Source organism: Dermacentor variabilis, chromosome 7, assembly GCF_050947875.1.
Source record: "Dermacentor variabilis isolate Ectoservices chromosome 7, ASM5094787v1, whole genome shotgun sequence".
Classification (NCBI taxonomy): Eukaryota; Metazoa; Arthropoda; class Arachnida; order Ixodida; family Ixodidae; genus Dermacentor; species Dermacentor variabilis.
In genome coordinates this window covers 78044039-78104986 of record NC_134574.1, presented here as the reverse complement: position 1 = coordinate 78104986, position 60948 = coordinate 78044039, and the positions used below count along the sequence as shown (strand labels likewise).

General features: G+C 44.7%; 1 protein-coding gene across 1 annotated transcript; it reads right to left on the bottom strand.

Moving 5' to 3' along the window:
- Positions 1 to 7640: 7640 nt before the first annotated feature.
- Positions 7641 to 36878, bottom strand: LOC142586855 (glucoside xylosyltransferase 1-like). The gene is made up of 5 exons (XM_075697726.1): positions 36738 to 36878; positions 32914 to 33045; positions 22174 to 22366; positions 19285 to 19598; positions 7641 to 8963 (listed from the first exon to the last, which is right to left on the bottom strand). The coding sequence occupies exons 1-5, from the start codon at positions 36876 to 36878 to the stop codon at positions 8787 to 8789; spliced, it is 957 nt and encodes a 318-aa protein (XP_075553841.1). The 3' UTR covers positions 7641 to 8786.
- Between the last annotated feature and the right edge of the window lie 24070 nt (positions 36879 to 60948).

Below are 60948 nucleotides of genomic sequence, written 5' to 3'. Positions count from 1 at the left end.
CTGAGGTGTACCAGACAAGACTTGTCAAAAGCCGTGATGGCAATAAGATAACAAATTGTGTTCGTTTATATAACTTAAAAGTTGTTTCGAGATAATATGCTCAAGCAGCTTTCAGCAAGTATTAATAACCGAGACAGGGTGGTAATTTGCTAAACTGACTGGACTGGCGCTTTCGAAGATAGGAATCATTTTAGCTTGCTTCCACAGCTTGGGAAAAAAAAAACACTACGAAGTGAAGACCAAAAACTAATGCGAGATATTTTGAATTCCATTCGGCGTATCAGTGCAGAAACTCATTTCGCACGCCATCGGGTCCGGGGCTTTTCTTTAGGTTCATGCTTAGCAAGAGTTTGGATACGTTGTTCGGATAATACGACGTCTGCGATGGTTGGTCTATCAGGTGGAGACTCAGTACTCGGCATAATACTGTTACATGCCAATCCCACATTCTGAAGAACGTGCTCAGCAGGACGACGAAGAGGACGCTCGAAAGAGCTCGTTCGTGTTTTTTGGTTAATCTGCCATCTTGGCTGTGACTTCTCCGTATATACATCGTAAATATAATTTTGCCTAATCTTTATCTAAGTAAATTTCTGGTGGAGCTGCTGGGTAACAAATCGTTACGATGGAGCTCCGCAACGGCCATCGCTTAGATTTTTCCACAGTGGAAGAAGAGGCGGCGTCTCCCACAGCGGCGGCAACGTCAACGGTTGTCCTTACGCAGCAAAGAGATCCGGACACGTTTTCCGCAAGCGATGACGTCGATATTGATGACTGGTCGGCCCGATGGGACAAACGATGGGACGATACCGTCATACTGACGAATGTTATATTTTACTTCCAAGGAATAGCAAAGGTCTGGTTCGGCAATCATGGAGCTGAAACCGAAAATTTGAGATTCTTGCCAGCAAAAGATGCGTGATTTGCTTGGAAAGGCCGCGGCAAAAAAGGTGCTGGCGTCACGTGCCCGAACACCTACTGAGTCCTATCTTTCTTAATACACGAGGTGCTGGCCATTTGTCGCAAGGCGGAAGACGACATGAGGGAGTCAGACTAAGCGGGACATCTTTTAAAAGGAATAGCAGATGACGCATTCAATCCGCTCATCTGCAAGGAGTGCAACACGGTCGACCCCATCATACGGGTATACTAGGGTTTTGAGAACGCTAAAAGCCGACGCATCGCTCACCAGTTCATGCATCTGCCTAACACGAAAGCAAGATCGCCGTGCGAAGAAGTACCTGCACCACAGGTACCGCTCACCGCGGAGCATGTGAACAAGATTGTCCCGACGCGAAATCGAGGCCATGTCTCCTGCTTCCACGTGCGCCCGCGCCGTTGAATCTACGTCCCCGATGATACCACTTGTTCAAGCCATCGTTCGTCAGGAGCTGTCCAGTCTTGGCTTGGACTCTGTGTATGCCACCGCTTCTTCGCGCCCAGCTGACCGTCTCTGAGTCTCCTATCCGGACGAATCCGGACGAATGGAGGACTGCCGATGGCCGGCCTGTTTCCTTTAGCTGCCATCGTATAGGTCACGTAGCACGCTATAGCAACAGCCGTTGGTCCTGGCCTCCCCATGCACCCTATGCCCACAACCGTCGCCAGGAGAGAAATTATGTCTATTTCGAACCTTACTCCGCACAATCGCATACTACCAGCAATGACGCTGCCACCATGTCATTTCGACGCTCACAGTGCCCGCGTGGACACTAATCGCGTTCGGCGCTCTCTCGCCATACGCCATATAACTCGCATCAATTGCGCCGCCCGTCGTCGCCGATTGGACGCCTGCCTTCAGAAGACTAGACAATGTAGCGCCCGGGGGTGACGCTGCATTAACGACCTGTCCGCAAAATCCTCTCACCACACTGCCGACTAAAATTAACCTAACAGACGCAAAGTGGACCGTGTACGCGTCGCTGCACTCATTGACACGGGCGCACAGATACCTGTGATGTGTTCAGAGCTTCGTCATTGCTTGAAGAAGGTCCCCACACCACCCATGTTGTCAATCATCCCTGTCGCCGATGGTGGAACGCTTCCTGTCCTTGGGATGTGCTCGGTACGTATCAGTGTCGCCGACTACTCCACGACTGTACTGCTTGCCTGTGCTCAAGCAGTGCTCCACATGAGCTCATCTTCGCTATGGACTTTCTATTCGCCCATTCCGCCCTGTTTGATTGTGAAAGTGGTGTGATCCAGCTCGACCTGCCTCTTCAATCTGACGCTCCACCCACACGTCAACCGCGTTTCTCCTCCGTCGATCACAATCCACTGCCGCCTCAAGCTGTTATGTAGGTGAACTTGACTACCCTACCTTCCATTTCCGATGGTGATCACTTAATGTTGACTCCATTACCCGATGTTCTATTGGCTCGAAATATTAGCGTTTCCCACACCCTCGTTACCATCACAAATAACAGAGTGTCACCGCGCATCTTGAACTTTAGCTGGTGCACGCAAATTATCCCGGTAGGCATGGCTCTGGCAAACATCTCTTCTGTCGGCGAGCATGCCATTTCTCCATTCGCTGCAGACAATTTTTCGTCTTCCGCTACGGTCAACTCCTCGTCCACTTCAACCAATGCCAGTTTTGACAAAATGATAGTGCCTGACCTCGTCCCAACAGACGCTGCCGATCTCTGGCACCTGTTGATGTCCTATAGCGACATATTTGACTTCGATGAACGCCTCTACGGCCAACCATCCGTAGTAAGTAATCAAATTTGTACTGCATACGCCAGCCCCATCCGACGACGTCCTTATCGCATGTGACAAGATGTCAACCAAAAATGTCATTGAACCTTCCTGTAGACCCTGGACATCACCTGTGCTTCTAGTAAAGAAGGATGGCAGCTGGCGCTTGTGCGTCGACTACTGGCACTTGAACAAAGTCACACATAAGGACGTTTATCCACTGCCGAGGATTGATGACAGCCTCGACTGTCTTGAAGGATCTACCTTTTCCTCATCCATCGGCCTCCGCTCAGGATATTGGCAGATTTCTGTCGACGACCTGAACCGCAAAAGACAGCGCTTGTTACACCCGACGGTCTTTTTCTTCTTAACGTTATGCCTTTTGGCTTACATAATGTCCCCGCTACGTTTCAAAGCATGATGGACTCTCTGCTTCGTGGCTAGAAATGGTCGACATGCCTCTGTTATCTAGATGATGCGCTCGTTTTTTCACCAACTTTCGAGAGCCACCTGACTGGCCTATCGGCAATGCTTGGCGTTTTCCGTCTTGCAGGCCTTCAGTTGAACTCTTCGTAGTGCAACTTCGGCAGTCGTGAAATTACTGTGCTAGGCCACCGTGGGAGTTCTTGCGGCGTCCAACCTGATCCCGGCAAAATTCATGTCGTGAAAGTGTCCCCTGTGCCGCGTTCGGCCAAAGACATCCAGAGCTTTGTTGGCTTGCGTTCTTACTGCCGACATTTTGTCAAGAACTTCGCCGACTTTGCCTGTCTGCTAACACAGCTCCTGAAGAAGGAAAGCGCAATGTTATAGGGTCCTCAACGAGCCGACACATTCCAATTTCTCACCAGATTCCTTACTATTCCCTCCATCTTGGCGTATTTTGGCTGCAAAGCGCCTGCGCAGGTGTACGCCGGCGGACAAGGCATCGGCGCTATCCTTGCGCAGCAGCAACAAGGCCAAACCGCGTCATCGCCTACGCCATTCCGCTCCTCTCCCCTTCAGAGCGCAAGTTCTCAATCACGGAACGCGAATGCCTTGCTCTAGTTTGGGCAGCCGCATAATTTCGACCGTACTTGTGTGGCCGCAAGTTTTCGCTCATCGCGAACCACCATGCGTTCTGGTGGCTCACGTCCCTCAAAGACCCCACTTTACGCCTTAGTCGCTAGGAGCGGCGAGGCCCGCTCGGTTTCTTGCAACGCCATCTTGATGGCGCTCGCCTCAGCGCCTTCACGGCAGCCGCGGCGCCAGCCTCGAGAAGGAAACAAACAAAAGGAAAAGAACCAGAAAGCTCGCCTTCGTGCATACATTCGCCGCCAGCGTTTACAGGAAGATATTAAGTTACATAAGCTCCATTGGCCAGGAAGCATAAGAAGCAGTCAAGATCTCTTTGAATGCTGTCAAGTTCCACTCTTAAAGGTGACGCTTAAGCGTCCTCCAAATTCTTTTGGTATGCATTGTTGCTTATCACTTAGAAAGCTACCAATCATCTACATTTACTCCATCATAACGATGAAACGTCCTTACTTCGCAAAAACGCATTTTTCTGCATATAGAAGGCTTCACACTTTTCGCGTGACCGACAGATTTTGTTTTGGTATTCGCCAAAAAATGCTTACGCATTAAATGTAGCGTTTCGGTTGTCATGTGAAACCCGGGAAAAATCTGTACTTTCCAATGAAGAGCTTCTCTCTCGCAGGGAGGATAACCCAGCTCAAGTGTACTCGGAGCTAAAGGATGTCAAGAACGCACAAAGAGAAAGCGAACACGGTAGGCTTCTTTTCCGGCATTGTGAATTTTTCGCGCTCACTACCCCCTAATGAAATATAATGTTGCATACCAACAGATTGCATAAATGAAGCGTCCTGCAGGTGTTGATTGTGGTTATCCACCAAGAAGTTTTTTAGCTTGATAGCTATTTGAGCTCACTCTGTTCATTACTTGCGTATCCAGCAGGTCCATTTTTCGTTGTCATGCCTCTAAGCATGTGTGTACAGCCGGCAAAGTCCATTTGTAGCCATGGGGTATCCGGCTTTTAATCAAATGCTTTTTCACTTTTATTAGGCACTTGTCACTTTTATTAGGAGTAGTCTATAAGAAACGTCACTAAATTCTGAAGTAATGAGGATGTAGTGATATTCTTTGTTTCATTACTGCTTGGTCCTTCAAACCTTTATCTTCTTATGAGCTTCTGTTTTTGCAGTTAATAAGAACGAACTTGTAAACAGTTATGTTCTGGAGCTGCGTTTTCGTTGTAGGTGGATAGTACGACGTTATATTCCTATAAATGTTACGCGGTAGCAACCTGAGCCCTTACGAGGTTTCGTTTTCCTGCCTGCGCGTCTGCTTGCTTTGTGCTATTTACACTTTGCATATTTAGGGCAGTCTCATTGTAAAGTAGCTCCAATCCAGCAGTCACGGTGATGACCGCCACTATTGTGCCGCGAAATTGGAGACAATGTTTTAGTCGTATGCAAAATAGTTTTTCTTTACAACTGTTCGAAACCCCTTGTAAACGAAGTACCAAAACATGCACTATAAGCGGTAGGTCTCTAAATTGCCAAAAGAGTGACTTCTTCCTGTTTTGAAGTTTACCTAGAGTTGTAGGTGAACTTCTGACAACATTAGCACTTCTAAACGGTTATTTACAAAATATGAAAGATTAGATTGTAATAGAAAAAAATAAAAATAAATATCAGCAACATTTGCCTACGACATCTTGTTTAGGCACACTAAAATGTATTGTAGAAGAGTTGACTGTTGGGCTAGTTGCTCGTCCATATTTGAAGCAGTAGCTTAGTACGAATAAACCCAAGGAAACAAGAAAGGCGGACAGGGACAAGTGCTTGTCCTTGTCCGTCTTTCTTGTTTCCGTGGTTTTTTTCGCGCTAAGTTACTACTTCAAATAGTATGTATTACGCAGGTTGGCTCTAGAACTCCACGTCTGTTCGGCAGCGTTCTTGTCATATCGCGCTTTCAGGATTCCTCACCAGCTCATCCAGTTCACCACTTCATTTATTGAATTACTAGTACAATAATACAAAACATAACAAACATCAGGTACATAAATTACAGACGCTGGCTTTGCTGTTACGACTTGTAATGAGCAGTCGCTTGTGTCATTTATTCGACGCACCGTTCCCTGTATTTGTTCATGGCAGTGGCTTTGAACCACTCCGGGATATCTTGCGCCTCGTTCCTGAGTGGCTTACCACTATGAAGTGCGTTAGTTCTTAAGAGCAAGAGCTCCTCTTAGGAGGGGAAAAATCGTTTTGCTCCGCATACACTTAATCAATCAGAATTACGAAGGAACAGTTCCAACTAAGACGATCACAAGTGGGGAGAACGACACAGGACACCATCAGGACACCATCAGGACACCATTTGGACTAGATGCACCATCTAGCCCAAACGAATGTTGTCCTGAACTATGAATCAATCAGGCTTTGAACAAATGTGATTTTATTATTACGCACGAAACACACACTAAGAAATATCGTACACGAGAAGGGCACGAGGTCAAAGAGTCTAATGGCGCTTCCTGTATAGCGTATAATTAAAAGTATAAACCAGAAATGCTACGATTAATGTAAAGAATAAAAAATAGTAAACATAACATTGGTTTACGATAGTACTAACACAAATAAGCTACAAACGTGCAAGTACATCTGTTAATTTATACAGCCCATAAAAATACCGCCATATGCTAGAAAAATAATCATTATTACGTTCAACTAATCCAAAAAATTATATCAGTAGAGGTGGAAGTAACCATAACGCCATTATAAAAGCAAATGGATAGCGAGGCATAACCAGCTAGATTTTTATTCTTGTAGCGTAAGTGTTAGCAAATTGTACATTTGGAGGCAGAAAAGGAAAAAAAGAGACATAAATAACTAATCGATTGCAGATGCTAAAATGTGGCATTTCAGTTTTTGTTTCGATTCAAATGATTTACATGACTTAATAGTAGGAGGTAGTGTGTTTCAGAAAGAAACAGCCAAAGAAAAAGAAAAGAAGGGGTCCTCTGCTTAGCATAATTGGAGCGTACCTTCAGAAAAATAAACTTATTGTTCAATGAAAATCGCGTAAGATTGGTATTCAGTAGAAAAGGTCGAGGTATCCCACTGTTGCAGTGAAAGTCATCTGGTTGTCGGTATATTTACGTAACAAGATTACAGTTAATGAGTTTGTCTGTAGTAAGAATGTTATAGTCACGCAGTAACCGTTTGGCACTGCTATGGTTAGGACGAAAACTGATTATTTTAACAACCTGATTTTGCAAGACGTGTGATAATTGTAAGTGGGTAGCATACGTATTGCCCTCGCATGCATTGCAATAGTTTATATGAGAATGGATAAATAAGTAGTATTGAGCGAGTAATGTTTCATACCACTACACATAGCGCACTTTTAAACGTGTCCTTATTCCGTAAGTCCACTTCTGCCTACTGTTGGCTATGTTTTGATGAAATTTAAGACTGCAATCAAGTTCCACACCCAAGCAACCACAAGGAAGAACTAAGGGTTATTAGAAGATTATTACCAAGGTAAAGTGAAGGCATGAATGCGGATGAGCATTGTTGGGACGCGAATAAAACAAGTTTACTTTCAGACGTGTTCATCTCGAGCTGGTCAGTATTGCGCCAATTTATCATGTTGCTTTACTCAGCAATACGTTTCGAAACTAGTTTACTTACACAATTGTCAAAGTTAGGGATATTTGTGTCAGTTGCATAAAGGATGCAGCTCAAAGAAAGCCGACGATTAAGTTGGTCGTTACATATACCAAAACAAAAGTGGGCTAAGCATGTATCACTGCGGTAGGCCCAAGCTTGTTATTATTAATTTAGGAAGAGAATATTTAATTCTTACTATTTGTGTCTTATCTTTTTTAAGTAATTTTGTATCAATGTTAGAGCATGACCTGTTATTCAGATAGAATCAAGTTTAAGAGACAAAATGCAGCAGTTAATTACATCGAACCACTTAATTAAATCAACTAACACTGATACAGCATACATGGCCTTGTCAATTGTCATTTTTAATTTCTCACTAATGGCGATGAGAGCAACTTCTGTTGAATAACCCTTACGTCAGCCCAATTGGAATAGTAAAAGTATACTAAATTTAGACCGGTAAATAGTTCGGCGCTTTTCTACCGACCGTTCGATAGCTTTCTGAAAAACGGTCGAATGCATATGGGTCTATAAGTAGAATTCAAGGCATGGTTCCCTTTTTCAATACTGGAGTTGTTCTGCCTTGTTTTCATTAAGCCAGCAGTGTCGATATCTGAAAAAGAGATGCGATTCCTCGGTTGGTCGCTGTAACTATTGCAGTAAATGTTTTTGATCCCACCTTGGACACCTGTGCGGTTCATGGACATGCACCTCTGAATGTTCTTTTTTGTTGTCTCGTTTGTTTCCGCTCGTTCCGTATATATTTATCGATGCGTGCGAAAATCAAATCTTTAGTTGCAAGTAGCGCTGTCTCCGCGTATCTGTTTCTTTAGAGGTCGTCGTTCAGTCGCGCTTACATACTATATCATGTGTAGCATTAAGTTTAAAACTCTGTTGCGCAGCATCAAAAATGATATTCTAATTCGTAAACATCACCTAAGACACCTACGTTGAATAAAGTTGATGTATCCCAGACCAATATGTGATATGCCACAGATTGTGAATAGAACTAAACGGCGACCTCTGTTCTTAGTGGAAAGTGGCGGATGTGGAAGCGTCATGCTTCTACGTGTTTGAAGATTACTGATTTCTGACAATTTTTTTTAAATGAAGATACATTAAATAAAAATTCTGCGTCTTGTTGCCTGTAAAATGCAACGTCCTCCCTTGAATGCAAGAAAGCTCACTCAAGCCGATTCAAGGGTCACTTTTGCAAGAGAATTTCACCGTTTTGCATGCGACTGAAGATTCCATCGGCGTTTCGCTCTTCGTACAGCGCCCTCTTAACAACCGACTGCTCCGGTCATTTGACTTAACAGTGGTCATAAGGCTACCGGGGCATAGTTAATTTATGACGAAATATGGTCACCGGTAAGCGTCACTAAAGCCACGCGGAGATGCACTCCACCGCTACGTTCTATTCACAGCCGTAGCTCGGCCAGTCACGTTGTCGACACGACTTGCAGACAGCGTAAGTAGAGGCAACTGCTTAGTTAACTCTTTGGTGCACCCTGTCGGACGCGCCTTCTGTAGGCCTTCTCTCACAGGAACAATGAAGCCATCCACGAGACTTTGTCCAAGCTTGAACTGTAAAGTTGAACAGAAAGGAACATTACTGCAGAACTCATCTCCCGATGCACTGCAACACAAGACTGAGCGACGCTTTCAATGAGGTCATTGCCAATTGCAGCCCGGTATTTGTTGTACACAATTGACGGGTGAGAGGCTGGTCTACGGTTTATGAACATGATTAGCACCTGCAGTCCTGGACGCATGTACCTATCATTGACGTCCCTCTAAGCATAGTGGCAACACCGTCACCAACGGCAGCACTTCTCCCAAGAAAGCAGCAGCAATGCCAGTGCCAGAGAGCTTTATGCATACATGTTGGCACAATCGACAGTTATCTTCTGATATAACTTATAAACATTTGTAATTTTACGGATTTTTACCTTCAAATAGTACAATCTTCAACAGCGCTTTTGAGTGGGTGTCAGTATTTTTATTCCTTCTTTAATGTCTTAGCTCTAGGGGTTGATATTATCACAGACAAATCCACAGAATGACTTCGGGTGACGCTATAGGTCTTTTATATGGCTGTCCTGGCACCTTCGTCGTTGTCTTCTTCTAGGAGCCACCGTACACATCTAGCATGTGGCACCAAGTAGCTGTTAGTTGTGTAAAGGTCGTGGCATTACCCCCCTCCCTAGAAACATCGTCTCAATGCACAAAAATGAAGCACTGGAGATTGCCACGGTTATACTGTTAAGGAAGACGTAGATTGTGAGAGAGGTGTAGAGCTTCGTGGTCAGCGGGAGTGGTATAGCTTCACCTAGAGACGTGAACTACATGACAGAGTCACTGACTGGCTCCAAATAGACGATGGCAGTTCGTGGGACGAAGTGCTGCTATTCACGACTTGGTAACTAACATCTGAGCAGTCCTTGACCATATCTGGAAGATGCCGCGGGCTACGCAAACCTGTCGAGCCAACAAGACTGACAGATTGCCTTCAGTGATTCCGAGATGGGGAGGATCATCGTCTGTTTCTACAGTGATCCACGCGGTACTGCAGGGTGGTAAAGTAGCGCAGTCACCCGAAACGCGTAACACCGGGGACTGTGGGTGGTAGTCATCCGCATGAGTTGCGTGTTCGCTGGAAAAAGTGACAAGCAACTCGCGAAGGTTTATTATCGCGCCGTACTCCCGAAGAAAGTCCACGCCGAGTATGACCTGCCTAGAGCACTCTGCCACTATAATAAATGAACGACAAATGTGGCCTCACGAGTTTGTACGCTCACAGTGCATTTGCCGATCGGCGTGAGAACATGACCGCTGGCTGTACGGAGCTTAGGTCATGGCCGTGGTGTCGTCACCTTGCGAATTGCAGTAACCAGTTGTTTGCTCATGAAAGAATATTCAGCACCAGTATCGACAAGAGCGGTTACCGGGTGGTTATCTACAGGAACGAGTATATCGGCTGAAACAGGTTCACGGTTTTCGAAGGAAAGTGCCGAAGATACGCAGTCGTCGCTGTCGTCGTCGTTATCGTCGTCAAAGTCGTCGTCGGGGTGTCGCAGCGGAGGATCTTTCGGAGTGCGCTAGACAGCGGCCCCACCCCCGGAGGTTGCTCTTAGTTTTCCTGACTTGGGCTCGTAGGCCGGTTGCCCACAGAAGCAGAGAACGTAGTCTAGCGGCTGGGTGACGCTTATCGTCAAAAAGGTGGTGATCGGGACTGGCCCCTCTGCGGAGACGGAGATCGGGTCGTTGGCAGGGACTGGTCAACCGGTGGGAACTGCGCGTACGGCGACGAAGGTTGACTGACCAGATATTGCTGTATTTATCTCGGGCGCTCTCACCTCACGTGGGCGACGAGCGCCGGCGTGATAGCCCTGGAGTCCTATTATTCGGTGGTAGCAGGCACGGTACAAGTGGCCCGCTTCGCCACAGTGAAAGCAGAGTGGCTGACAGTCAGGTGTGCGCCACACGCCTCACTTTCGCGTATTGATTCGGGGCTCGTGGACCCGTACATATTTGTATGTGAAGCCTGGCCCTGGAAGTGGCACAGCAGTTCTTTAGAAGAAGGCGGGTTACCGTGGTTCACGGGTTGCGCAGATATAGCCTCAATGCTTGCGCATTAGTCAGTACGGGGGCGGCTTCAGGTCTGGTTTCCACGAATGGCTGTGCCGCCTGGCGGACTTCATCGCGGACGATATCTGTCAGGGATTTTAGGGTCGGTTGAAATCGCACTGCCTGTAGTCGATCGAGCTCCTCACGCACGACACTACGCACATGCTCTCGAAGCGCAACGGTGTCACAGGGCAACGAGAGAGAAGATGCTGATCCCAGGCTGCTTTGGTGATCGTAGACCAAGGAACGCTGCTGAAGGGCTCGCTCCATTGTTGTCGTCTCACTGACAAACTCAGCTACTGTAGCTGGAGCCCTTCGCATTAGTCCACCAAACAGCTGCTCTTTCACTGCACGCATCAGCACGCGGACCCTCTTCGCTTCTGTCACGCCAGGGTCAGCATGCTTGAAAAGCCGCGACATGTCCTCTACGAACATGGCTACGCTTTGGTACGGCTTTTGAACCCTACTCTCAAGGGCATGCTGTGCTCGCTTTTTTTCGTGCGGGGCTGTACGTATCGCGTATCTGCCGTTGAAATTCTTGCCAAAGGTGATGGATGGCTCATGGTTAGCGAACCATGTTCGGGCAGAGTCCTCTAGGGCGAAGTACAAGTTGCTTAAATTTTTCTGTTCATCCCAATAATTGACGTCGGCCACACGATCGGAGTCATCGAGCCAGTTTTCCACGTCCTCAAAAGGCTCGCCATGGAACAGCCGCGGCCAGCGTGGCGTGTGGAGGACCAGCGACGCAGGAGGCTGTCCCGTAACGTATGTCTCCTGTGTCTGACTTGCGGTTGTGGTAGACATCCTCGGCAGATCTTCCAGGTCGTATTCCGGAGGCAGTCTTTGAAGGCGTCGGCTTTCGCGTAGGTCGTCCGCTTCCAGTTCCTGGGGGTCAGAGTACATAGACGCGTACCCAGCGCCTCCACCAGTTTGTCGCAGACAAAGCCACAAAGAGATTTCGGGTGACGCTATAGATTTTTACATAGCGGTCCTGGCATCTTCGTCGTTGTCTTCTACTCGGAGCCACCCAACATGCCTCATAAGTGGCACCCAGTGGTTGGCAGTTGTGTCAAGGTCTTCGCAATATACATGTTGGATATATGCCAGGATCACTAGGTTTGCACACGTTATTCGCAAACCGAGAGATTCGCCGGCGCTCCGACTTGAATATAGAGTGACTGACTCAAAGAAACAAATCTTGACTTGAGCTGCAGTTAAGGCTTTTAATTGCATATACGTCATTTTGAGGCTTATAGCGAGAGGTCTTTAGGTTTCGCCATTTAAAATAATGTTTTGTTTTGCAGGAGACGGGACACAAGCCTATCGTAATTTTTTTCAGACTTCTGGTGCTTTGTCCCGAACGCTCTGTTCTGTTTTGCCGCTGCGTCAGCTAATGTTTCGTTGACTGCGAAGTCAACGAAAACTTGCATTTCGGAGGAACCAAAGTAAGCTATAATTTTCTTTCGTGAAAGTAGACACAGAACGAAAAAGAACTAAAGGAGAGCGGGATAATTGATTCGTGCAGTAAAATGTTCTCTTTTACAAGTAGATTTCCTTTATAGTGTTCGGTAGGAATGTTGCGTGTAAGCGCGCATTCGATTTTATCTCATGAATGCACGGTAGCACTTTCAGTGCTTGAAATACGTGTCACATTAGTCGCGTTTTGGTGGCATTTCCGCTTGTTTTGGTCGCTTTGTCGTGCAGCTGATCGGTCAGCTTACTTTGAGGATTGAGTTGAGAAACGGTCTTCGTCCGTAGCTCTGCGTGCTGTTATTTCGCTGGCTTTCACGTGGCCATTGACTACGTGCCCCTGAGCCTGCAGTTGGAAACAACTGATTATGCAGTGCGGGCGGAATGTCTTGCCACGAACGCGACTCAAGGTCGGCTCTTTCGGCAAGATAATAAGAGATAAAAATTCTGCACAGACTGTTCTGATGTTACGAGAAGGGATCTAGCCGTATATTAAATATATAGCTATTTCTTAACATCTTGATAATGATAATGGACACCACAAGTGGTGCATATGCTGTTCTTCCATCTTTTCGCACCCACGACAAGACGCTGCTCCCGTAGTGCTGCTTTCATTGTTCTAAATATAGATTTTCTGTTAAGACCCCGTTGGCCTGCCGTATCCAACATAGCAGTTCCTCTGCAATGGAAGACACGCAAAATGGAAGCAGGCCGACTGTTTTTTTCCCCTACGTCAAAGACGTACTGTTGTTTCGAACTGAAAATAAACAAAGCCTACATTGAAAATCCGCATGGCTACATGTCAAAGTGAGGGAATTCATATTATTCCTTCTGTCAGAAAACGTCGCAATTTCACCCTACAGGCGAAGCATCGATTGCGATAGCAAATTAATATGCAGAGTGTGGCGGCTAGGGTGGCGTTCAGGCTATGCAATCCACCAAGCCCATAGATTACGACGTCAAGTTGTAGAAAATGAAGGCAAAACGGTTTATTTAGCTTAGTTGTATGGCTCCAATACGGAAGCGCACTCATCATAGGAGCAAGATAAACGCCTCAGTTCACATCAGGATCCTTTGTCCTCACTCTCGAAAGGCTCTGCCTTTAATCTCGTCGTCTTCGTTTGATTGTAGGAAGACCTCTAATTGCAGGAGGCCTTCGATTGTATTAACCACCAGCTTCTGTTACATAAAATTGATCGCTATGGTATTCGTGGCATCGCTTTAGACTTGATTAGGTCATGTCTGTGTCATAAATGCCAATTTGTGCAAATTAATAAGATTTCATTTCAAGGTAAACCAGTCTATATTGGCGTTCCGCAGGGTAGAATTTTAGGCCGTGTTCCCTTTAATATCTTTATTAATCATATTGTTAATGCATATTTCCACACCAAGTTTATTTTATATGCTAATGATGCAACCACGTTGTTTTCTTCAAGTAATAGGGAGTTTTAGAATAGCGGCCCCAATACTTTGGGGCCCCAAAGAGCTTTGCGGGTGTCAGATTTGGGGCACGTAGGAGTGAAGAGTTTTAGAATAGGGTTTGACGTTTGCGGATAGCGTCTTGCGCTGACAGCGCCACTACGGCGTCAAAGAAAAACTATTAGAAATAATTAAATAAAATATACCATTTTATGATAGGAATAATAATTTTTACTTCCGTGTATTCGCGTTTAGGTAAATTTAGAGGTTATCCTCTGTAAGCAGCAAACAATTAGTTGCGCTTAGTTTGGAGCAAACCAACTTTACTAGCCTTCACCAGCCAAGCTTAGCCGTGTTAGGCCTACGAGCCATAATATACACAATCGAATTCAAAATCAGCGGCGTCTAATGAGTCAATCTTCATAACACACGCTAGTTGAGAGAAAGCGATAACCGCAGTCACTTCTCCTAGCTTGCGAACTTCACGCGTTACCGCGAATCGAACCCAGTTTTGTGCTAGGTTAGAGCCGTCGCTTCGATGGGTGCCGCCATGTTTGCCGACGCAAAGCTTTAGGGGCCGCTATTTGGGCTGCCGCTAAATCGGTAAAATAGCGTTCCCTACGCAAAACCCAAACGGAGTTTGCGTCTTGCGCATGCGCAGTGGCTTCGACGCTATTTCTTTGGGGCCCCAAAACGTTTGGGGCCCCTATTCTAAAACTCTCTAATGTTGTAACACTGCTTACAGTTGCGAATTGTGCGCTTAAAGAATCATATAGTTGGTCTGTCGAAAATGGGTTGAAAATCAACAACGGAAAAACTAAAGCAATTTTGTTTCATGCCAAGAATAAGAATGCTCTCCTGAAGTATTACATAAAATCTGACTTTTCAAAAATCATGCTCGTGAATTCCATTAAAACCTTAGGTATTTTCTTTGATCATGACATGTCTTGGAACTGTCATAGTAATTTTTTAACAAACAAGCTTTCTCAAGTTTCAGGTCTTCTTTTCACTATTAAACAAATTCCACAGAAGGTAAAACTTCTTTATTGAACATACCTTACAGGCCCCTTGACAGGGCGTTGAGTAAGGGGGGTAATAAAAAAAGTACAAAGTAACTTGTCGGTGTACAACGTACGGCTCAAATTTGCAGTTTAACATAAAGGAGAGGAATCGATGATAATGTGGTATGGTGGCAAGTACAAGGTTGGGCGGGAAAAAGGATAACACGAAGAGAGAAAAAAAAATATTGCCTAGCATTATATATATGGCAAAACTGGATACCAGAACTATAAAGTATACCGATTACAATGAAAACAGTAACAAGAAAAGAAAAGAAACTACAACCAAAGATAGGCTGCTCTATAACTCTTTGTTCTGTTGCCACCTAAATTACGGTTGCCTGGTTTGGGGCTCAACATCTGCCATTAATATTAATTGTATTTTTCGTCTGCAAAAGATAGCTATTCGTGTTCTGTGCAAAGTACCATTCGACTTTCCAACTAATTCATTATTTAAAGACCTAAAGATACTTAAAGCTCCTGATCTCCAATTTTCGCTTAGCATTAACATACAGTAAGAAGTGCCAGAAAAACATTACCCACGCCAGGTCTATAGCCAACAAAATAGAAGCTATTGTGCTACAAGATTTCCGGAATATTGATTTGTGCCATACCCACGTACCAACTATGCGAAACAAGAGCTTTCATACATTTTACCGCAATTATTAAATAATTCAATGAACGATGGTTACTGATGTTTTTTCTTGCAGTAAAAACAAGTTAATAAATGACTTTGGTGCCTGTTAGCCTTTAATATCTGTATAAATAAGCGTTCTTCTTGTTAAGTTATGTATTTTTTTCTATTGCTATCTGCTGTATGAACACTTGTATGAGAACGTTTATTGCTTTTGTTTTATTTTGTTCTTTCTCTCTTACGCTCCCTTTTTGCCGTGTGTTGGTTTCTGCTGCTGCTGCTTACACGAGAAGGTTTAAGGACTAATCAAGTCGTTCCTCTGCAACTTTTTTCCTTATATCCTCCATAAACTTCTCTATTTTATGGAAATAAATTCGTTCATTCATTCATTCCCTAGGCCAGTCGACTAGGGAATCTGAAGCATGCCCAGCAGCAATTCACCAACGTCGACTCCGTTGCGATACTACGCCCGTGCTCACCATAACCCGCAGTAACTCCTCTTTGAAGAAACTGGTTGTGAATCTGTGGAAAGAAATCACCCGGCAACACCTGGTCAGTTCGTCGTCGCGCCTTCCCCCCGTTCATCCCTTTCTCTGGTTTCCATGTAATCGCGGAGTGAGCGCTTTTAGTCGTGCACGCCGCGTTGACGTCTGGATAGGAGGTGTGGTGGTTTGACACGTGTAAAACGTTCAGTGAATCCCCTTGGTGGTGTTGATACGTAACAGCTATACGAAGTGAGGACAGTAATTTTATATGACCGTATAAACTTGTAAACATTGGCTTACTAACTCAATTACGAAGCATGGGGTCACCCGCGCACAAGCAAACGTGAACACATCTCACTCGATGACAACGAACACTAGCTGTCAAAACGCTGGAGTGAGGAACCGCGGTAGCAACAACGACCGAATTAATCTTCGTGCTGCCGCTCGCTTCCTTTTGAACTAAACGGCAAGAACACAGCGCACACGAAGCTATCAGCACGTGGCGCGCTCTGTCTTCATCGCATATGGCTTTCGAAATAGGGCCTGTGCGGCTGCGCCATACGCAGCTGCCGCCGGAGTGGCGTGCTTGCACGTGATGCAGGAAGACGGCACACTACGTCTCCGCTTTCCTTGTTTGCGAGCTTCAGATTGAGCTACTATCGTCGGTTCATCCTCGGACTCTCTCGCTCGCACATACAGCATACGGCGCGCGGCGAGGGTGTTATCGCACTTGATCTTTATACCGAACATCACGACGACACCGATGACGGCGGCAGAAATGCGCCTGTAGCGTGCGAATAACTAATATCGCAATAAAATAGTTTGGATACGCAACCGGCATGAATTGCACATGCCGTATGACATATGTAATATGCGAGACAGGGAATGCAGACCATCGTGGACGAAGTTCTAACGCATGTTCTCAAGTTCGTGTAAGACAACGGCGGCATTTATTCCATTTGTGACTGGTTATGGATCAGTAAGCGTTGCGGAGAATAATGGCAAATAAGCGGCCTGAGCTCGTGGTGGGCGATGGGGATCACGTTGTCGCTGGTGTTCGGTTGACGGTGATGGTACTCACAAGTAGACTTCGCTGCGGTATTGGACTGAAGAGCGAATTGATGCATCATACAACAGCTTTTAGTTTGTTCGAAGCAATTATATTCTTTTTTAGGAATGTCGGCAGCGGGAAATATCCAGAACGTCGCCGTTTAGCCTGAAAGGCGAAGCATCGATTGCGATAGCAAGTTAGTGGACAGGTAGCCAGACGAAATAAGGATAGTAGTTCTATCCGCCGTATAAACTTGCAAGAAAGGTATATTAACTAAATTAACAAGCATGGTGCGACGCGCACACAAGCAAGCATGAACACACCTCACTCGATGACCGCAGAAACTCGCTGTCAAAATGCTGCACTGAGGGAACGCGGCAGCAGCAGCGAGCGAATTGACCTTCGTGCAGCCGCTCGCATCAACACGAAGTCGCGAAAACGCAGCACAGCGCGGACGTTGCACCCGGCGCTAATGGCTTTCAAGACGCAGTGGCAGAGCCGAGCCGAGCGGCCACCCAGACCGCCCGAAGCTGAACGCGCGCCCCTCTTCTCCACCTCCCCTCCGCGAAGCCTTGCGCGCGACGGAAGGCGGCGCGTTTCCTCCCTGCTTTCGTCCGTAGCGTGCACGAGCTTGGACCGCGGTCGTAGGCTCACCCTCGCACGCTTTCACTCGCACATGCAGCATACGGCGCGCGGAGACGATTTTATCGACCTAGGACATTATACCGAACCTCATGGCGATGCGGACGGTGACGCCGACAACAGAAATGCGCCGGGAGTGTCCATCTATTTGCTATCGCAAGAAAACGAGATCCTCCGAACCATAGGTAAAATCAGCTACGAAGCCTGGGTCGATGAAATGTATCTTCCACAGTCATGCCACGCGCTACGACGGGTCGTCCATGAAGAGCGACTAAGGTCGTTTCGTGAGCGTTAGCGCACTGCACAAAATTTATTGGGTGCGTGGATTATAATATTAAAGCAGATTGCTTCCTTTGGCTTTTTCGATCGTTTTCGTGGTAGGTCGGGTGCACGACGGCAGGTCGGAGAGAGAGGTAGAGAGAGAGACGCGCCAAGGAACTCTCGTTGGGCAATCGAGATGCAAAGAGGGGCGAGGGGGAACGTGCAAAGTGCAGGGGGGGGGGGGGGGGGGAGGCACATGGTCGCTAGTTCGTCGCAGGTAGGAGAGGGGAAAGGGTGCGTGATCTTGGGCAAGGGAGTGCCGGGTGGGAATCAGAGAGGGGAGTATTCTATAGAAGGACTTCGTGGGATAAATGGTCTCCCTTCTGTGTAATTGTCTTCGCGCTACATTATGTCGGTAAGCATAGAGAGGAGAAAGGGAAGCTGTTGCTCGTGCGTTCGTCGCACTTCTTTTTGGCTACCCGGCGGTGGATATCCGATACTAGACTTTATACGCGGTGGCCGAAAATCCAGAGCGTATTCTCGCCCATGGAAAGCCCAGCGCAAGCGCAGGCGAGTATTCCGTCACACGCTGACGGCGTTCACGCCGATACACCAAGGAGAGCAATAAGTGGACGCGCTCGTTCTTCGCGGCTGTTGCGAAAGATCTACAGGAAGGCACCGGGGGAAAAGGCGCCCCCTTTCAGGCAACCGAGCTTCTGGGATTGTCGGCAAGGAGGTGGGTAGGATACTGTCAATTAGTCGCTCATTCATTCGGGCCATTTGCTTAAATTGAGAATCATTGTCGATGGCTTATGCATAATTTTTTCCCGCCTTTCCTTTCTTGTGTGAGCATCAGCAGGATAACTTCTATAGAGGGGCGTTATACGTATGCGCTGCTTTTCATTTTCCTCTTTTGTCGCATTACCGGAACTGTCATCCTTATCACTCTTTTATTTAAAAGCGAGACGCGTACGCTCTATCGGATTACGTAAAATGTGTTACGTCTCGGGTGATGCAGCTATAGGAGCGGGCTATGGTTGAACAATCGGCGCAATGAATAACTTGTTTAGGGCGTCATCACCACCACCAACAACAACAACAACGACAATGACAAAAACGAGAATGACGGCGAAAACAACAATCAAGTTTCATTCAACAATCAATTCACGTTTCGGAGCACCCCTGGCGCATGGCGACTCTTACGACCAATAGAGAAAAACCCCAATGCAACTGGGCTCATCACTGACGATGCGCTTACCTTCTGCATGGCCTGATGGAGCACGACAAATGCCGGCTCGAGCTTCTCCAGAATCATCTTGCGCGAGGCGTGCACCACTGCCACTGGGCCGTCAGTGCAAAGGGCGTCACCCTGGCAGTGCTCGCCGCGGAAGTTCCAGCGGCACGTGAATGTGAATATCCCTTGCGGGTATCGATAGAACAGGATGTTCAGCAAGTCCTGGTCAGCCCACGGAATGCGGCCCTCGAACTCCCGCTTGAGCGCCAGTACCCGACTCTCCAGGCCAAAGGCACGTATGCGCGTGAGGTTCATCATCAGCAAACCAGCATTCAACGCTGCACCATCAGACAGAAACGAACAGGAGTAGGAGGCACTTTGTCGCAAATATATCTGAAATCACAGGTATATCGTGTACGGACATTCACGGTGCCTCAGGATTCCCCATTAAAACACATGTGAAAAGCTGATATGCTTTTCGGAGACAACCACCGGACCGATTAGAATGAAATTTGTTGAAATTGCGAAGAAAATTTACATTCTCGTACTCGTAATCAAGAACAATCTTGATTTGAGACCTCGAATTTTTTTTTACCAAGATTTCCAAAAATCGGTAGGAACGAAAAAAGAGAAAATAAAAGCACGAGATAAGGAAATTCGTAACAACGCACCAACATAGATGTCGAAGTTCTGTAAACTGCATCTGTTAGAGCACTGAAGTGGGCAAATGTGATTACGGGATTTACCATTTACATCAATTTGTTACAAGATTTACGCGGCTGCTGCAACGCCCTACGAACCTTCCAATATTACGTTTCAGAGCGGTGTACGATAGATACATCAGTGCTGCCCACCTTAGATCTATTACTAGGTGGAGTTTACAGAACCGCCACATAGCTTTTGTTTGCCGCGGAATTAGAGTTGTAAACTGAATTACATTATTTTGATGAACTTTAGAAATTTCAAAAAATTCGTCAAAAACAATTGAGGTCCTAGATAAATAAAATACGCTCACTATATTTGCTACATTTTAGCTGTTCCTTCCGGCAAACTTCTGTTATGTTTATGTGTTATGGAAACCGTTATAATGCTACTACTCAGGTTGAAAGTCCGTCCTATGCATGCAATAGCGAACAAGTTGTGCTAACAAATGCTAACAAAAGTTCAATAGCATAAACACTTAGGCATCACACTAAATTCTGACCTGAGATGAGACGCGCACATTGCCAACGTGACTTCGATGGCATTACGCAAGCTATTTTATCTCCGAAGATGTCTCCGCCTCGCACCCATGTCGACTAAGGCTCTCGCATATACTACTTTCGTTAAACCGGTTTTGGAGTACGGTAACACAGTTTGGTTTCCCCACTCAGTAACTAATATAACGAAACTGAAGAAAGTACAGCGAAAAGCGCAGCGGTTTATTTGCAACAACCATAACCGCACAGATTCACCCGGTAACCTTGCGGCTACATCGGGTTTAGCGACACTATCATCAAGAGCGAAACAAGCGAGGATCAAACTTTCATTTTACTTTATTCACAACTATTATAAGTTAGACTAAACAACATACATATGTTTTTCGCAGTCACGATCATCGAGACATAAACATGTACACGCTATAACAGAATATTCATGCGATAATGGCACATTCATGTATTCTAATTTCCCCCTCGTGATAAAGGAATGGAATCGGCTCGATCATTAAGTCATTTCAGCAGACTCATTATCTCAGTTCACACCACGGCTATAATTCCTATCAAGCAATCAGTAACGCAGTCTTATTCACATAATATGCTTGGAAACTCTTGTAAGCCATGCTATTACCTGAAGGTGTTTACTGTTATTTTCGTTCCCGTTTACTGTCCTTTTCTTGATGTATTTTTTGCATTGCTGTGGATGTCTTCTGCACATATGATATTGTCACGTGGTGGTGAGGTTGAAGAACACAGTAGCAATACTGTGAAAGACAAAACTAACTTTTATTGGGCGAACCTGCACCCACGAAAACAGGCTACACGTGTAACAAAACGATAGGGGCGAACACGGTCGACGATCGTCGAAAATCTGATCAGCGGGTCAAGCGCGTCGGCTTTTATACAGCAGTCGTCGAAATTTCCAGACTAATCGCTCGGACCCGCGTGTCTTCCACAAAGTTCTGCACCATTCGCGTCACGCGATGGAATTAGATAACACATGGTTCGGCGACAACAGACAGCGGATAGAAGCATCGATAACATTCCACATACTTCCTATACATGCAGGCGCGTCCTGCGCTGTGCGATAACATTTGTTAGGCGGTGAAACGTGTCGCCCGAAATAAACAAACATGTACACGTGTCAATATCTATATTTGTTTTTTTTTATATCTATTGTTACCTTGTTCTTTCGCGTTTCTTGTTTGGCTTATTGACGCCCAATCTGTACGTGCACTTTTATTACTATGTATTTCTTTTTTGTGTGCGCATTTGCTACGGTCCTTGATGGGACTGGCTGTATGGGAAATAAATAAATAAATAAATAAATAAACATAACGTTATAACATTATATAATACGCAAATGTTTGCGAATTTATTTTCTGCTATATACTGCAAAGACGCACTTGCTTACAGTAGACATTCTATAAAGGAAGAGTGTTTAAAACTTGTAACGGCTTACAAAATTAAACATTAAGAAATTTTTTTTTTACTTAGCAAGTTGCATCAGCGTTCATGCAAGATGATATAGGGGCTCTTCGTCCCACATGATGGTAGCGATAACATTATGGCGCTGACCTACTACGCTGTCCGCTTTTATCAATGCTCTCTATGGCATTTCGGCACAACTGCCACAAAGATAACGTAACTACAGCTCTGTCTGCGTTAACGTGTTGCATGTGTAAAAGTTTACAAGTGTAATAACAAAGGCCCTTACCAAATGGTTGCACAAAAGGGTGGAGAGCTTTTGTCAAGTAGTTGTTCTGTTTAAAGTCCTCTGTATCCGGTGCCATGCCGGCCATCTGCCGCTCGTTCATGGCGTAGAACATTCTCCAAAAGTCTTCGACCGGGTGGAGAAATACCACGTCTGTGTCAACGTAAATGACGGCATCTTCGCTAGGAAGCATACTCTGTGAAAATAATGTTAAGCTGGCTTGTAGATTTTCCACAATCGAAATCCCATCGGCAGGTTTGCCGCTTTACCTGTTAGCGTGAGGAAGGATACGCATTGTTAATAGCTGAACGTTCGTGCACTTTCACTTACTGTTTATTTATTTATTTATTTATTTATTTATTTATTTATTTATTTATTGCACCCTCAAGTCATACAAGCATTATAGAGGGGAGGGATTATGCTGTGTGGCCACTACCAGAACACTGGATTCAACTAAACGACAAGCAATTATGAATAAAACCACTCTTACAGCTAAGTTCTTGCCATAGGTGTTTGAAATGAAAAATTTTGCAGTTCCCATGGTGTGCGCACAAGAACCGGGAAGCGGCTACATGATGCCAAGCCAACATTGGTACGTCAGCGTTCTCAATAGAAGGCTGCCAATCGCACTGGCTGGCGTTTCTATGAACGAAATGGCTTTACGTAGAGTGGTGGTTCTGTATATAATATTATGCTGACATATTCCTATATCTCTCATACCAAACGGGCGTCAAGTGATAGGCTCTACGATCCAGATTAAATGCAAAGAGGAAAAAGTGCCGCTTTAGGCGTCCGCGCATAAAACACTCTTGGTGCCCTGCGCGTGTTTTCCAGCCCTTCTTGTTGTTACTACGCCGGTTAATTAAACATCGAGGTGTGCTCTAACTTGATGCACACTGTGTACGAATACGACGACGCTGCATTAAATTCCAATATGGCAGCGTCATCACGGTTCGGCCCAGGCGAACATCCATACCACTGCCACTCGTTCGAATGGCTAGAGAAGAACGCGTGCTGCAGGCTGTTCTACAGTATAGCCGTCAAATCACCCGGTTGTGCCCTCTACGTGATGATAGCACAAGTTGCCGTCAGTGCGCAATTAGTTTTCCGCGTTTCTGATCCATCTCACACCTCCGCTAAGTTTCTTCACATCAATTCGTCTGTTCGTAGAAATCATGCATGCATCGTTACCGTCGTCGCCATCTTGCTGCTGTCGTCACACAAACGCGCTATGGCTCTAATTCTAGTACACTGTACTCGCGTCACGCACATACATACTCGTTATACAAAAGCACATTGGTAAAGCTGACTACGCATTGCGGAACCACAAACAATGCTGCATAGCCGGCTGACTGCAAAATAGTTTGCATAACGTCGATTGCCACAGTGCGTGGGATCTGCACAATTTACTTTTAGACGCGGCGAGACAGATGCTTAAATAAATCTTGTAGGTTTCATCGGAACTAAGTGATAAAAGTTACCCAAGTGGCAAGCATCTTTCACCCCTGTAGCAAACTCTCCCAAGGAGCAGAAACACCAGCTATTTCCGGGTTAACTTTCGTCCACCTGGCCATTCGTAGGATTCGGGGACGTCCTGCGGAAGGGACGGCATTTGCTGCAAGCGAAGCGCAAACGATAGGGACAGGCGCAGGGTACAATAGTTGCTCCGTCTGCCTGTGTATGTTTTTTTTCTTTCACTTTTAGTATGCCGCACCGACAAGACCGAATTCATAGCCCTTCTCAAGGTTCCAACTATACCGAAAGGTATACCCAGCGCTGTCATGAACCACTACACACGGCAGAGGCCACGGGTGCTAGTCGTGAGTTGCGTGTAGAAATAAATGGGTGTTTGGCAAGTTTGATGGTGCAACACACTTTTAACCCATGGCACAGAATCGTACTGTACAATGACGTACGTCCATTACTCTAACAACGCTACCTCTTGACGAAAAAAGAACACGAACTGAATTATACATAAGTGCAAGAAATTCGCAATCACGGCATTCTGAAGGTTGTTTACAGCTCATGGGCGTCTGCGGTCGCGACAATAAGAAAAAAAGACAGGGCGCCACTATTTCGTGACTTTTTCAGGAAGCTCAAGACAGTAACTAGATAGGATGTCTGCCTAGTGCCACGCACCGGTGACTCAGAAGACAAAATTCGACGCGCCCTGCGTTGTTTGCTTGTCTATGGAGGTAGACTAGTGTGGCCACCGTCGACTCTGTTGTTTGGTCTGTCCTAAGCCCCTGCTACTTCCCACTAAATGGCAGACACTGTTCTCTTCGAAATAAATTGGCAGAACTATCCAGTACATCTTGCTGACGTAGTCGTCTGTTCCAAACCGCTTATGAAACTCCTCCAAGTGACTGCACTAAGTTTAAGAAGCAACACGATGAGGTGATCTCACACTTAAGCATGGCCTTGGGTTTGGACGGCTCAAGTTCCTTAGACATATCGTGAGTGCCAGATAGAGGCTGGTGGTTCGACAAGCTTATCGCGAACGCAGGTTTGCCTGAATTTAAATTCGGCTTCTGCAAAGTACTTGAGCACCTTATATTACAGTTCCCTGCTTTCCTTTCACAGCGCATGTCGCTACTAAGGGACTATAGCCTACGAGATCTGCAGTGCCGTGAGCATTGCATGTATCCGAATGGCTCTTCTCGACACGACGAAGCTCACGGCACCATGCTGGCTTTTCTTCAAGAAACCCGCTTGGCTTCCCGTTTGTGAGATACTTTAGAAGGGACGAAATATATATTGCTACCTTTTCATTGCAGTTTTACATCCTTCCGTAATTAGCGCGCTAAGCGTGTTCTTGTTCTTTCTGCGCCTCCATATACATTACCTTCCTTACTTGCTCACGGCATCAGTGTGTGGTACTGATAATTCTGTTTTTGCTTTCCGAGTGGATGCCTACATGATAACCTGTGATTTTGGCTCGTAGTCTGCACTTTACTGTTTCCTGTAGCCTAGCCTTGTAGCACTTTCATCTTTTACGCTGCAACCAGTGATTTTTAAACTGGCACTTTTACATGTTTCGACGGCACACAAGCTTTTCAGCAGCATCTGTATTTTTTTCTTTTTCCACAGCCTCTGGTCTTTAATGAAGAACTGTTTATTTTGCCGTTTTTCGAAAGCTAGTCACATTGCAGCCATTTATGCTTCGAAATCTTGTGGTAACTATGCTCCAAAGATGTTGAGAAGCTATTCCTGCAGTTATTGTAATTAAACTTAGTGATAGTGCGCTTAAAACAGTTGTTACATGTCGGGAATAGTTCGGAGTCATTTTTTCTCTAGGCAATATAAGCGCGGTACCTGCTTATACCAAAATAAATATTTGTACTCTGAATGTAAATTCGCCGTCGCTTCGTGGCGGGCTTGTTCGCCACAATTTTACGGAACGTTTTCTGCTCTTTAGTGAGGAGTAGGGCCTTTGTTGGGCCTAGTAAGCCCACCTGACCGCAGCCATGGCGGATACAAACATGGAAGATGAAGATTTTGCTGGAAATGAAGGAAACAACGATCAGGACGATTACGCCTGGCAAGGAGTGGCTGGCCGAAGATCACGAGCTAGCACAAAGGCTGTAAATGAGGAGAGTACTTTGCCACGTAATCAGCGAGAGCATGGAGTCAAGAGAACCGCCATCGGCGGAATGGTCAAGAATCGGATTATAAAAGCTTCGAGGATGCCTCAACTGCTCGAGGAGCACAGAAAGATCATTATGCGACCTCGAGGAGGGCTCAATTTGAACAAGGTGAGCACCACCACGATTGGTTCCGCAGTCATCGAGGCGTCCGGCCTAACAGAAGAGGAGGCCCGTGAAGATGTTGTCTGCCCGAACTTCACTCAAAATATCATCGTAGTCAGCACACCTAAGCCCGAACATGCTGCGAAGTACGTTAGAATGAAGTCATTCAAGATTACGGAAGCGGAATACGAGGCAAATGCATACGGAGCGGCACCACATGCCACATGCAAAGGCGTCATCCGAAGAGTGGAAGAAACATCGTGCATGACTTGAACTCGTTTGCGTTGGCTGCGAAGCGCACCAAGACGTCGGGATCGGTCATTGTACTTTTCGATGGACTCAAAGTGTCCAATTTTGTCAGGTACGGATCCACACTAATGAGATGCTACCTCTACAGGAAGCAATTCGACGTCTGCTTCACCTGCGGAAGGGTCGGCCACCGCTCTGTGGTCGGCCACCGCTCTGTATGTGTGTCCAACACCTGACTTTGTTCAGTGCAGGGGATGTGGAACTCGCAACCCAGAAGATGAACATGTGTGTGTACCTAAGTGTAAATTTTGTGAAGGCGATCACCCTACCAGCGACAAGTTTTCTTAGCAAAGATTTCAAATCCCTTATGTCGTACGACTTCGTCGAAGAGAGCGCAACTGGACTCGGTCGTCAACAAGAGTGCAGTCGGAAGCGCAACAGCTGGCGCCCAACCATCGCCCCGAGGACAGGGAGCACTCACGCTCCGGGAGCGCCACTAAATCCAGGCATCGTTCACTATCCAGGGAGAGAAGGCGCTCCAAGTCAAGGGAAGCGCAGGTGCGCTTCGTGCAAAGGGACTCAATACCTGGCGAGAAGAATACGCCAGGAACCACTTGCGCTGACAAGTAAAAGGTATGGCGAGAGTTGCTGGAGGCGCCTCGGCTGCTGTGGGTGATGACAATGATGCCAGAATACAGCAATTAATTAAAGAAGTAACTTCTTTAAGAAAAGCTAATAAAGAATTGACCAGGCAGGTAGCAGAGCTTCGTAAAAAAGAGCAGTCGAGCCCTGCTAGAGTAGAGATAGATATACCTGTAAGCAAAACCAGCGATCTAGGGGAATCTAGCTCTCCTGTCCCTAAATATAGGGCGGTGAGTTCCGTGGATGAGTCAGTCTTCTCAGCCCTCAGTGAAATAAAAGATGCAATTAAAGCGATAAGAGAGACAGTAGAAACGGCCAACTTTATTGTGGACAAATTGTGAAAATGGAGGCTAACGGCGGAGAAAAGACTTAGGAAAATTGAGACGCGAAGGGATGACGACGATGAGTATCTGCCATCGGAGGCGGATAGTAAAAAGTCCATTCTTGGATTGTCGGGGGCCACCAAAAAGAGGAAAGTAGCGGGTAATAGAAAGGCAGCCTCACCTAATAACAATGCGCAGTAATCATGCATTTAACGTGTGGCAATGGAATTGTCGTGGATTCCAAAACAAAAAGGAAGCACTGCAACAGGTGATCACGTCATCTGAGGCCAGGCCAAAGCTAATTATGCTGCAGGAAACCTTAGCGGACGAAATTATGCTTACTGGGTACAAAATTATACGTAGAGACAAAAAAACGGGGAGGGGTTGGCGACCCGCATTGACAAAAGATTGCCATACATTGAGCATGATATTCATCTTAGACATTCCAGCTTTGAATTTATTCTAGTTGAGATAATACTTAAAAGGAACAAAGGTAAGACTCAAAGCATTTTCTGTTTGAATTTTTACAGCAGTCCTAACGACATGAGACAGAGGTTTAGAGCACTCTTCAACAAGGTGCTTTCGGTTGCCAAAAACTCGCCGCTCATTATTGGAGGGGACTTTAATGCTCCCTATTACACATGGGTATACACTTGGAACACAAAGAAGGGAGAGGAGCTATGGAGTCTTGCCATGGATCTGGGGATATGCTTGATTACTGATCCAGCGTATCCCACCCGTTGTGGCACGTCCACAAGCAGGGACTCCATACCAGATCTTACTTTTGTACACAACTTAAGACGAGCCAATTGGGAAAATTCAAACTTGGATCTCGGGAGCGATCATTATATCATACACCTAACCATACGCATACCGAGACAGGGAACTAGAATCTTCAAATTCACTGATTGGGATCAGTTCAGAAAAATCGGGGCGAACAGAAGGAAAGTGGGGCCTCTAGATGCCGAGCAGGATCCCCTTCAGACGTGGGTCATCCAGCTCAGAGAGGACGTCAAAGAGGCCACTAAAGAAATCAGGATAGAGGAAAATATTGAGGCTATGGACAGCAGGCTGGCGCATCTGATTGAGACCAAACAGTTTATATTACAGAGATGGAAAACACAGAGACTTAACAGAAGGCTAAGGAAAAAAATAGCGCAATTAAACAGAGACATTGATGATCACTCGAAGACCCTCCCAAAGCAACAGCGGGATGAGATCTGTAATTCGGCTGATGGTAGACTCAAACATGGAGGTAGCTGGAACCTCCTCAAGCACTTGCTCAACGAGAATGAAACAAGGACAAGCAAGAGAACAGCTATATCTAAGTTGGTTCATCAGGAAAGCCAAGATATAACACAGAAGGATATCATGGATAGTCTCGCAACCAAATATCTCCCACTTAAACAACCAAACGAAGAAGACAAGAGCCCCGAATATACGGGAGGCATATGTGAAGAACTTGACCGGGACTTCACTGAGAGTGAAGTGAGGGAGGCTCTTCACAGTCTTAATAGTAGATCGGCGGCTGGACCTGACGGAATAACTAAGAAGATATTAAGAAATCTGGATGATGAATCAATTTTTTATCCAACTGAACATTTCAATGAATGTTGGAGAAAAGGGGTATACTCAGAGGAATGAAGGGTGGCCAACACTGTCCTCATACCAAAGCCAGTAAAACAACTCACCCTGGACAACCTCCGTCCTATTTCCTTAACGTCATGTTTAGGCAAAGCTATGGAACATGTCATCCTAAATCGACTCACAGAATACGTTGAGCAGAACGACATCCTCCCATACAACTTCATCGGCTTTCGTCCGGGGCTGTCAACTCACGATGCTATGCTGCTGATCAGACACCAACTTATACAGGCCAGCCCAGCGCATACGAAAGCTCTTTTGGGATTAGATGTGGAAAAACCTTTTGATCGTATAAAGCATAAGGCAATACTTGGCGTCCTCTCGGAGATGGGGTTAGGTAAGAGACTTTTTAACATGATTAAGGACTTTCTTAGAAATCGAGCTGCACAACTCATGCTGGGTGAGCTTAAATCAGAAGTTAAGAATTGAGAAAATATGGGCACTCCACAAGGGGCTGTGCGCTCACCCATGCTATTTAATTTAGCAATGTCCAAGGTTTCAAGAAATCTGGAGAAAATTGAGGGTATACATTACGTGGTATATAATAACCATATGGAGTGCGAAGGGTAATGTAGGACAGAGACCAGACTACAGGAAAGTTTATATGTTGCAGAGAACGCACTGGAAGACATGGGGTTGAAATGCTCGGCAGCCAAATCAGAACTCTTGGTCATTAAACATCGCAGAAAAGGTCGCAAACCAAGAGGTTACATTCCGGAAGATGAGCCAAGAGTGCTTATACACTCATGAAATATCCTCAGTCAGGCTAGTTGAAACAATCAAGGTTCTTGGGTATCACATAGACGGAAACAATGCTAACTATAGAACAATACAACATATCTCGAATAAAACAGATGAAGTCATTAGGTTACTAAGGAGAATTACCAATAGACACAGAGGCTTAGGAGAAGACAGCGCTTTGAGGCTAATACACGCCTTTCCTCTCTGTCACTTCACTTATGTGGCTGGATTATTGAAATGGAAGCAGGCAGAATATAACAAACTTAATGTCATGCTCAGGAAGCTCGTTAAAGTAGCCCTAGGGATGCCCAGTAACGCTGCAACTGACAAACTCATAAGTCTAGGGGTGCACAACACAATGGAAGAAATCGCGGAGGCCCAACAGCTAGCGCAACACGAAAGAGTGACAAAATCACGAGCTGGCAGGAACATATTACAGGCAATAGGTGCAGAACTGAATACATCAAAAAGCCCAATAGAGGCTGAAGTAGAATTAAGGACTGACGTTAGGAACAAGATCAGAACCAACCCTCTCCCCAGAAACATGCATCCAGAATATAATGTCGAAAGGAGAAAGGCAAGAGCTAAAGCATCCTTGCAGGAAATAGAACAGCAGAACCAATTGGCAGCTATAGTTGATACAGCCTCGGTAGAAGCTAAAGAAGCGTATACGGCCATTGTCCCAAATTGTCAAGGGAAGGTGCAATATGCTATCACTATTTTTACCAAGGACCCCATGGTGGTGGAACAAGTGGCAATTGCTCTAGCCATCAGGAGTAATAATTGGGCCTGCATTTGCAGTGATTCGAAATCCGATATAAAGTGTTTTGATAAAGGCTACGTAGCTGGTGTTGCAGCTAAACTTTTTGAAAACATTGGGATTATGAGAACTGAAATTCGATGGTTTCCTGCGCATATGGGGAAAGTGGACGAGACTCGGATAAACCTCAATGAGGTTGCTCATGACTTGGCACTAGGACTTGCTAACCGTGACATTCACAACCGATCCGTTCACCATCAAGCTAGAGAATCTAGAGATCATTTAATAACATACAATGACATCACCAAACACTACTATTTAGGACGCAGGCAATTCCCGTTGCCACATTCAAAACTGAACAGGGCTCAGGCAGTCTCACTGCGCTTATTGCAAACAGGTACATATCCCACACCGTACACCATTAATAAAATATATCCAGAGAGGGAGATTAAGATGGACTGCAACGATTGTAATGGCATCATTGGAATCAGACATATGCTGGAAGGGTGTCCCGCGACTCTCCCCAACCTCATTGAAGAATGGACACAGTGGGAGAGAAGGATTCAAAGCCTATTGTTTCAGGACCAACTAAGGGCCGTCCAGAGGGCCCATGATATCGCTGAAAGGCTTGGCCTGACAGTGCCAACGTGGGAGCGGCCCGCCTTGGCTTCAGAAGCCGAGCCTCCGGACCTCATTACAATAAATGTTTTCACACACACTCTAAATGTATGCGTATTCGTCTTACTATTCGATACTCAATTCCATATTCAGTACGTACTATTCTAATTCGATTCGTGTTCGAAAAAAAGTTCACATGCGCCCACCTATAGTAAATATACAAAATGCTGCGCTGATGACGATGCGCGAGTGTTCTGAGAACCATACAATGAAACCAAGAAAATGCTAGTTAAAACTGATGTTTTTGGCGTTTACAAGTCAAATTTCAGTACTCATTCTTGTAACGGGTATTCAAGCCCAATTTTCGCCTGTTTAATTAGTTGAACGTCATTCCAATGTAAACAACACAGGCATTATGTGCCCCTGCGCAGAGGTCTGTACGGGCCAATGCAGAGGTTGTAGAAAAGCACACGACACCGTGATAGCGAAGATAACACTAGCCTTTGGTATGTGTATTTCGCCTATAATTAAAATAGGTTTAGGAGAGGACCGTGCATGAAGAATTTGCGGCGAAGATTGAGGGAACCGTTAATTTACCACCGCTGTGGTGTTCTTGTCATGCAGAAAAGCTTGGTTAATATGAATAACTGTGCTGACGCACGTCATATCTGCGTATGCCAATCACACGTATTGTGCGACACTGTGCACACGGAGATTGCCCATCAAAAGCAAACACACTTACGAAATAATTATACGTAAAACATGGCTGCACCTTAGAAACTTCTGAATGCACTTGTGCACCAAGCTTGTATTATATGTGTAAAGTGTTTTAGGAAACTGAGATGGAAGGTCGAAGATCAGGTTTTTTCTACTGATGTAAGTATGACATTATGCTGTTGGCTCACTTCGTTGTTTTTAATGCTAATAATAATAATAATAATAATATATAATATTTGCGGTTTTACGTGCCAAAACCACTTTCTGATTATGAGGCACGCCGTAGTGGAGGACTCCGGAAATTTTGACCACCTGGGGTTCTTTAACGTGCACCTAAATCTAAGCACACGGGTGTTTTCGCATTTCGCCCCCATCGAAATGCGGCCGCCGTGGCCGAGATTCGATTCCGCAACCTCGTGCTTAGCAGCCCAACACCATAGCCACTGAGCAACCACGGCGGGTTGTTTTTAATGCTGTTTTATGTCAAGTATATATTCCAAGGTGCTGGATGGGTGCTTTGCAATACTCTACAAACTAAAAAACACAAAAACAAAATAAAACTGGCAGTCCCTCCCTTTACCGACAACGATAGCAAACTTCAGCGCTGTGCTTAGACTTCTTGGACAGCGTTAACGTGCACGCGGGTACGACTTCACTGCACGACGCTGCCATTATTTCATTCCATTTTATTTGTTCCAAATACAATGAGGTAAGGTGAATCGCAAGACTTAAGGGGACTCCTGCTGGATAGAAGTAACAGCGCCCCCTCTCTTACTAAACCTCTGACAACGCTCGCATGTTTAAGAGCGCCGCCGGTCGTGTCGCACGTGTCGCACGTGGACGGCGCACGAGGTGAGACCGACGGCAATCCCTCGGCCTTCGGCAAACGTTCCAAGCGTCTCCACGCGCTGGCTTGCATTATGGGCATTCTTAAGGATGTTCTATTGTGATCCTTGAGGCATGTGCGTGGGGCGCAAGGGTTAAGGCAACGGGCTTCTGTGCTCGATCTGTCATAATGAAATTCCGCCGGCGGACGTTTCATTGATGTTTATTTATTCATTTAAATATTTCTATAAACATATATATGCGGAACATCAGGGCAACGTCGAAAATTTGCCTGGAATGCGTTATAATTGCTCTTGCAGTAGTAGTTCATAATCCATAGTTCACATACACACACAAAACGATCTCGCATGCAGTCCAGTCTGGAAGCTGGACATATCTCTCTGAAGCACTGAGAATGTGCAATCTATTCTAAAGGTTGTACTCGAAGGGGATATACCTTCAGACGCATACATACCGGCAAGAAAAGCCTCTGAGTTGTGCAAGGCTTGTACATTGACCGCCACTTGTCGTAGTCATCTTCGGGGAACCACACCAGCTTCACATCACAACTCACACGCTTTCTGACGCTATCTGGCCAGGAGGAGTACTTCAAACAAGGGGGGTGCGGCAGCCAAGGCAAAATAAGAGACGATATCAAAAGCTAGAAATAACACATTGTCTGCCAAATTGCCATTAGTCCGTTGACGTTTGTCTGCAAGCACGTATACTAAGTAAACACGACGAATCAACAAATATATTATATGAACAAAAGTTAATTGTTGTTATTGCATTCTAAATTAAGGGAAGGGATATTTCAGACTAATTATTTCGCAATATCAACAATATTTCTAATTTAGACAACAGGAAACCAACCACCTTGAAAAACATTTGCGGCATGTTACACTTGTTTTACACGTGAAGGCGAAAGCCTGTTGCACACCTGGTAATTCATTAAGTTGTCCGATCGGAAAGGTCAGACTTCTTGTATGACATAACGAGCTGCAGCATAAAGTAAACTTAATTCGCTGTATTTCGATCTCCTCAATGACACATGCGCGCACTTAATGGACAATCTAAAGGTTGTTTCGTTCTATCTTACTTGCAGACTTCTTTCTTTCTTCCTTTCTCTCTGTCTTTCTTTATTTCTTTTTTTTATTCCATCTTTGTTTCGTTGTTCTTTGTTCCTTTGTTTTTTCGTCAGTTTTTTTCGTTTTCCTTTCATTCCTTGCAATAATAATGAACAATGCAGGGGTGCCTCATTCTACCCCGGCTAGGATACCAAGCACCAAGATAACCACAACCGGAAGACTGCACGCCTCTTGAGCTCAGCATTCACAACAAAATTCACGTGGCCCCATTTCCCCGGAATATGCACCCTGGCCGTCCTAAAGGGCGAAGAAAGGCAAGAGCACAAGCCCTGGCTCGACTCTTTGGCTATGGCACATCGAACACACCGGTGCTATGCCCCGACGTGGACCACTACCCACAGAGACGTGGGCACAGATACTCCCTGAGGGCTCACTGTGGACAGTGGCACGGCGGAAGACGCTGCTATCGCCCTAGCCATCGTACATGTTTCAACCATACCGGCACCGGATGGACCCATCACACTGGTCACGGATTCACAGAGCACCTGCGGAACTTTGGCACAAGGGATAGTGACATCCTACACAAACCGCATCCTTGCATGATTACGCCTTACATCGTTACACAGGGTGCGTATCGTCTGTACAGATGGACACGCCTCCCTCCATGGTCATGAACGCGCTAATGCGGTAGCTCGAGAGCTCACTATCCGGGCGCCATTGGAAGGGCTGTCGAACTGAGACGACGCACCGACACAACCACTGAACGGCACTGAAATGCTACAGCATTATAGAAATAGCAGAAGACCCCCCCCCCCCCCGCCGATTCCCTTAACCGAGAAGATGCCGTTGCGTGGCGACAGCTTCAAACTAATTCATTTCCCTGTCTCTTTTATCTTCACTTCCCCTCCCCGCGCAATATGCCTGATACTGTCCCTACTGGGGAGGAAAGTCCACGGTATATCATTGCACCTGAGAGTGCCCACACCCTCCATGTTTCTCCCCTATTCCTTCACTTTCACTTTCCTCCTGGGAGACTGCGCTGAACAGCTTAGACCCGCAAAAGCGGTGACGGCTGATCCGGCGGGGACGCGGACTGGCGTGAGCCAATGGGGCCCTGAACTAATGGCTTCTACTAACGAGGAAGTCAGCCAACCTCTTCAGAAGTAAATAGTTTCTCTCTAGCTCACTGCTTCATTCGTTTCTTCTTTCATATTCAGCCAGTGTATCTACTCGCTTGCGGGGGCATAAGCTATTCCTAGTTTTGATATCTTATTTCTTTCTTCGCCTCATTCCTTTATTTTTCTGTCATGCCTTCATTCATATTGAGCCATTGTATCTTTGTTTGCTCACGGTGGTATGATGCATTCCAAATTATGTTATTTGTTTCCTAGTATGAGTCAGTGCTGATGATGATATTTTTGTTCCACTCGTCTGCATTTTTTTTGTATCGCTGGACCAGACTCCACTATGTTTCGGGTAGGGGCCATTACACGCTTGACACTTTCGCCTTAATACTGATTCAACGCATAGGTTGGAATCTATTTGAAACAAAGGTTAGGTGAAAGGGTTAAAACATTGCTATGTAATTAAATGCTGTGCGTACAACTGTGCCGTCATTTTATGCAACTTCGATAATATTTTAAGCATTATCCCAATATTTACAGAGCGGCAATAAAGTATAACGTTTGAAACAGAGCCCACAATTTTTTTGCCAGTCACTCTTACAAACCTGCTGCGCAATCATTATCAGCAGATGATGAACCTTATGTTTCTCGAGCATCTCACAACTAAACGAGTTTGAACAGCTTCAGCATCCTATCAATATAGGTGGTACACGTTTCACCAAGTAGCAAAGCCTTTTGTGCCATGGTCTGCTTGGTACGTTTACTTCTCATAGCAGATACTCCAAAATAACTAGGCGGGCTCTTTCTGTAGAGTCGTGCTTGCCGATGAAAGTCTGCATTGAGGATTTTATACATCCGAGTCCTGCACCCCACTGAAGAAACAAAAGCACGAAGGAAGGAGTGGACATCATTCGGAAGAGTCCTGTTCTGCTGACTGACGCTGCGATGAGCCTAGCGGTAGAGCAAGGAGAGGAAATACACCCTCAGAAAAGTCCATTTTTTCGCTTTTACATTCATCATCATCAGCAGCAGCAGCAGCAGCAGCCTGGTTACGCCCACTGCAGGGCAAAGGCCTCTCCCATACTTCTCCAGCTACCCCGGTCATGTACTAATTGTCACCATGTTGCACCTTCTAGCTTCTTAATCTCATCCGCCCACCTAAATTTCTGCCGCCCTCTGCTACGCTTCCCTTCCCTTGGAATCCATTCCGTAGCTCTTAATGATTATCGGTTACCTTGCCTCCTGATTACGTGTCCTGCCCATGCCCCATTTCTTTTTCTTGATTTCAACTAAAATATCATTAGCTCGCGTTTGTTCCCTTACCCAATCTGCTCTTTTCTTATCTCTTAACGTTGCACCTATCATTCTTGTTTCCATAGCTCGTTGCGTCGTCCTCAATTTAAGTAGAACCCTTTTCGTACGCCTCCAGGTTTCTACCCCGTACGTGGGTACTGGTAAAATACAGCTGTTATATACTTTTCTCTTGAGGAATAATGGCAATCTGCTCTCATGATCTGAGAATGCCTGCCAAACGCACCCCAGCCCATTCTTATTCTTCTGATTATTTCAGTCTCATGATCCGCATCCGCAGTCACTACCTGTCCTAAGTAGATGTATACCCTTACCACTTCCCGTGCCTCACTACCTATCGTATCACTTTTACATTGTCTGTTTGTATTACGTGGAAGGCCGTAGCACCCAAGAAGTAAAATGAAGTCAAAGACAAACTATACTGAAATAGATTTCAAAAGAATATATGCAGTTTCAGCGATTTGGCAATAGAGCATGTGGTATAGGCAGCGCGCAATAAACCAGGACCAAATGGACAGAAAGGGACGCATTTGTGTGTCGTAATTTCAAGTATTTTTTGAATAACTAGAATTTCGCACCATTATATAGATTGTTAAGAATGTGAATACCGCTTTGCCTCTCGAGTATATGAGTAGAAGCGGTCGTTAAGAATTGCGGCTAGACTCGGAAAACCACCCGCATAATTTCTCGCTAGCACCTGAAAATCTCGTGACTCTTAGAAATATGTGACGCATCTGTGCAACACACTGCTTCTACGACATACATTATCGGCTTACCTCACTTCGCATCTTTTCCTCGTTCTGTTTATCTGCGATGACGACTAGGTGTAGCCTTGATATTGAGTAGGCTACAGCTGATTTCACAGCAACGATTGCGAGATCAAAATGGTGCTCGCATATGACGAACACCAGGGTCATTCTTCCACTGGAAAACAAAGTAACTCGTTTTAGATGTAAAGAAACGTTTCGCCTCGGAGTAAATAGTTGTGTACTTGAAATAACTTCCTGCTCTTCTTTCATGAGCAGCAGCAGCAGCAACAGCAGCCGCCACCACTGCAGCAGCAGCCGCAGCCGCCTATTTTCATGTCCACACGGTAAACAAAAAAACACCCAGATGGGCGTTTTTTGCTTGTCCTCTAGCGCATTCCCTTTTGGACATCTTTTTGCTCCCATTGAAAGGGCGTACGATAAAACTACCATTGACGTGAGTATTAATTGGGCACACAACGGGGGTACCGTAATACGGCCCCCGTTTGACTGGGATGTACAATGGGGGTTTTGTGAAGGACTTAAAGGCATTTTAGTTTAGGTGCTGCAAGCACGTAGCGAAATGCTTGGTGGCGCGGGTCACGCGCTTACGCAGCACCAGGCAGAACACCGCAGGCCGAAATGTCGAACGCCGGCGATCAAGGCTCAAGGGAACTCGGCCGTCCGTGAGCTGCCACCCGAGCAGGCGTCACACCTGCTCGGAGCGAACGCCGGCGTCCGACACTTTGGCCTGCGGTATTCCGTCTGCTGCTGCATATGCGCGGCGTAGCGCCCCGAAGCATTTCGCCGCGGGCTCGCGACACGTGGTCCAATCGATGGCACAGGGCCACCGCTGAATCGACCAAGTCACGCGCACACGTGGTCGAATGGCGAATGAACCCGTCACCGCACTTCTTCATTTTCTTTCCTTTCGCTGATCACAGAGCCCCTCTTTGCAAAGCTTTTATACAGTCGTCCTAGCTTATCGGCAGTGCCTTCGAGGCCAGCAAACGCCTTCGAGAGCATTTTCTACTTGCTGAAAGGAAAAATGCACGAGACACACACTGACAGTGAATAAAATTTATTAGACACGAAATGTAATAAATATAATATGTTCACTTCCGGGCCCAAAAGAAAGCACATTTCTGCCCCAGTAAAACAATTGTCTGGATTTTAAAAAAGAACACTGTACATTGTAAGCATGCCAGTTACTAGTATTCTACACGTCCTAACACAATGAAATTAGTATATGAAAGAAATGCTAAGAAATCTTATCTCGTTTTATACTGAACTGTAACTACAGAGCCACGTGTTTGAACTGTTACTTCCTACTGACAATCCACACTTTTGCACAGGATATATTGAGCTCGCTTGACTAACAGTAAAACTTCATTTGGGCCTAGTTGGTACATAATTCTGAACTTAAAGCTTACAGCGCAAACACCTAAGACGGACAACAAAAGGCAGATACGACACACGCTGGCGCTAACTGACAACTTCTTTATTTCTTCGCGGCCGATGCATATATAAGCCCTACGCCACACAACTGCACAGGCGCACAGATTACATTACAGAGATCTACCAAATTATCACATTGCAAACGTTGGAAGTCAAATTCAGATGGGTGCAGGGACAAAGCTATGTCACTGATGCAATTATCACCTTGCCTTTTTATGTGGTAGGCCTCTAAGGCAAGCCGCGCAAGCTCATTCATGCTTTTGTCAAGAATCGACGTCCCATAAAGTCGTGCCTCGCAATTTTTGCAAGAGTTTATATGCGCAACAAGGTGCACTCCTCTATCTACATATTTTACTTTTTGCGCATGTTCCCTGCGTGGTCCCTTAAACACCTAAGGTCATCTATCAACTCATGAAAGTTGCTTGCAGGCGTAGTGTTCCTTTGGCGTTTTCTGCACCTAACAAGCTTTTAAAGCTATGCTCCCGCACCTGCGAAGAGAGCAGAGGTGGATGCCAAATTCGGCATGATACTTCATACGTGTTGTGCGCTGTCGGCGTGGTTTATGCCATTCCACTCTCATGTGGTAAGACATAGCTTGGCTAGATAGGGCATTGCGTCAATGAGCGACTCGGGGAACATGCGCAAAAAGTAAACAAAAATGTACATAGAGGAGCGCACCTTGGTGCGCAATAAACTCTTGCAAAAATTGTGAGGCACGACTTGATGGGACGTCGATTCTTGGCAAAAGCATGAATGAGCTTGCGCGGCTTGCCTTAGAGGCCTACCACATAAGAAGTCTAGGTGATAATTGCATCAGTGACATAGCTTTGTCCCTGCACCCACCTGAATTTGACCTCCTACGTTTACGTATGTGATAATTTGGTAGATCTCTGTAATGTAATCTGAGTGCCTGTGCGGTTGTGTTGCCTAGGATTTATATTGCATCGACGACGAAGAAATAAAGAAGTTGTTAGCACCAGTGTGTGTCGTATCTTCCTGTTGTGGTCCGTTTTAGGTGTTTGTGCTGTAAGTTTAAGTTGCTTGACTAAGGCATTACTAATTAACAGTGGCTTGTATAATGAAGCCGATCAGTGCTATTTTGTATGTACTAGCACACAAATATGATAAATGTCAAAGTACTAAATTAAGAAACTGGGACTCATCACACAAACAAGCTACATAATTTAGTGTAGTTATTGGGCTATATTTCTGAGCAAGCTATTAAAAATTATCATATTTTAACAATCAGAACCCACCTTCTGATTATGAGACATGCCGTAGCGAGTAACCCCGGATTAAGTAGGACAACCTCGGGTTTTTTAACATGCACCTAAGTCTAAGTACGCGGCTGCTTTTGCATTTCGCTCCCACTGAAATGCGGTTTTGTTTACGACTAGATTCGCGAAAGTTCCAAACAGGATCCCCCCTATAACTTTACAGTTGGCGCTCTTTAAATGGAGCCTCAAGGTGCCAGGGAAACTGGTTCCATTTACCAGGCGTTCTATTTACTGAGAGACATTGCAGAGAGCCAACCAACCATCAGGATGGTGTGCTATTTCAGCGGCAGTTTCGCTTAAGCAATTTTCGTTTATCGAGATTCCACTGTAGTCCATAATAGTGGATGAGTTGTGTTTTGCTTGGACACTTTAGCACGGCTACCATGTTTAGTTGAATATTGTGCAAGCAGCAACATTTCACTGTACCCAGTGCAATGTATAAAGCCAGCAATATAACATGTTGCAAATGCAGCCATGAACAAGTACTTTCCCTCATCATATCCAATAGCAGCATCTTTAGACGAAATTAGTCATGCTTTCTCACGTTCAAGTGCCTCGTTTTCAGAAATCAAATCGTCCTTATCACATTGGCCTCCAATCATGTCATCCCCCGAGCTGAGGTCATTTGAGATTGCATTTAATTGCCCTTCAAATAGCATATTGGTCTTACTTAAAAAGCACATGGCATCACAGTCACCACCTAGATATAAAATTCGAGCTGCAAGGCAGTAGCAGACATTCTGAGGTAGAAGCCTAACTATTCTTTTGAATTTGGATGCATACTCAATACACTGCTATGCAATTACAGACAGGGCTGATAGTGTAGCAACCAGGACAGATTTAACGCACATAAAGGAGCAGGATGGTGTGAGTTTCGAAATATTATTCTCTCTGAGGAACCATGCTGTCCAATTATAAAATGGGGATCAAAATAAAGTAATTGGATAGCAAACCTGCATTTCATCAAGTAAATAAAATACTGCTCATGCTACCTTCCAGGGTACACACTACATTCCCTTTCTTTGTATGTGAATTTGTTACCTTGCCATGGGTTGCCAATGTATAGGTGTATTGTTGGTCGAGGATGGTGTAACGGATATAGGTCTCAGGCTAAAGGAAATATTTCGACAAGGAGACTTGACAGGTTAAACAACGAATGTCTCAGGCTGGAGCCATTTGCTTCCCTTGCAAAAATGTTGGCTCCAGCTTGAGACTTCCTTTGTTGGACAACTGTTGATGACTAATGTCGCCATCTTTTCACGTACCCTCGTCTTATTCAACCTATTGCTCCACGCAGGAGCTGCACTTTCTTTAAAAAACAAAGATATTAATGAGCTCAAAGGCTTTGTGCTTGGCTGCATCCCCAAGTGCAAAAATTTGTTTTCAATGAAAGACAGAGTTCGTACCTTTCTTGAGAATTCGATAGGAAGAACTAAACATTAAGCTAACAGAATGGCTATGACAACAAGTAAACGTGAATTGATGTGAAGTGCCATTTCTTCATTTCGCACCAGGCTTGGGGCCAGCCGGACTTCTTCCTAAAATTGAGAAAAATTTTGTAATAAAATACATATTAAGAGTATTCTCTTGACAATCTGAAAATTTTTAAAAATGGCTATTTGGTTATTCATATTTACGTGGGAACAGCGCGAAGGACACTGGCGAAGTAAGGGCTTATACAGTAATGCCACATAGTGCTGGCTGAGAACAGACTTAATTTTAGAACCGACAAACAGTTAAGCACTTTGGAATGCTTCCTAAAAGCCATAAAAAAGCAAAGCAGGAAGCAGTTGTACAAAATAATGTAGTGCATGAAAAATGCATCTGATCATTATTTTGCAGACATGTACCCCATTTACTTGTCAGTTAACAAAACCTGTGTTACACTGAAACAAAGCCCATACAATTTGGCAATTCTATGGGCTTTGATTATTGCTCGGGTCAGTTGGTTGCTGTTGTTACTGCTATTAGTGTACGGTGAAGTGTAATGTAGATGGGCGAGTGCTACTGACAACTATGAACATTGGCAAATTCTCTGCACCAGGATAATGCACGCATTGTCCTGCTGCAGCGAAACTTTCCAGTAAACATTCACAGTTGTCTATAGCACTTTCCCATCTGTCTTGCCTCACACTGTTCCATCTATAGCGTTTCACCATACTGTAATATGCACCACCAACTGACACAAAATTCTACCCTTCTGAAGTTCTTACTGCTACTTCGCACTCGTCACATTCAGGCCGCCAGCCGTACTGAGCCCAATGTAGTATAACTGCATGGACTGGCAGCTCCTGTCATGGATTTATTCTGGTTTAATGGCACGACAGAAGCAAACGAAGACAAAGACATGCAGGACACAAGCGCCTAACCTCAACTCTCGCTTTAATAAGAAAACAGACTTCATATACAGCACACAGTGACAGGAAGTGACGTCATTAATTCAAAAACAATTTCTTCATGCAATGTAACTGAGAATGACTGATGCATTTGTCCTTTTCGTGCTAATCTGCCAAAGCTTAATTATCTTATGTACGTCTGCTCATAATTTCTGGCTACGAGTTTTGAAGAACACAGGAACGAACCAATATATTTTGCAGTGCATCACAATGTGCGGATGAGAGTTGTTGCACACAAACTTCATTAGCGGCTATCTCAAATTAATACAATGTGTGTCTATGCAATGCAAGCATGACTGGGTGGGAATGGCCGACTGTACATAACCTCCGTTGCACAGTGCACCGCCTGCAAATTGTGCTGCACGCAACAAATTAATTTGTTTTCCTGGCTTGTCTTTTTTTTCTCATCAGAGAAAATCTCTCTTCACATGTTTCATACTGAAAAAAAATTTTTGCCCGTAGAGACCAGCTACACAATTACGCATGAAAATCACAAATTCATACGAAACTGCAACCACGTTTAGTTCATCTCATTCATTATATTTCATATTCATGCCTAATTTAGTTGCGCAAATCATTGTTTTCTCAGGCCATTGTTTGGAGAGTTTTGTGCTGTAATAAAAGACAGAAGCCAAAAAAAAGGAAAAGGTTGGTTGTGGCTTGAAGCACAATATGCATCTAGTGAGCTAGGCCGCAAGCGTTGTGTAGTCTGCTGCCATCATAAGGCCGTGTCTACATTGGACAGATGGGATGCTCTATTAATGCGAAATCAGGCAGATTGAGGGAGTATGAGTCATTTGTGTCAAACAACCCTCCCTCACACAATGCTAAATACTGCAAAGAATGTGAGTGCAGTCATTTCTTCCACAATACTTGCGTTGTAGCCAAGTATTACGACCTGAAAACATGCAAGGTAATTGTGGCTTGCAACATTTAAAAAGAATGACAAATGTATCAGTGGATCTATTAGTTGCACTGCATAAAGAATTTCTTTCAACAGATGTCATCACATCATGTCTCCACGTATTATTAAATATTGCCTGTTTCCCTATTTTAAAGCTTGAAGTGAGATCCGGCGCTTGCGTCATGTGCGTGGATATCTTTCTTCGTTTACTTTTTGTGGTGTCATTAAACCAGAATTTGTTTAACCAAATAGCCACACACTGCTTTTGTCACGTTATAGTGGTGCTCGCAGAGCCTCGCAAATAGCAGCCTATTTGGTCAAAACATGCTTTTGTACATATGCTTTTCCAAAAAGAAAAGCTGCCAAGAAGGTAACAAGAATCAAGAGCATTAGGTTAAATCCACTGCAATGTTTTAATTTTTTGCCTTTATTCCTTACACCTAAGTGGATAAGCCAGAGTGTGAATATTACAGAAATGCGCCAAATAATATCTTGAAATTATGCAAAAATGTTAACACAACTAAGCATAGATTTATGTGCAACAATGGACACCAGTCTCAGTTTCTTTCCTTCTGACACAAACATAGTATATCTTATTACTTTGGCATGAAGAAAAGCATATGTAGACCAGACAAGTTTATATTTGAATGAGAGCCTTCACGATTAAGCACCACTATAATGTGACCATTAGACTACATACACTGTAAACAGTGCAGATGACAGCTCAAATTTCACAAGTGCAACATGTTAGCGAAAGCAGCAACAATTAACCCAGAAACTAATCAAATTCCACAAAATAATAACAAAAAAGATGAATGTGTAAGCGCAACACCTGTTCTCTGAAGTTACAGGAAAGTGGCATGCTTGTTAGCAAACCTGAAACCACGGCACATTTCTATGTGACTACCCCATGCCTCTTTATGTGCTTTCGTGCCTTTGATAAGGCGTTACTGGATATTTATTTGCTTGTCAGTTGCAAAAACACATCAATTATCAGTCAGTGCACAGTGCACCATGCCATTTATTTATGTGGACTCACTTTGTGTCCTTAACACTGCTCTCACCTGTTCAGAACTAACAATCGCAAAAAGACTTGTACCTAAATCTACATGCCTAAACATGTGGGTTCTGCAGTTGAAATAGGGTAATTATAAGTAAAATGCATGAGCTGATCTGATGAACTTTGTTTTCATAATCTGATTGTTTATTTGGGCACATAACCAGTCAGATCATTCGTACCAAAACAAGAAAACAAATTCAACACACTGGTTTATACTGGTTGGTGCCCTATTGACTTTAGCACATACATTGAGCAAACGACAGAGAGTGAGAAATACCAACAACCACTAACTTCCACACGGCATTATTGGTCACATGTGCACACGATATAGCTACAAAAACCCAAACGAAAGTAGATAAAGAAAAAAGTACACTTTAACAGAAAAAGAACAAGACAAAAAAAGAAAACTTCTTTTGGTAGCTGAGTCACAATGAAGGTGTAAATGACAGCTATAGTTTGGCAAGCACCCATGTAGTTATTTTGCTCAGTGCCTCGATATCACAATTTCTTGTTTGACAGCAACACCGACAGGAGATCTACTCAGATCTTTATTGCACATGCCATTTTTGCTCGCTCCAAAATCCTTTTGTGGTTATTCATTTAGTACCTGCTTTCCCTGTACTGGCATTGCATGGGGGGGGGGTATACATTCTGTGTAATGTAACTTACATTCAAATCAAGCACACAAAGCAGGGAGGGAATTATTTTTAAAGACTATGCAAACATTTGCAGGCGGAAAAACCTTGCAGTCCCTTTGGTCTAAGGAAAAAACAATATGAGGCATCACCTATAAGTAAAAGGAAATTACTAAACCATTGTAGTGTAATCTCTTTCTTGTGAGGTATGATGATAGCCTGATATGAATTTCTCTATCTCTACATGTTTGGAATAGTAAATGCTGTGAAATAACTTTAACTGAAGAAATTTCCTAGTCTTTCAAATCCTGTCATTGCAGCTTACCCTTACTCTCAGTAATACAAAGCCTTTTAGTATGACTTCTTACTACAAATCGAAGTGCCATATTTTGAACATTTTCAAGCAGACCAGCTAACTCAATATTATGGGGGTTCTAGCAAACACGTACTTATTTGATTAGTGAATGCACATAAGCAAAATACAGCTGTTCTTTGAGGTTTTCGGGTAGCCAACAAAATGTGTATGGGTGGACACACGACAGCTACTACACTGATAACCGTCGTGGCCAACCAAAATTAAGTTTATTCCTACATGGACGGGTGCGGCGGAGTGTGAGCAGACGATGGTCGGCCTTTTCTGGAGTCATGTAAAGGAACTCCAACATAACGAATCCACTAAAATCAGCAATTTGGTTTGTTGTACTCAGATTCGACCGTTTAGTCAAATAAGTATACTTGCAAATGGATTGTTTTCCCACGGGAAGGGCCGCAGTCAGAAAACACAAATCTCAATGAGAAAAAAATTTTGAATTTGAGAGTCAGCTACCAAAGATATGGTTTCACGGTGTGTTAACGATACCTTCACATAGGTAGCATGAAGCAAACCCAGCCTTGCTTTCGCATCTACTATGTCCTCTTTGATACTGCCACACGCAGTGGAACGACACTATCATGAAAAGTGCTGGCAGTAGAGGCGAATGCTTTGTCGGTCTCAAACTTCAATGCATCTCTGAAACTACAGATTATGCAACCCCGTGTACTAAACACGTGGGAAGACTGTGCACATAATACCATGCCATATCAGCACGTCTAGTCTTTGCACACGCAGCAGATTACCTCTAGAACAGGCTGTGCAGGCTGCAGATGTGCTCAGCTGCGCTCACAGCCATGGCGCTAGAAAAGAAGACGCACAGACTGGGACCTTCTGAAGGCCCCCTTAAAAGCTCAGTTTCTCATTTTTTGTTTCTGTAATAGGCTAGTGCGAAGAGTGAATTTGCTTCATTCCTATTAAGAAATTTTGTACACATGGTGGAAAAATTATGAAAGTAGAACATTTTATTACTTTTCACCCCTCTCAGTTGGAATATCGTACAAATGCATAAGCAGCCATTTTTGCCTTGTTTCATCTAAGATGTTTTTTTTTCATGCTGAAAGAAAGGCATGTGTTTAAAAAATAAGCTTGGTTGCAACATGTAAAGGAATAGCGTAATGTCACAAGGGTTCCTGAAATCAAAATATTTTTGTGATTTCCTTGCGACTGGAACATTCAAAAGGAAAATGACCTTTTAAACAGACTAAAAAAAGCCACAGCACATGCACCCAAACTAAGCGAGGGACTGTATCAAGCTGATATGAGAAGACTTTCAAGAAAGAATCTTTCCCGGTTTGGTAATTTTTAAAACAATGGTTAACACCTGGCCCCATGCCTTAAATCTAGAAGGAATAAATTTCCTAAGTTACTCTGTGTTCTTTCTTGTACCCAACAATTGTGCCTAGAAAAATGGGTCAAGTCTACATCTTGCCGCATCTGTGGAAAAGTGTGAACAAAAAACTCGCTTTAGCTGGCTGCAGTGCTCCCTGCGATGTATATTCAGGCAGAAAATTGTTACCACAATACGACTGTGCCCCGAAGAAAACCAAATGTGGCAGACTACATCTATGCAACTGGAAAAATCTTCGCTCCCTGCTTGCTGGCCCCCTGTGTCTGTATTGGCGTCTAGGAGAATTGTGGCCCCCACGTGCTGGAATATTATTGTGGCTAGAAAACATTGTATGATACCAGCTATGAAGTGTTAATCAGTTTAATCACGGCAGCAGTTTAATCACAGTTACTTCCAAGTGTTTACATGTTTTAAACATTGCTTGTGGGCATCTTGGCTACAAAACAAAATCCTTACATCCCAGTCTGGTGTGTAGCATAACCAGGCTTTTATTGGAGCAACTTGATGCGTCTATATTGGTTGTTCAGTTGGCATGATCTTTCACAAAAGAGCTATAGGCAATTTTGCTGCAATAACAGTACTGTTTTTATACCATTCGTCGTGGGGAGTGCGGCTTGCCCCTTTTGCCAGGGTTCTTGCTGAACGATGATTTATTATCAGTCTGTTATATGTGGAACTTGAACAGCTTATATTTTTGTCTCCTCAATCCACGCTTCTGCTGCACTTTTGCCAGCATCTCTACAAAGGTTGTTTTGACTGAGGTCATACCAAGTGAGCATGCTACAAGCCTTGTGTGCATCGCTTTCATGACTCTTTCAATGACCAAATTTCATTTTCAGTGACTTTATCAACTAAGTATCTAGCGGCAGCTTGAACATGGGTACTCATGAGAACTCACACCGGGCTTGGTCGAATACGTCCAGCACTGCAGCACTGAGTAATGAAGCATGCTGTAAGAGTTGGCAACTAAATTGCCGCCTTGTGATTGAAACTTTTCAACCTTGCAATCAAGGCTTCAATTGCCCAGCCAGCGAGCTGCAGCAAAGGTGCGAACTATAGTCATCTGATGTTACATTCAATGTCATAGCGAAAGCAGCTGATCCCTTTAGTGGTGGCCCTCAAGGACAACAGGCATTTCTTTCTGTGCACGTGCTTGTGTAGGACTAGGCGGATGGTGCCAGTTTTTTCTACAGCATTAACACTGTTCACGCTGTATCAGGAACACATTTTCTTACTCAATGCAATGGCCCTTGAACCTACATAATTGCCACCAAGAGTCCTTTGTCCACCAACCTTTCCTTTGCCATGTCATTTGCTTCTGCCTTGATGTCATAGCAACTTCAGCTATATGAAGCAATGATGGTGTTTGAGTACCCACACAGCCTTGCAGTTTTCCAACCTGAACATTGCTTCATTAAAACCTGACATCATTTGGGCTCAGCAGACAGGTCAGAGTTTAGAAAGAACCCTCATAAACTTATTTCAAAGTCATTCTAACCTTGTCAATAATCCTGTGCCTTTTGATGTGTTATACAGCATTGTCCAAAGTAAGTTGGCTCTTAAAAATCAGAATAACAACTTTGCGAGGCCAGCTACTTGGCTACCACTGTATCTTCAGCCAGCCTGAAGTGTCTCGCAGCCATCAAAGCAAGAGTGCAAAAAATGACAAAGAAAAGTGTGGCAGACAAAATGTTCGTGGAAACTCATATATTTATGGAGTGTTACATTGACTGAAAAAGATGGTGGCTTGCGAATACAGTCCTCATGTACACCCGTGAGCAAAAGTATACGGACCACGGGAGCGCGTGCCAAACTGCATCGACGCGCCTTCTACCGACGCGGTGCCTGCTGTCGAGAGGGCCGCTAGGGCAGCGGTGCGCATGCGCGTCCTATCATGTCTGCTGGCCTGACATGTAGCTTTGCCTGACGTCGCTGTGGTGCTCGTAGACTAAACGTCCACTGGGCGTCATTTTCGCTGCTCCGTCGCATCTGGGCCATTGTTTTACGCAGCGGCTGCGGCTGGGCTGGCACGCGCGTCCTCCGCGCTTCGCTTTCATTCTTTGGGGGAATTATCGCGCGCCGCACTGCCTTCTCTGACGCCTTTAAATGACGAGCACAAAGTGGTCTTCTGCGGCTTTGTGTTATCTCGAACTGTTCCAATGCTTGCTGCCGCAGGTAGAAGGAAGGTTTTGCAATCGGTGTCCGCCGTCGCGTTAAGAAGTAGAACTGAGCTGCAGGGGCTACTATGCTCCACAAGCAGCAGGATGCTAAAAGGAGAAATTAGCGGCACCGTACTGCCTTTATTTCTTCAAACCCTTCAACAAGGTTTGAACAAGAAATGCACGCGAAGGTGCCACTACAGACAGCAGCGACAACGCTGACACATGCGCGAGAATATACAATCAGGTGCAGCTGTGCGGTGCACGCTGCCGTGAAGTTCCAATTACGGTTGCCTCCTTGCGAATCGGGTCCAAGTTACGGACCTGAATCATTGGTCGGGATCTCCTCATGGCATCGCATTACGAGTGGATACCACGGCACCTTCGAGGCGACATCGCCGCCTATGGAAAATTGACAGCGTAATGAAACCATGCATACAGTTGTGAAAATTATAACCTACGAAAATAACAGCAGCACGTTGGCTCGTCCTAAGTGCCCTCAAGACCGCAGTCTGTCGATGGTCACCCCGACCAGTGATTCAGGTCCGTAACCTCGACCCGATTCGCCAGGAGGCAACCGTAATTGGAACTTCACGGCAGCGTGCACCGCACAGCTGCACTTGATTGTATATTCTGGCGCATGTGTCAGCGTTGTCGCTGCTGTCTGTAGTGGCACGCTCGCGTGCATTTCTTGTTCAAGCCTTGTTGAAGGGTTTGAAGAAATAAAGGCAGTACGGTGCCGCTAATTTCTCCTTTTAGCATCCTGCTGCTTGTGGAGCATAGTAGCCCCTGCAGCTCAGTTCTACTTCTTAACGCGACGGCGGACACCGATTGCAAAACCTTCCTTCAACCTGCGGCAGCAAGCATTGGAACAGTTCGAGATAACACAAAGCCGCAGAAGACCACTTTGTGCTCGTCATTTAAAGGCGTCAGAGAAGGCAGTGCGGCGCACGATAATTCCCCCCAAAGAATGAAAGCGAAGCGCGGCGGACGCGCGTGCCAGCCCAGCCGCAGCCGCTGCGTCAAACAATGGCCCAGATGCGACGGAGCAGCGAAAACGACGCCCAGTGGACGTTTAGTCTACGAGCACCACAGCGACGTCAGGCAAAGCTACATGTCAGGCCAGCAGACATGATGGGACGCGCATGCGCACCGCTGCTCTTGCGGGCCTCTCGACAGCAGGTACCGCGTCGGTAGACGGCGTGTCAATGCAGTTTGGCACGCGCTCCCGTGGTCCGCATACTTTTGCTCACGGGTGTACGTAGTTGTTTGAGTCACGAACCAACAGCCAGTTGCCCAGTCCTGCACAAGCACAGTGTACAGATGCCCATGGATTAAAATTTGTTGTCTGTGCATGTGGTGCAGTGTACCACATTTCATTTTCCTGAGGCTGCAGTACACTGGGAAGACTGGTTCCTATTTCAATACTAGGCCCTTAGAGTATTGCAGCCCTTTGTTCATATTTTGCTGCAGATTGTATCAAATGCGAATGCAAACTGTTTTGCAGGACACGTCCGTTCAGTTCAAGCAATTAGACAGAGTAACCCAAGAAATAGTTTAAGCCTCCAAAACATCTTAATACACTCCCTAGTTTAGTACAGGTTTTCGCCTGATGTTTTGGCTTCTTCTACGGTATAATGCTGTTACTAGGTACTGGTGGTGTGATGTGCACACTCTCTTGTGTTGCTATATTGATAACTTGTAAAAAAGATTTTCCTTCCTAACAAACGTTTGGAGACAGTGCCTGTCAGCTCATCTTTTAAGCTGTTTTTCATTCGATCTGTGCATTTACATCGAACGTAAACTACAAAATATCAGTACTGAGAATCACAAGAAAACACACCTGTGTAACGAGTCTGCCAAGATCGTTGGAGTGGTCAGCCACAGGATGCAACGCTGGTAGAAAGGCATCCTGAGGTAAAGCAAAATAACAATCATTGTAAGATGCGGATAAAAAAATTTATTCTGTGAGGCTTTCAGCATGTATACTAATTACCACATTTGTATGTAAAATAGTTTTGCATAATAGCTAAGCAAGATTAGCGTCTCGCCCTGTGATTGTCAGCCAGTGCTACTCATGGGAATGGTGGCGAATATGGCAAATTCTTTCAAGTGGAACTTTTGTGGGTTGCATGAATTCAGAAGAACTTAGGTTTACATAATACATAACACCTGTGGTTAGAAGGATGTCTTGCATGCAGCACCAATTCCACGAGTGGCACTGCCTAACACTTCCAGGGCCAGACTTAGTACATAAACAATACAAATGTGCAACAAAGTGAATAGGTGGATAGCTGCAGCTATAACTCAAAGATTGCATGCATCTTGCAGATGTGAATGCAGCTCGCATCAGGAGCGACTTGCCCTTTAGTGCGCTTCACTTGTCTTCCTCTTTTGTCTTCATTGCATGTTGGTGCCATATGGTAATATTGAACAAAAATTAAGCACTTCAGTTCCCATTCTTTTTTACTACATGCTGTAAAATCATCTAAATGCGCTTAAGACTCTTAAGGATGTACTTTAGCCATTTTGTCTTAACAATATTTTTCGTTACGCCTTAACGTAGTGCAAATTCTAGACAATGCTTACAAAAAAACCTACCCCACACAATAACACCTTCAATTAAGATTACATAGCCTATGGCTTCGAGATGTGTACATACATACTTTGTACATGGCTACAATGAAAATATAAGTGGCTGTTCTAATACGCACACTTAGCATACTGCATAACAGTCACCTGGTTCCAAAATGGTTTTTTAAACACACATAGGACGGCCACAACTATAAGTTTAATTCTGGCAGTGACTTAAGCCACGGCCAAAACCTTCATAGTGCAATCAATGAAAATTTTCGAATTTAGTGCAGTTAGACATAAGCAGGGCAAATAGTTTTAGAGTGTTAAATAATGAATTGTTATGGAATATGGCGGTAGAAGGCCATGCGCCTGAAACATAGGTACTGTTTATCATATAAGCACGTTATATTTTTGCTTACTTTCCTAGGGATCGCATCAAACAGTTTGCTTACGTGTAAATTTTGCTACATGGCTGTACGTATTAGCCCTTATCTTTTCACATTTGGTTTACTGCAGCTTTATGCACATGCATAAAGCTACTACTGCTACTACCTTCTACACTACTACCTTCAGCTGAAGGCCAAACACTATGCTGTCCTACATACATGCATTTTACAACACCGAACAGTAGACAGAGAATGAGCAACTCTTTTAAAAAGTGCAGTTCTTTGGAGACACATTGATATATATCTGGAAAACAGAGATTTTTGCTAAAATTATAACTTAATCTAATTGGTATTGAGCATAATGCATCATGCAAGAAACTTCCATTTACCGGACGCCGCTATACACACTGCAACCTCTGCAGCTTCTCCACAATCTGGCACAATGTGCTCAAGCTGCCTGTAAGCCCTGGAAGGGGTCTATGATACTTAAAGAAGCTCAGCCAACATGAGAAGGACCTAAAATGAAGGTCAGAGAAGCAAAGCAAATTTTTAACCATTTTCTCTATGTTGCTATGAATGTGAAGGTGCCAGCAAATGATGTATTTGAACTGCATTTTTAATCGTGCAATACTAGAGAGCACATTCTGGCAATAATAATGTGATAGAGAAGAATGACAGAAACCAACCTAATAAATATTTTTCTAAACTTGCACGAGGTTTTCGTCATTATGCTGATACACACACCTGCATACCTCTACTGTGAAGTCTTGTTTCAGTTTCTTATTTTATTGTCACATAGTGATTTGCATCATACACTTGTCCTGAAATACATTACGTTGGGCTCCTTCAGTATCTTTTTCTTACTGGAACACACATGCATATACAGGGCAAGCACTCAAATACACGCTAGACTGCCACGGGACTGGCCACTCAAGGTCGACATGCTTGTACAGCGCAAAGGACGCGGACTGAAGGAAGAACACAACATAGGCGCTGTCACACACAAACACACTCAAGGCACTCTGCGAGATTCTCAGGCTTTATTCCTGCTCTAAAAACACATTATGTAGCACATATTGAGCCACAGATACCTGTACTGGGAAATTTTCATGGTACTCTACAATTTTATAATTGAGACTTTTTATCTAATTATATTTAAGAAGTTGATTAATTGATTAAGACTAATTAGGTAATTAGGCAAAATGCAGAAAATCCAAGTATTTCCAAGAGACAGGAAACAACATTACCTAGGTTCTGTGCAGCTAGATGGCATATTCATATTTTTTTTTTAAGTTTGCTAAAGTTACGTGGTATAACCTGCATACCTCCTATGGAACAGATGTCACACCAATCACTCTAAGTGATGCCGCTAAACTAGCCATTGCGCTCAAAACATACAGGGTAAAAAAAGCAAACTCTAGGTTAGAGCATACCAAGGCCTCTATTGCTGAAAAGGGAAACTGATGGGAGGCGTCCGATCTCCAGCTATGAAGCTGCTTCATCCTCACAGCTGGCAATGAAACGACCGCAGCCGCAGTCCTGAAATAAAACAGAAAAATTTGACACTACAATGATCACATAGAACACGAAAAAGCTGGTCACAAGTTTATCTTGGAGAACATCTGCTGCTACATTAGGCTTTGCATATTGGTCAGCTTATTGTTAAACTAAGATTGCCAGTATTTTATATCTTAATGGCTTTGCTCTTTACAAACTAAAACCTTTGCCCAACTCATGCACTTATGTACTACTTAAGCTATGAGATGTTTACCGATCCCTTACAATGAAAGGCTTCTAAGACAAATTATTTCACACAAAAGGAGGCATAACTTATGAGTGTTACTGAAATCGAATACCAAGGTAGTACCTCTTTATAATAGACAATGGCGGATTTCAAGCACACTTTTCTCGCAGATACAGCTTGATCGGTCTGCCTTTTTTTTTTCACCAGCGGCAGAAATTTCGTTATTAATACTCGTGCAATATAGGATGACGCTGTGATGTGTGATATGATCCTGAGTTCAAAAGCGCAACTTTCTTAAAGGAGACACACGGTCCGGTTTCGCGTCCGTTCCGACGTGCGGCACGCCGGAACGACGTCATATCCGGCTGCTTTCGCTGCGTCGGAAAGCTCTATCCGACGTTCCGCATGCGACTGCCGGGCCAGTTTTTGAAAACTGGCCCGGCAGTCGCATGCGGAACGCCGGATACAGCTTTCCGACGCGGCGAAAGCAGCCGGATATGACGTCGTTCCGGCGCGCCGCACGTCGGATCGGATGCGAAACCGGACCGTGTGTCTCCTTGGGCGGCGAAGCTTAGCTCACCTCGCACTGCATGTAACTATTATGGTAGTGGCTTGCGCTTCGGGGAACATGTCCAATGTTCACATCCACCCAATTAAAGACGCTGCAAAGTCCCTCATCATGTAAAATCCTAATTTTTTAAGTACACTCGCTTGACTCTGAGCACTCAAGTCGCCTCGATTACGACAAAGCTCGAAGAAACAGTGATCGTGCAAAATGGTTCTGAACGGCCAACTGCCGCGCCATGTTGTACTGAGACCTTCAATAAGTCATATCAGCGTGTCTCCTCACTTAGAACACATGCACACTCATAGAACGTGAAATAATCGTTCAAAGTCACTTACCGTGGAGTCTTGGGGGTTCAAAGCAGTGAGAAACATCAACCACGGTAGAAGAATGTGCCGTCGATAGCAATGGCTACTCCTTCGCGGCTTTCAACGAGCGCGCGCGCGCTTCGAAGGCTTGTGCTCATCCGCGCGTAGTTCCGACTTTCGGCGTCCTCTGCAGCACCAAGGCGCGGCTACTCCGAACAGAAAAACGCGCGGGATATTTCGACTCTGACTGCAGAAATAATCCTACTGAAATTGTCGCTGCGGCTGACTGCCTTGTTGGTCGCGGCTGAGTTATTCTTTTCTCTATTTGGCTCGTCTCAGATATGGGTGTATTTAAACACTCCCAATTTCCCGTACGCCACCGTTATTCCTTGAAAACCCCCATTTTACAACCGCAATGCGCATTCAAATGGGGTCGGGGGTACAATGATGGTTCTAGCTTATTTTACTTCTTCTCGTGGGAGTACTCATTTTAAGCCAGGGGGAAAAATGGCATATCAACTGTTAAAACGCCCAGGGCTCATTTGTGTTTACAGTGCACTGCAGAGCGACAGCTCCTCCTAGCGACCTCCAATTACCCTTGTTGTACACTTGCTGATGCGAAGTTGCCCTTGCAAATTTCCTGATGTCATCACACTATCTGGTTTTCTGCCGTCCTCGAATGGGCTTCATTGTCTTGCTATGTGGCCATTCTGTAACTCTAACAGGCTACCGGTTATCTGTCCTGCGAAATGCAAGGCTGGCACAGCTTCATTTTTTTCTTTTAAATGCCAACAAGAACATCAGCTATTTCCGTTTGCTCTCTAGTCCACATCGCTATCTTTCCTGTCTCTAAACGTTACGCATAACATTTTAGGTCTATCGCTCGTTGTACGGTCCCTAGTTCTAAAGTTTCTTTAAACCTTCAAATTTCTCGCCTTAGGTTTGTGCCGGTAGAGTGCAATGGTTAAGTACTTTTCTTTTTAAAGGCAGCGGCAAGCTGCTGGTCTTGGCTTAGTAATAACTGGCATGTGAATTCCAACACATTTCTTTCCATCCATAAGTTGTCTTCTCATAATCAGTGTCTCCTCTGACTAACTAGCCTAGATAAATGTACTCTTGCACAGGCTTTAGAGCTTGACCGCCAATAAAAAAATTCCCGTTCTCCAGCCAGGTTATCGAACATCAGCTAGAAGGTCAGGCACCCTTATTGAAAGACTAGAGTCTTTTGAGCAAAAGCTAGCAGCTTATTGGTTTAACTCAACAAATATGCCTCTCCGGAACAACCATGGTTCCCCTGTAACGTAAGCATTCAAAACTGTCTCCACTTGGATAGGTCTTTCGCTTTGTAGACATCCAATAGGCGTTGTATCGATTTGTTATCACCCATATGACAAAAAAAGGGAGCGAATATTCGACAAATTTGAGCAGTGAACATCGAATCCACTATGAATCTAGTGGGAAAGTTCGCTGGATATGTATTCAATATTCCGATTACTGCCACAACCCTTAGAATAAAACAGTTGTTACCCTGCGCTTCACCCTCTGTGTGGCATTGCGTTTCTTCGTCCGTGTCTTGTTCAGCTATGCAGTGGTACTTCTCAACCGCAAATTATATAGCTGGTTGACAACTCGCATGCCCCAAAAGTAAACAAGAAGTAAAGGCCTGTACACTTAGGTTAAGGTACTCCGCTTATTCTGCAAAAAGGATAAAAACTACGCAGAAGATATGGGCATTATGTGACTCTTCAATAATAAAAAAGAAGAAGCCTTAAATTTATTTAGCGATGCAGCCAGATGCTTCAGCGCTGCGCCATGGATGCTCGTGGGCACCAGGAGAAATAACTGTCACTCTTAGCACGCAACGGCGAGCCACCGGTTAAATATCGGAGGCCAGGCAAATGCACGATGGCTTGGCGTGAGTGGCGTTAGATGGCGCAGCATCCCCAGAGGGAACAGCAATAGAAACCCCGCTGTTGTCGGCTAGGCCGTGATGCGCTTCGGCGGTTGTATACAGTAAGTCACTGCACTGCTTCACTGCCGATAGCGTTAACCTCGACAGTGATGTTGAGTTGGGTTCTAGCGTAATTTTCTTTCAGTTATCTGAACTTAGAGGAAAATGAGATTGTCGTGGAAAAAGTGAGAAATGCTCACCTTGCAGTCGGCTTGACGAGTATTATGTCGTTGAAGGTGAGGGAATCCTGGCATTTGACCTCGGCCCTGTTACGGAACTGGTGCAATTTGTCATCGACGATCATGTAGCCAAAACGGGTGAGAAGAAATCCGGCAAATGCTCCTAACGCACACAGGCCGAGTAAGAGGTGCGCACGACGGATATTCACCATGATAGTCGTTGTTCCTTACTGCACAAAAACAACACAGCCAATAAACTCCTAATTAAAAAAAACTTTAATGAGTGCCGAAACCTTTCATTTGCACCTGATTATAAGGAATGGAGATTTCCATTATATAAAAGCTTCGTCTAATTATCCATGCTTGTGTTACTGCGTTCCCGTGCGCGTGTCTAGATTGCCTCGTGTTTATTAGCTAGAATTACGTTCGTATCAGGAATATCAAGCTACGGTCATACAGTATCTGGAATTCTAACAGCATGAATACACTTTGTCTGTATCAAGAAGTGCTGCTGCGACAAAAGAAATAGTATCGGTAGAAACACCCCCCTTCCGAAGCCGAACCTTCAGAGAAAGTGAGCCGGTAGTCTTCCCTTTTTCACTGTTAGCTTCACAAATTCGCGTCAAAAGGTTCATCAGATGCTCCAAAATTCTCCGTCAAGTTTGTTGAAATATCTTGTGACAGGTCACATCGTGTTTAAGCAGGCACGTACCCATGAGAGGGGGGGGGTGCTTCCCTGCCCTCCCCCCTGAATATAAGCGGCATACGCCCCTCCCCTCCCCGCCCCCCACGTCGCCACTCCTAACACACATTCCTAAAGCGCCGCCTAATCAATGTTGAGATTTCACAGCTATTTCACGGTCATCATTTTGCTGCCTTTTTCACTCCTTTTGGATGGCCGTAGTTACCGGCATCTCCTGGGGTGTGAAGGCCAGTTTTCTCATCGATTCTCATTAACTCGAGATGCCTTCATTTGCCACCACCTATTCAACGGTCACGCGCATTCCTGTTGCTTCTTTGTTTAGACTGATCCAAGGACCAGAAAAGGGATTCGGTTCGTAGTCAGTTAGTCTATATGCACGAGAAACGAATTGCCGCCGGACAAAACGCCAGTTGCGTTTAACTTGTCCTTTTGCTTCATTATTTCCACGTGCGATGGCTCGCCGCGACGGTGGGAGATCCTCGGAACCATATACCCGCGATATGGGTTGCATAAGGTAGAGAAAGAGAAAGAGAATGAACTTTAATGAGCACCAGCAGTTCAGTCGGCTGGGCCTAGGCCTCCCACGATGGGACGTCGAGGTCTTGCCTCTTCGCGGCTTCGTAGGCCTGCTGGGTCGCCCAGAGTTGGTCGTCGAGATGGAAGGTAGAAAAGAAAATAATGCCGAACAGCGTCCATCATCAAACTCTGCAATAACCCTTTAGAGGAAGCTTCAGCTCGGGCCCAACTCCGATGCGGCCTATTCAAATACAGGTAGAACGCAAAAACGCTTTTTGAGGTAATCCCTGGACCGATTGTAATGAAATTTGTTGCATTTGAGAGAGAAAGTTAAATTCTACTGACTTACAATCGGAATTTCGACTTATAGCCTGAATTTCGTGAAACACACCTTCAAAAATTAGAAAGTTCGAAAAAAACATAGACGCACGAAGTTTAGAAATTAGCTCTGCATGAAAAATAGACACCTCGGTTCTGCAAAAGGCATCCATTAGATCATTCAAGGCGGACAAATTTGATACGTCAATTTATATCTTACGTGAATTTGTTGCGTTGTGTACAAGGGTTCAGCAAAAGCTGTATTTCCATATTACTTATTATATTCCAGGTAAAGGCCCATAGTTTGATTTCAGTAACTTTAAGCTCCAGCATAAACAAAGTTCAAACAGTATCAATAAATATTCAGATTGGAAACGTCTTTTCTTCGACCTAATATTGCCCTTAACGTATAGCTGCGTTAAGTGCTCGAGAAGGTAAATAATATTTTCCCAAACATATTTATCGCATCCTTACTCTGAGCTTTAACAATAGGAGAGCAAGGAATGGTGCTGTTAATTTAAGTCTTTCTTTTTCAGTGAACTGTCCTCTCAATGGTTACATTAATCGAACGCAGTTAAAAGAGCCCATTAAAGATAAATCTAACCTTTTGAATTTATTGATATTTTACCAAATTTTAACATGCCAAATAATTTTTTTTTTCGTCTCTTGGAGTGCAGGTAACATCACAATCACATATCATATACTACACGCGCATGTTGTAGAGGCAGTCACAAAAACAATTCTAAATAGCTATCAAAGCTGAACCTCGGTCCAAGTGTAAAAAAATGGGGCTCGTTTCCAGATTGTTTGGGAGTTCCTCAAAGCGACGTATCTGCTCAAATAGCAATGAAAACAAGTCGTCCGAAGAAACACCTAGTGCTACAGCCAAAGTTGTTACGCGTGACTCACATCGCGCTTCACTGCACTTTTATAATATTTAAGATCGTACTTCGCAGTACTCTGCTGTCAACATCGTCACAAATCTTTATTGAAATATGGTGCTCGAACTCAACTTATTCTTGGAGTGTCCCATTCAGCTTAGGGCACGGCATGCTTTAGTAATTTTTCATGCGTGTCGTCGTTCAGAGCATTGTCATTAGCTGCAATATCACACTCGTCGCTGCAATGGTCTGTTCTGCGATACGAATATTATTCGTAGAAAGGAACTGGAGTGCGCAGAACACTTCAATGTGTTTCCCCGGGATTTATCACCATGAATACCAATTTCTCATAGTTACTAGAAATTTCAAACAATATTCAGCCGCGGCATGGGATCTTATGGCCTGCCCACGTCAACAACGCACCCATCAAGCCTACTGAACAAACCTGTAACTGTAGCTCCTTCACGCCAGGATCATATTCGTGGAAATGAGAACAGTCACCACCACTTTCCAGGTTGTTACGACAACGTTATCGCGGAATGCGTGGCAGCAACCTTGGTAATTCACCTGCTGTCCGTGTCCTCGTGGCCGCCCTGCATGTCATGCGAGAGTATTGTTGCTTTGCCTGTTTTTTTACTTATGTGCTGCTCAGTTTTACAGCAAGGTGAGCTGCACTTCAAGCGCATGCGACGTCACATAGCGGAGGAAGGGTTTTTGAAATAGTCGCCGTTCCACGCTAACAGATGTCCGTTGCAGCATGTGTTTTACATGCATATTTTTCCCCTTAAAGCCAAGGCCACGGTTATGACATGGCAACTGCTCGACGAGCACGCGTTTGTACGAATTGCCACCCTTTAAGTTCTTGTGTCGAAAATAACTACGCGTGTTTTTGAAGAAATATTGAATTTTATCGAAGCTACTAAAGTTCAGATAATAGGTACTCAGCAATAACGTCTTATTAACTGTTCTATACGGTCACATCTCAATACAGCAAATCTCAAGGGACCGCTAAAAATCGTTTATTATGTTGAAAAATGGTGATATTCAAAAAACATCTTATTCTCATGAAAAATCGTAACTGCAACAAACCCAGTCGCCTACCCTTGCTCAGAACACATCCGCATACGCGTTAATGCCTAAAAGCACGTAAAAAAGCACATAGAGTTTTCTGAAATGAATGCACGTTTATTTGAAGAAATGGTGCCATGCCCCACATTTGCAATGTCAATTTGCTTTTTTCCAGCGTCCACTTGAGAAACAATATGCACCTTTTCTTGCAAAGAGAATTTCCTTCGCTTTTTTTTCGTGCTGCTTCCAGAGCTCATCGCGAACGTACAAACGAACGTCTAACGTTTAAAGCAAGCAAAACAGCCCTCCGACAAACGTGCCGAGGTATCCGTTGACGGAACAAAGGCGGCGAGGGCGGACGAGGCGCGATTTTAACGCGACAGCGTTAAGGATCCCGTGCCGCAGAAAAGCCGGCGTCGGCGGCGTTGCGCGGAAGCGAAAAATCCCGGAAGGCAATTCATAAATAAAATCTACTTGCAAGACGGGCTGGATGGGAATCGAACCAGGGTCTCCGGAGTGTGAGACGGAGACGCTACCACTCAGCCATGAGATCGATGGTTCAAAGCGTGATTAAGCGCCTGTAATGTATCACGGTGTTGCCTTAGAAACGCGCCGTAGAAAGTGATACTGCGGTGCATATCGGTAATTATGAGCATGTAAATTACAGTAGTCGCAGTTAAACAAGTAGCGAAGTGGCTGGCTGGCTGGCTGGCTAAACTTCGTGCTTCTATTTCTTTCAAGCTTTCAGAATTTTGAAAATCATTTTAACGATATACAGGACCTAAATCGAAATTCCGCTTCCAACAGTCACTAGATTTTAGCTGTCTCTCTCAAATGCAATAAATTTCGTTAAATCGGCCCAGGGGCTATCTCAGAAAAACGTTTTTGCGCTTTACATGTACTTGAATAGGCCACGTCGGAGTTGGGCCCGAGCTAAAGTTTCCTCTTAAGTGCAGGCGATTCCGATAGGACAAGCACGCGTATGAAAAAGGGCAGGAGGATGCAGAAATATAGGCAGGCATACTGATAATGATGGTAGTGGCCCATACGGAGCAGACAGACAGACAATGAACTTTTATTTAGGTCCTGAGGGACTAGCCGGCGGAAACCCGTTGGGGCCCCCGGCTCGCCGCTGGCTGCTCCCATGTCGGAATCGGGAGGCCAAGCCTCCCGATTCGGACATGGATACGGAGCATTTTTCGTCGTTTGTGTCCTTGCGAGCAGATTATTGTGAACTCTTATTGATATACAATGACGATGAAATTCGGTGCGTTATTCTGAAAATTTTGGTATTCTGAAATTCGATGTAGTGAAAAATTTTTACATTTAACCAACGGGCACTTGGTGGAGGATTTTCTAAATGTTCGTTAATTTGAAAAATAACGTTAATTGAGGTTAGCTCTAACAGTATTTCACTGCATATGACTAAATGTTG

Excerpts from the sequence above, each read along its gene's own strand:
- LOC142586855 (XM_075697726.1), bottom strand. The coding sequence starts at position 36,878 with ATGACCCTGGTGTTCGTCATATGCGAGCACCATTTTGATCTCGCAATC. Across the intron at positions 33,046-36,737 it reads AGGAAAAGATGCGAAGTGAG|TACTCCTCCTGGCCAGATAG; the intron begins GTAAGCCGATAA and ends CCTTGTTTGAAG. Across the intron at positions 8,964-19,284 it reads TCCATCAGGCCATGCAGAAG|TTCAAGCTTGGACAAAGTCT; the intron begins GTAAGCGCATCG and ends TCAACTTTACAG.